Source organism: Polyodon spathula, chromosome 18, assembly GCF_017654505.1.
Source record: "Polyodon spathula isolate WHYD16114869_AA chromosome 18, ASM1765450v1, whole genome shotgun sequence".
NCBI classification, from domain to species: domain Eukaryota; kingdom Metazoa; phylum Chordata; class Actinopteri; order Acipenseriformes; family Polyodontidae; genus Polyodon; species Polyodon spathula.
The window spans coordinates 30,218,855-30,277,103 of NC_054551.1; the positions used below are offsets into that span (position 1 = coordinate 30,218,855).

The 58,249-nt window shown below is 37.8% G+C and overlaps 2 protein-coding genes across 2 annotated transcripts; one reads left to right on the forward strand and one right to left on the reverse strand.

Annotated features, from left to right (window-relative positions):
• Positions 1 to 11,441: 11,441 nt before the first annotated feature.
• On the forward strand, positions 11,442 to 14,942 carry LOC121331228 (prostaglandin E2 receptor EP4 subtype-like). The gene is made up of 2 exons (XM_041278479.1): positions 11,442 to 12,490; positions 13,440 to 14,942. Exons 1-2 carry the CDS (start codon positions 11,642 to 11,644, stop codon positions 14,088 to 14,090), a joined length of 1,500 nt encoding a protein of 499 aa, XP_041134413.1. The 5' UTR covers positions 11,442 to 11,641; the 3' UTR covers positions 14,091 to 14,942.
• A 10,195-nt stretch (positions 14,943 to 25,137) lies between these two features.
• LOC121330694 (neurturin-like) lies at positions 25,138 to 45,074 on the reverse strand. Its single transcript, XM_041277421.1, has 4 exons — positions 44,484 to 45,074; positions 30,404 to 30,486; positions 29,264 to 29,486; positions 25,138 to 28,106 (listed from the first exon to the last, which is right to left on the reverse strand). Exons 3-4 carry the CDS (start codon positions 29,481 to 29,483, stop codon positions 27,679 to 27,681), a joined length of 648 nt encoding a protein of 215 aa, XP_041133355.1. The 5' UTR covers positions 29,484 to 29,486; positions 30,404 to 30,486; positions 44,484 to 45,074; the 3' UTR covers positions 25,138 to 27,678.
• Between the last annotated feature and the right edge of the window lie 13,175 nt (positions 45,075 to 58,249).

A 58,249-nucleotide genomic window follows, 5' to 3' on the forward strand; every position in this document is an offset into this window, starting at 1 on the left:
ATAGAGTTTTCCGTGCAGCTTCCCTGAAAAAAACCCTGCATGTGCGACTGGAATTGATAGACAGTGTTGGGGAAGTTACATTTAAAAAGTAATCAGTTACGGTCACAACTTTCTGGAACAAAATAGTAACTAGGTACTGTATAATTACAGTTACAGTTACAAATAGCTTCTTCTTGGGCACAGATGACCTTTCTCTGACACCATTTTCTAGCTAGATGAAATCAATGTTCCTGAGACGAGTTCAGGTTTGACTTGCACTGCTGAAGTCCTTTCTGATGTTATTCATTAGACTTAGTCCTTTTTTTTTTTTTTTTTAAACAAACACTGTTATTTTTTCACGTAAAATGTAATGCGTTACTTCCGAACAATATTGATAGAGTACCACGTAGTAACACCACATAGTAATCTTGTCTTATAACACTATATAATTGCCCTGTGTGTTCACATGTTAGTAGCAGTAAAGGTGCATTGTTATTAACACAGACATACAAATTGCTTGTTCAAGATGTTAAGCTGTACAAAAAAAATAATAAAACAAAAACTGTGCTTAAAAAATAGTAATGTACTACTCTATCTTTTTGTGATTCATTTAGATTGATACTAAACAGAGATCAATCTAATTCAATTTGATATTCGTTTAGCATCGAAAAAATCTTTAGAATGATTTGCCCACCACTTAGCGGCAAACTTTTCCAGTAAGTGCTTGACTTTATGATTGCAATGTTACGATGTCACGTTTCAATGACCCTGTCCTTCTTTATTAAATTGCAATTCGAATTAGAATCTACACTAACCAAATACATATTTTCAATTAACTTTAGCCGCAGAGACAGAAATAAATTGTGCCATATAGACCCTTATTTTCACAGTGACCAAAGACCAGTTCAGACAGAGCAAGCACTCTCTCTATACCCTTGCTTAACCCATAATTTATTAGTAGCTGTGAAATGCAGGGCAGGAAAAAAACAATACAGTGATCAAATTAAAGAAAGCAGAGTTTCCCAAGGAAAGGAGATAGAGGACTCAGAACAGACTTCTTCATTACTTTTATAGCCCTGCAGTCAGAGAAGCAGGCAGGGGTTGTTGTTGTTTTTTGCAGACAGCCTCGGCAGCCTGTGGGTATGAAAGGGTTGACGTCTGTAGGTTTGGATTATAATGAAGAGCAAAGGCATTAGAGAATTCTACCTCTTACAACCCAGAGCTCTTATGTGGTTTTTAAAATGAGGGAGGCCCAACTATTTAGTAAATATTGCAAATTATATTTATCATAATTTTGACCTACCTTTGTTTAAATCATCTAATTATCCTCTAAAAATGACAGAACTCACAATGTACTGTAATGTTTTGTTTGTAGGACATTGTCCCTTGACAGCAAACAGTTACTCACATTGCTTAAACCTTAATTATACATATTTGTGAACTGGATTCTCAGCAGTTCCCTTGGCACTAATCCACTGAAGTTCCTGAGCAGTGAATATAGTGGGTGCCCCAACCTGACTATGGTCTCTGGTACAGTGTTCACCAGTGAGTAACAAATCCCCACTAATCAAGCACACAGTTACAATAATTGTTTTCTGACATTGAAAACCCATTGGCAAACAATTTAGGACTATTCAATATTCCCTTGGTGCCAAGCACAGCCAGGAAATGAGATATACCCCACTTGCAAAACACAGTATCACATTCAATAAAAGACGAAAGGTATTTTGTTAAGCTAAAACACAATCCTCTTTTCTTGAACATGCACGGTTCCCTGTGGAACATAATTGCATCACCGACTTCTTATATTTCAGTGTAATAGGCTTTAAAATAGCATAATTTTTTAGTGATTCAGAATGTGTTTCAAAAGGAACAACAGACAATTTATTTTTAACATGAGCTGCTTTATCGCACTTCTAAACCGCCGCTTCTTTACCCAACTGGAAATGCCCAGTCTCACAGTTACATCCTGCCTGGAGGATCCTGGAGGACAGAAGAGGAATGTGCGACCTCCATTTCTTTGATCAAGCCAATTGCCTGTTCTTGCATGCAACACCAAAGCAACAGATGCTACCAAGCAGGAAATACTATGAAATTTTGCATCTGGATTAATTAAACCCTGACCAGTAAGGTTTACTGAAAAGGCAAACTCCTTGAGCTACCTTCCTCCCAAACCCCAAGGCTCTCCCACTGGAGGACCCAAGGGCTCCCAGTCAAGGCAACTTGATGCAAGTGGCATTTTCAATTCAGTTTCTTAAAGATGACAGAAGGAGCATATTTTGTAGCAATTATTGGCTGGGCCCAAAGATCGCTTCTTCACCCCCAAAGAATGAGGTCCCTGATCCATACACAAAGGATAAAAACCAATCCTCAAAACCATCTTTTGTGTATAGGGACCATAAACTCAATATTGAGTGATACAATTGAAAAACTAAATTATGCAATTTTTTTAATCAAGTAAGGCAAGGGCTACATTTGAGACCCATTGACATAATGGTAACAGTAAAAAAGCAAGGTTACAAAACGACCCAACCTTGGTACACTGCAACCACTATGTACATCCACCTTCAATAATCTGACGCTGTGAAAGGCCCTGACCTGGACACAATGAGATAACTGATAATGACAAAGCCAAGAAATGTAATTCGCTGTCATTCACGTTGAACTCTAAAAGCTGTGAATAATCAAAACCAGACCGCTTTTGTTCTATCAATTAATAAACATGCCATTTAATTTTCTGCCGAATTATGACTACTTAGCATTCTGTAATCTGCTGCAAGCAGAGTGGGTCAATACACTCTTGATTATAAAATTGGCTTTTACTACAGAACTCCAGCCCTTATTTCTAAGCCTTTTTATTCAATTTTGGATTTCATAAAACGAATTCCTGTTCAGAATAAGGTTGGATACGGCCCTCAAGTGAAGGGTTGGCTATGCTCAGTAAGAATCCTCAATTTATATGTAAAAATTGACAGCAGACATGAACTGTGGGAATGTCTGGTTGTTTTACAGAGGGGCCTACAGACAACTTCCCCCTTTTCAAGTGGACAGAGAAGTGAAATGCTATCTGAAAGCATGGCTTGCAGAGATTCCCTGAGAACAAGCAAAATTTGTATTTTGGTTAGTAAAGTCAGAGACGTTAATCCATCTAGATAATGGGCCTACACTAAAAGAACAGATGGTGGAAGATTCCCCTTCCACCATTCAATAGCACCTCTCTGTTTCAAGGGCAGTATCCGTACAATAGGGTTTTACAGAATGTAAAGATTTCTACAGAGATACTGAAGCTTTCAACTAACATAGGACATCACAAACCAAAATACTTCAATACTAATATGACAGGATTTATTACAGAAGTCATTGTGAATTAGTCATAATTCAATATAAGGAATGTTATAATAAATAATAATTGTACTAGCACATGTACTACCATGATCAGAATTTATTAGTACATGTACTACCATGATCATGCAACACTTAATTGCTATTTACTTATGTTACTTCTGATATCCTAACCCTGCATGATTGTACGAAACATTTTCAAATGACTCTGCGTGTTTTATTCAAAGGGTTCTTGCTGATTTGTGATGAGATGTAACTATTAAAACATAAAAGACAAGACACGTCATTTTTCAGTACTCTGAAAAAATCAGTAAACTTCCCCAAGATTAGCAAGTACTTTTTGTTTCTAAGATGAAAGTAATCAAAACAGCACAGTACTGAGAATTTATGACTGCCAGCTTTAACAATGAGGCCTCTGTTCTTTAGACTCATCAAATTCAATATGCAGAACTCATTCTTAAGAAGATGACTAAGGATTACTGAAGATGGAGAGGATGTATTATATACTCTTGTAAAGGACAGCCTCAATGACGGGGGTATATTTTAAAAGCTAATGGATTCAAAGGGTCCCGCATGTCAAAAGACAATGCCCTGCAGCTCTTTTATCAAACAGACTGAATCACCAGCAAGTGCTCCACTTCTTATTAAACGGAGGCACAGAATGTGCAACTAGGTCTTCATTTCTAATTGTTGAATCTTACAAGTTTTGCCAGTGGGTAGCAATGCCCATGCCTTTTATAATATACCCAGTGAGGTCGCTTTAAGAAAAGGGATGTTCTCAAAAAAAGTGTCCATACTCTACAGCACAATTGAAAATGAATGCTGGATCACAGTCTTCTACAGCCATCATATCCCCCTTACCCCCATCCCTCACCCCAATCATTTCTATCTAAAAGGGAGTAATTAGTAGTTTCCATTAAAAGACATGCAGTCCTGATTAGTATGCACAAGTACTGTATAACAGGATTTTTTTTGCAGCAATTTAACTTCGCTAATGGCCTTCCAAGTCAATTTTTGAGCTTCTTTATCTTTTAATGTATGGCACGTGTATGAATAATATACTTCACAGCACATTAATTTTGCAGATTTTTAATAAATGCAAAATTACCAAAAATTTCTTGCTCACAAAATTTTCTTCCTTTACAGTACTGTAAGGATTCATAATACCTTTTTTATTTTGCATGAGTTATTAGTTAAAATAATGTTTGGTGCTGGTTTACATCCGGCATTGAAGATTGTATAGCAGAACCCATAGCTAACAGTTTGGATGAAACTGTTCAATGGGCAGTTGCTATGAAAATATATTAGGCATGCTCTGGATGTAGGTTATGGTGGCCTTCTTTTTCAAGGTTCTGACAAGTGTCATTTAAATCAATGGCAGTGCGGGTTACTGGCAAATCTTTTCCAACATAACTTGGTTGAGATGCCTCCCAAGGGAATCGGAATTTGCATTTATTGGCCCTTAGAGCATGTCATTTAAATCCAGAGACCCTCCAGTGTACTAGAAAGTGCTGCCAGCTTTCATTAAACATCCCACAAACAAAGAGCTCTTATTAAATCCAGAATGGGTTCCAATTTCAATATTGATTATAGCTGTTTTCTTTCTGAATTTGATTAGTCATCAGATTTGCACTCTAGTAGCAATTTTGTCATTTGAATACTGCCTTCAGCTCCAGTAAAAGTCTCCCAGGATGCATCTATTTGAGGTTTTCTTGAAATCTCTATACGCTACACTCTGTTCATAATCCTGGCTTTGGTTGCAAAAACCCTTCAGCATAATGATCAAAACACTTTGTATTCAAGATTGCATTCTGGATTTATTGGTCAAGAATGATTGGGCTCATTGGTTGTATTGGATGGCTTTAAAAATATGTGGACAGAAAATACTTTGCAGGCCATTTGATTTAAGTTTAGGAATGTATTCTGAAATTCTGACTGGGCATTAATGATATATAACTAACTAACTATACAACACAAACTGGAACCTAACTGAAACAGGAGCTGACAGCTAACCTGTTTACCGGTTCAAAACAAACTAAACACACACACACACACACACACACACACACACTCACTCACTCACGTACCCTTTCGGCACCACGATACTTTACTGTTGCCTTTGCGCAACCGGGCTCTACACTCAAAGCAGCCGCCCTGAATAAGCTGGCTGCTCTCTATAAATACCCTGCACCTGGGTTTAATTTAACAATAGCTAACCGGTGCAGGTGATAATTAATAATAAAACAATTAACAAAATGTGCATACGCACATGTAGCAGCATATATATATATATATATATATATATACACACGCACATGTATACAGGCTGCAATAATTATAAAGGGCATTGTAGTGCTGCTTTAGACAATTATTTCACCACTCTAAAAGCGAAGAGTTAATGGCACATTCTCCCCCCTTTGTCTGAGTTCAAGAGATTTTCTTGAACTCTGTGACCTTATTTATGATGCTCATTAATGCTCACATAAATCTCTAAGAAAAACATATGCAAAGAAAATCCTTATGAAGGGAAATTAGTGACACAGGTGAGATTTTTCTTTCAAATTGTCAGTTAATGATAAACCAATACTAAATTACAGCTCAGAAGATTATGTACAAGAGGATCAGGACCAGGGACAGCAACCAATTCTGTTCTCAAGAAGTTGCCCCAGGAGCAGGCTAATGGCTCCAGTTAAGTCCTTCTCTTATAAATACATGTGCAAATACATTGGCTCTAACTTAAGTTTTGCTTTGGAAAGTGCTATGTGATACCATGTTGTGTCTAAGATGCTATTTACAGTGTGCATAATCAATAGCTGAGTGTTTTGCTGAAATGTGGCACAGATGCAGTGATGTAGCCATCATGGATTACAATCTTGGTGAGCACTAACTCAGCTCTGAATGGTAATTATACCTGTCTGATGTCAAGGCAAGGGAACTGTGCCAAAGGCCACAGAAACAAGCTTTTTCTTTATCGTGTTTGCCACTTTGTCTAACAGAAGACAGAATGCTCACTACAATTCTGGATGGGTTCCATCATCAGGAATCATCAGCTGCCAAAAACTTGTGTTTATCTGTTTGCTTGCTTTTCCTTTCCTTTGCCTTCTTGTGTTCATCCTATAATCTGAGCTGAGTTGCTGGGAGTCAGCAGTGTTGAACGAGGGTGCATGCAGATAAAACTGGAAGAAAGATTCAACACAAAAATGGCAGAGGAACTCAAATCCAACATACTACTTAGCTTTTATCTAATGAATGATCTAGTAATACCCAAACTAAAGCTTTTCAGAATGCAGTTGGACCATTGTAGTGGTCTGAAGCATAGTTTGTGATCTGATATCTGGACAAAGCAACAACTTTGAACTGTTTCATTGTATTTGAAATAGCTGCCTATAGACCAAACCATATTATACAAGACAGGAACTACAACACAAGGGGACCACTGATAATGTTGCTAAAGGCTTGGCTAGCACTCACTTTACAAAACCACATAAAGCTATTGTATGGGAGACAACAGCACTGAGACAACATGCACCTACCCTGTATCATATTTCATAGCACAATACACACAAAGATAGATGAAATGACATTGATACATGCATTTAACTTCCTTGCAAGAGGTCTTAAAGAGCATGTGCAATCATCCCTCTTCCTCACTTGATTGTAAGGAAAAGCCTCCTAACCACTTATTTCCCATTAAATGTTTGAAAAATCAGGTGCTGGTAACACAACGCATGCTCATTGTAGCTTACTGATATTATAATTCAATGTGAAAAGGCTCCCCTTTAGAGATTGTATAGGCTAAAGTCAATTTACTCTTACTTCTGTACAGGCAGATCTAGCTTAGTTTGTATAGGCTAAAGTCAATTTACTCTTACTTCTGTAAAGGCAAATCTAGATACTGTATATCTATGCCAGTCAGCTAAAACTGAAGTGGCAACTCCGAACAAACACATTAAAAACCAGAGTGTTTGAGCAATTGCAATGAGAAGCACTCGGAAGGATTGAAGTATATATTTAATTCCTAAAGGCTTAGTTAATGCATTTTAAACTAAAAATATGTTAACTGAGATCAACAAGGCTTTAGAACACTCAGGTGGGTTCAGAAGAATAAGAAGCGGATCTACATGGCTACAATGCAGATGAATCTAAACTGAACATGAAGGAAACTAGATGGAAAATGTGTAGAACTGCTTCTCTCATAAATGTGTTTAAAAAGAAACAGTAGCCTGCAGCCATACTAATTAACTATTTATGTGCATATAAGTGTATACATATACAGTATATAACTGTCCGTTTGTTAAGTTCGGTATATTTAGAATATATTCATAAATAGTCACTGACTAAAAGGTGCCCCTTAAAGAAAAACAAACTAAACATATGCTACCTGTTTAAAAATGTAATTCTTTGTAAATACATTATTTCAAACAGTAATGAGAAATTTTGGTCATGCAACACATTGAAAATTCTGACCAAGTACTTTTTTTTTTAACCTCACTAGACTGTGGCTATACTGGTAATGCCTCAATCACTATCTCTTTCACATGTCACTCTTCCACAGTTTGGCAATTAGGCAGACCGAAAAATTCTACAATACGGTAAAGCCATTACAGGCTTTGATCTGTCCTGTTAAACATGACGACCTGTAAAAAAGTTTATTGCAAAGCAACCCAGTAAAAGCATTGTGTAGTAAAGCATAGTGAAGCATGGTAAAAGCATGGTGAAACTCATTATGCATCATGACCTCTGTACACTGTGGAAATGCAATGTATGCAGTTTTAATATGGGTCCTCCCTTCTTCCTCCAAGACAAGCTCTGGACTGTCTTCTTTAATAATTGTCCCTTGTGATTACAATACTTTCAGTCATTTCAGTCCCCCCCTCCCCATCTGCTTTACTGTGAATTTGAATGAGTTCAAACTCAAACCTAAACAAGACTGAAACCAAAGCGAATGTAAAGGGAGCACACAAACCCTCCTACCAGAAGAAGTGTTGTTGAATCAGCAGCAAAGAGTATGTGGGTTTATATAACTCCCAAGCTCAAAGAAAAGATGAGGTCAGAACTAGCAACAGAGCTATGTGTCACATAACACCAGACTATTGCAGTTTTAAAGGGTATGGAAAGGGTTTTTAATTTTTTTTTATTATTACACCAGACTAGTATGGTCTTCAATCCGATTGGTCACATCTGTATATTGTCATGGTAACACGGCTTTGCTCCAAGCAACAGAACAATGAGATGCCAATAAAAGCTTTCATAAACAATCCCTTAACAAATTAAGAATTGCAGTAAATAGGCTAACGGGATGAAGCTATAGGCTGGCACATGTTGTGCAGTTTTCAATTAAAAAGTACATTAGCTTGGTGTAACAGGGTTAAGCCTTTGCACTTTATTTTGCATTTATAAATTATAGATGTGTCATTTTTCTATTGCATTATTTTCTGTTGATATGTTTTTTAAAGCATGTGTGAATGTGTGTAAGAAAATTGTGTTGTAATTAATTAGTCCAATTGTTTGTAGCTGAATATTTTATAAAGCTTCATTAAGAAGAATGATGGGAGAGCTGGGAGGACATTCAGGATAATGAGCAGTTCGTGTGAGCATGAATGCCGGTCTGGGAAGTAGGAGCAGCTGTATGGGTTTTTGAGAAACTGCTACTTTATGTGTGAAGTTTACGAATTGTAGCGTAAACTGGCTGGGAGGGGGGGGGGGGGGGGGGTATCAACCTTTATACTCTGTAACATCATTCTAAACTTTTTTCTAGACCTTATTCAAACAGAACTCAATGTTCTTGTTTTCATTTATTAGAGATCCTGGCTGTGTTACATACAGTTTGTCATCACTCTTTCAGTCGTTTGAGGAGGAAGAAACATAACAGCATTGCTGATAAACGAACTGCGTGGCTTACTGGAAATCAGAACAGCATTTACTGGCAATTGTTAAGTGCTGTAACGTCCCAATGACAGATTTCTATTGCTCTACCCTGCTGTGGATGATTGTGTGATTAATGTATGTGTGTACTTATCTGTATGGAATGTATGCACTGTGTATGAATGCATTTAGGTATAGAAAAACCATTCACAGGACACATCTTGTTGCTTAAGGGTGCCACAGCGACATTACATAATTTATTCCCCCCGTTGCTTATTTAAAAACAGTGACTATATATGACACCAAGAGTCCCATGAAGAATCACAGCATTGTGACCACATTGACACACACAGTATGTGCAGTAACGTCCATGCATATCTAATCTGAGTGAGCAGCTTCCAAGATAAAGGTATAAAGGTTTCTGTACAGTAGATTGTGGGGTATTTAATTCAATTTACTTTGTATGATATCTTTTTGACAAAATAATTTATAATTTCCGTTATATGAAAGAATACGAACATGTTCAGTGCTTGTTTCAATATTCAAATATTTGTGGCAGCACTGTCTATAATAGCTCAGTCAACCCGTTTTTACAGCCTTGAAAAAGTACATCAGCGACATCATTCCCACTACCAATACAGTACCAACTAGTTACAAATGTCTGCATTACTGGTAGAATTGATACAGTGTTGCAATTTACAACCTCTTGCCCTGAGCATGACCTTATACAAAATGAGACTGTCAGTCTTTTTGAGTTGTAAGTTTTTGCTCAAAAGAGCCAACTTCCCTATGTTTCGGTATGTTTACATACCTTTGTCAAGGGAAAGTGTGTTTGAAGTGGAGGTACTTATAGGATTTGGATGTCATGGCAACTACACTCATTTATTTCTATTTAAATCTATTCATGTGATTGTGATGTCATTCGCCACACACTGTAATTGATGATGTAATGATCTACTGTTCCGTTCTATTTAACCCTTCAGGCATCCTGACACTAAGTTTATTTACCCATTTATTTTCTTTTAGTCTTCTATATTGTACAATGTCCAATTAATTTTTTTCTAAAACTATAAATTTTAGGTCATTTGTGTTACGCTTGTTCTTTGTAAAGTACTGGTTCATTTACTTTTGTATTTCTTATGTTTAGGTCATTCTGCATGCGTTTCGATAATGTTGTACCTGTCTCTCGTACATATGTAATTATTAACGGTACTCTTTTAACCTTCATTTTTTAAGATTTATTTTTAATTCCTTTCTGTTTTTTGTTGTCATTTTCATCAGAACAGATTCTTTTTATCCTTACACTCAGTGCTGTAGGAATGGTTCTTTTTGTATGGATAGGCTGTGCAGGTGACATGTATAAGTACTGATGCATATCAGTAGGTTTTGAGTAAAGATCTGTTTTAATAAATCCTTGATCAAGTTTAACCAAGGTATCTAAGAATTCAGTTTCTGATTTTGTCCACCTCAGATCTACCGAAATATTAGGATGGATATTATTTGCTAATTCATGAAACTGGAAAAGAGATTCATCTCCATGTGTCAATATTCTTAAAATGTCATCCACGTATCTTATGTATTCTAAAGGTTTCTTGTACACTTTACCCAACAACCTAAATTTCAGCCTATTGCTGTGCCATCATTCTGCTTGAAACATGTATTTCCAAATGTAAAATAACTATTTCCTAAAACTATATTTAATACCTCTTCTGTAGGCATTGTGTTCTTCTCTTTTCTGTTATCCAGCACCTCTTTGCATGCCTCTAAAGTGTCATTCCTAGGAACACTGGAGTACAGGGATTTTACACCCATGCAAAATAAAATAGCATTCTCTGGAAGTTTATTTTTTCATCTGTTAATCCTATTTAGAAAATGCGTTGTATCTTTAACATAGCTAGATAAACTTATATATATATATATATATATATATATATATATATATATATATATATATATATATATATATATATATCCAGCATCCAAATCTGTAGGTTAAATTATACAGACGCGTCCCCTTGTGAAGAAGCAGGGGGTGTGTGCTTGTCCATGTGTGCTAGCGTGTGGCGTCAGGTGGATCACTTTTGCATCATCGCCGGTGTGGGGGAAGTACTTTAAAAGCTGTTCAACCAACAGAATCTGAAGAGAAGAGAACGGCAAAAAAAAAGCAAAGCGCAGAAGTAGAGGTGTACGGAAAACTGCGTAGGGCAGGTGCATTTTCTACAGTGTTGGCTGTAGCTCTGAGCTAAAGGCATCACATGTGAACAATGCAGCTGAACAACGTGGAAATGAAACTGCTCGGGATGTTCAGCTTGCAAAACAATTTAGCACGTTTTCTTATTTTAAGTTTCTATATGTGTTTTTCGTTTATTGCGATCCAAATGCCTGTGTTTCCAACGCTGTATCCACTTACTCAGGGTCCTTTTTTATAATTTGTTTTCAAATTCGCATTTTAAATATGAGAATGCTTACAATTATGAATTCCACAGATCTCGACTCACTTTTTCAGGTTCCTTCCACCAACACTTCATCTCTGTCAATGCGTTTGCAGTCTACAACCGTGGCCACTTCTGCGACCATGTTTGCAGTGGGGGTCCTCGGTAACCTCATCGCCATCGTGGTCCTCTGCATATCCAAGAAGGAACAGAAAGAGACCACTTTCTACAGTCTAGTCTGTGGAATGGCCGTCACGGACCTCCTGGGGACCTGCTTCACCAGTCCCGTAGTCATCGCTACCTATGTGATTAATCGGTGGCCCGGAGGGGACTCGTTGTGCCAGTTCTTTTCGTTTTCCATGCTGTTCTTCGGCTCTGCTGGCATGTCTATTCTCTGCGCAATGGCTGTTGAGAGGTACCTAGCCATAAACCATGCCTACTTTTACTCCCACTATGTGGACAGGGCTATGGCTAAAGTGGTGCTGATGGCTGTCTATTTATCCAACGCTGTTCTGTGCGCCATGCCAAGCTTCGGTTTCGGGAAACACGTAAAGCACTTTCCAGGCACCTGGTGCTTTTTGGACTGGAGAGCGTCGGATGCGCTTTCTGCCTCCTATTCTTATCTGTACGCGGGATTCATGGTGTTCCTGATAGCCGTGACTGTGCTGTGTAACCTGGCTGTCTGCGGCTCGCTGGTGCGTATGAGCCAGAGAGCACGGCTGGTGAGAGCAGAGGTATCTGCACAAGGCAGCTCAAGACGCGGGCGCAGATTTCCCCGGCTTCCCCAAGTTGCTTCAGCCACAGAAGTCCAAATGTTTTGGTTGCTTATTTTTATGACTGTCGTTTTCCTGATCTGTTCTATTCCTTTGGTGGTAAGTAGATACAATAGCATGTAGCCCACATATAGCAAGAAAAGCGCAATTGTTACCAAAATAAATATTCGCAAAGTAACATATATATATATATATATATATATATATATATATATATATATATATATATATATATATATATATATATATATATATATATATATAAGACATCTGTTATTCTTACACATTTGGTTCTAGGGTGTGAAGTTTTTAGACGCCTTGCCATGTATAGTTTGTGTCTTAAAGAAATGTCATTTTCTGAGAAAATGAAGTAATTCTTCCCATGATTCCACCTCTTTACACAAATCTCTTTCATTTTGTGGTTTACCACTAATAATGATTATGGTTTGTGCTCTTGTGTTACTCGGCTTCTTTGTAATTCTGGCAATAATTAATAGATTGGGTTATGGTTAGGGAATACAGTTAAATATTAGAAGGCTGTGTAAATAGTGAGGGATCATGCACTATCTATACCGCTGCTGTGTATGTATAGACCATTGTCTTACTATTACACAGCAGGGGTGGTAAAAATGCATTTCTCTCTGTTCATAAATAGCACTGTTTTAAACATACAGTTATAACATGGAATTAATTCATCTTCTTTTACAGTAGTAGCAGACAGCAAATCAGAGAATAACTGGCAGGTTTCTGTTGTGATACACATGTTTGTATGATAGTATATTGTATAATACATATTTTTGACTAAAAGCATCTAAATTGATATAAATATTATAACTCTTAGAGATTTCCACATAATACATACTGGCTGTTGTGTTATACAGTGCCACCAGGTGGCTAAATACTGTCATTGTATAACACATCTGTAAACCCAGTTGCTAATTGTTTTAAGAGTAAGCTTAAAATAAATACACATTTTAGGTAGACTGCCTGGGAATTGCTGCCTGGTTCTCGTTGACTGTGTTTTTATTGATTGTTGTTACTTTTGTAGGTGCAGATATTTATGAATCAGCTCTATGGACCTGCAAAAATCTTAGCTGGGGGAAAGCCTGATTACCACAGTGATCTCATGGCAATCCGCTTTGCCTCCTTCAACCCCATCCTGGACCCCTGGGTTTACATCCTGTGCAGAAAGAACCTGCTGATCAAGGGCTGCGAGCGGGTAAAGCGTACAGTGAGCATCGCCAGGGAAGGCCATGCTCGCAAGGTGGGCTGGACAAGCGGGCAGCAAACACCCCCTTCGTACATCAACAGCATCAGCACCAGCTATGCCTCCCTGCGGGGCCGTGATGACAGAGATGGCACCCCGAAACTGACCGAAACTAGGACTAAATCTTTCACCGACTTCACCACTCAGCAGACCTGGGAAATGGACATGTCCAGGACAAACTTTCATCCCTTTAGCATCCACCAGGATGAGGGTATTGATTTTGTGAAAGATACACCTGTCTCAACCAGTCCAGCGCAGGCCAACCCCACCCTGTGCACTATCCCCCAGAAGACCCCCACCCCCGAGAGCTGCCGATGCGGGGGAATCTCAAAGTGCGGAGTAGTGGCACAGCAGAACCACGACAGACAGTTTGACATTGTCACCTGCACTTTCAGCACGCCCACCTCATGCATGTCTGAAAAAACTATTTGACGGATTTGCACTATTAAGTGCAAGGTTTACAGGCACACACCAGTGCAAGTTTGGAGAGTTTTTGGAATATTGTATATGGGAGATCAGACATGTATTGTGTCACAGTACTCTCCCATCTGATACCAGCTGCTATTGAAGTTGATTTGTGCATGTAGTTATTTTTATTTATGTGGTGTGGCATAGCTGTTGAGCACAGAATTGAAGCACAATGCAGTTAAAGAACATTGCCCCAGCTATCTCACCATGTATTTGTGCAACACAGTGATTTCAATCATCATTGCAAAAATGGCGAACTAATCAAAAAACAGCGTTCATTTCACATAAGCTCATCGGATCCTTTTATTCAAAGGGATCAGGAAACAATTTAGTGCTTTCGTAACCAAAGCACTACAAAATGAATGTTTAGTGTTGCGAATGAAAGTCACATGACAAAGGGATGGGCAAAACCAGGACATCGTGACAAGAATACATTCCAAAAATGTACACGCTACAGTTACTATTTTTCTGAGAGATATCCGTGATCATTTAATCTGCAACCTTTTTTTGATTTCTGTTTCCGAATTTCACGTTTGAATGGAAAGGTTATGTCCAGGCATACAATTTTGTGAGCATTGCTTCGGGTTGCTTCTGATTCATTTGAACAAGGGTCAACAGAACAAGAGCTGGCCATTCCAGAGGCAGAAGAGTGGGCTCTTAGTCACTCTGTTTTATTCATAGTTTAAGTTTAAACTTTACAAACTAATGACTACGTGAAACAACAGCAAACGAGAAGACCGAAGTATTGAGCATCTTCTGTTTTTGTGGCTTGAATTGGAATGAAAATAAGCTAATTGTTCTGTTAAATGATTGGTTAATTATTAGAGCTTTTGAAGATGCATGCTGCAATATTGAGATTGTCATTTTTTAACTGGTACTGTATAGCAGCATGTGGGGTCAACAAAGCTGAAAGGTCACAACAACATGTGATTTCAAAGAACCAGAAAGCATCTGCATTTATTGCATAAGGTGCAATCATAAAATGTGGTGGTATTTTGTTTATTGATTTGTTTACAGATTGCAAAGGGTGAGTTTATGAGACCACTAATGCACAAATTATATAATTTACCATACCTGTAACATTAACAGTAAAAAAAAAATATATATAGTTTTTTTTTTTTTTCTGACAATTATAAGCAATGCATTAAATGTCCTGTTCTAATTATCTTTAATCTGATTTACAAAGCTGATCAGACAGACACGTTTTTAATGTAACAGTAAGCTTTAACCCTTGTGGAACTCAAAACAAAGAACCACTGTTGCTTTGATTTAAAGAAAAAAAGCATTCATCAACAACAGCATATTCCTCTGGTTCACCACTGCTCCTTTATATTCTCAGACTAGTCCTTGTATGTGTGCAAAGCTTTAAAGTACAGGCATCTCTTCACATGCTTTTTTTTTTTTTTTTTTTTTATTTATTATTTTTTTGCCTGCACTGCATGTTAGGAAGTACTAAATATCAACGCTAATAAACTGTACTGCATTGTCATTTACTGTATAATGATTTTGTTAATGTGATATTTTCAATTTAAATACAAACTGGATTGTACTGGATGTATTTTTATGAGAAATAAAAATTGTTAATAAAACATTAAAAAATATTACGTTCTGTTGAAATATTACTTTAATTCCTTACAGGGTGACACGGCATATATGCAACCGAGCATCTGCAAAATGTTGTAGGTGTAAATGTACTGGAGCGCTTTTAATGTTGGAATGCTATGCTATGCTATATAAATACAAGATTCTGAGCCTAACTCGATATACCTCACCCAGCAGCTTCCCAAAATAGTAACTGGTGCAGCCAGACGCAAAATTGTGTTAATGCTAATTTAACATAGAAAAGCTATTTTTTAAAATCGAATCTCTCTTCATTCCTTTCAGTAAGTGAATTGGTATATTCTGGCCCAAACTTGTTTTTATTAGGATGATTGCACAATAGATTTAAAACACATGGAAATGTTTCACAGTTATTCAGAGATGTGTGGTTAAAGCGTGTGACAGGAGCAGAGGGACTGGAGAGCAAGAGGACACAGAAGACCAGAGGTATTGGGCTGAAATGCCGGTTTGGCACAATTTTATTAAACATAGACTGGACACTATTAGAAATGTTCCAGCTCTGCTGGGTGATTTTCTTTGTTTTCCTCTTTTCCCCCACTTTAGTTTTGTTTTTAATGAAAACAATAACTGTGAAAAACACAATACAAACTAAGATGAATGTGGCTTGGCTTAAACGCAGTAACCACCCCACACTAGAAGTACAGCTATTTCTTTCACTATACTTAATTTATCTTCACTCAGCTTTCCTGAAGTACCTTACAGCTACACTAACAATGTTCCGTTGGAATTTTCTCCCCACTCCTTTTAACGAGATGACACCCAAAGCTCTCCGAGCAGACTTTTTATATCCCCCTCACCTAGTAATGATTAATTCAATTTACCACCTTTCCTACTGAAAGCATGGAATTTCAGGAACTTACAATTACCCAGTTACCCAATTACAAATTAACCTGACCATATTTCTTTTTAACTAACTTTTATTAGCTCCCTGCAGTCCTTTCTCAGGTGTTTAACAACAGACAGGCTTTGTTCTTGGTCCACTTTGTTTATGCTGCAATAGCCACTGCCTGCTCTACTGTTTCAAAGCTATTTAGTGTTCAGTGCAGCGACATCATTAATCAACAAGATAACACAGAAAGGTCATCTAGCATCATGTATGGTTCTAAATCAAATTTAAATGACAATGGATTAATCACAATTGCAATATACAAATCCAAAAATTTTGGAAGCAAAATTGTTGATTTTTAAAAAATTTTTTAAATCAATGGTTATGAAAAAAAACTGCAGTTAAGGATCCGAAATTCGTACTCGCGACAAACCAACCAGTAATACACTGGAGTAGTGGTTCTGCTGGTTTTCATTCCAGCTGAGCTCTCAATTACTTAACTACACCCTTAATTCAACTGATAATTTACTTAATTTGACCAGTTTAATTGTTTTCAGCTTGCATATTTCAAGTTGGCTACAACAGTTTAAAAGTAACTGGAACTCTGCAACTGTTTAAGAGCTGAAAATAATTAAAAAGGTCTAATTAAGCAAATTGTAGGACTCATTGCAGGAATCAGTGCTGAACAACAATAACAATGTGACCAATATTGTACAGACCAGGCGCTAAAAGGTAAACATCCACAGACTCAGTTGTCCAGCCCTCATTACTCAGGACTCTATATTGGTTTTAAGAGTCATTAAGAGCTATCGACTGAACAATACACAATGAGATTCTATAAATAAATAATTCCTGTTTTCAACAGCTGTCACCCAAGAAGGCCTTCTGTGTTGCATTTCATATTGTCTGTATGAATGATTGATGAAGAAACATGCCATTGATACTGTTGTCTTTTTAAAATCTAACTTAAAGAATACAATATTTAGTTAAGTCGATGATTCATATCGGCTTAACTAAATGTTCTGGACTACTATAGAAAACAAATTTAATTTGAAAAAAAATAACCAGAAATAAAATTCACACTTCATCCTCATTGACGTATAATCAAAATAATACCCACCACAATGAGAGGTCCATATTAATCACTATCAAATCATGTTGCATTGGGAATTATGTTTCTAAGTGTTTGGTGGCTGCCTCTAATCAAGCTGAGAGTGTATTTCTCGTGAATTCTTTACTTTGCTATACACAGATTATAAGTCTTTAAATCTAATTAAAAAACAGACGAAACCCTGATATTAACTCACTTAATCTGATTATATAGAACGTGCTGGGGTTTAAACGTTTCAAATGCTTTGTCATCGACATCCTGAGTACGAGATTATAAAATGTTGCCAAAGTGTAGTTGCAGTTATTAGGTTCCACTGGGGATGTGATTTATAAAATTGCTTAAATATCATGATAAAAAATGTAAAAAAAAAAAAAAAAAAAAAAAAAAAACCTGACTGATCCACATTCCTCGTTTAAATTGTTTTGTTCATATCAAAATAGTTAACAATATTTAAGATATTTCAGAAATAGCCATCCCCTAAAGGAGGGACGGCAACTCTATCCCTCCAAGACCATCCTAATCCAGGTCCCATAGTAATTAATAATTGAAATATACCTGTTAAACCTGGTGAAGAATGGCCCTCCATGACCAGAGTCACCCACCCCTGGAGACCCTCCCGATTTCAAGCTACCAGGTTGAGTGCACTGCTTGGTTAGTGGTATTTCATGCATAACATTAACTAAAATGTAAATCTATTGGAGATATCCAAACCACTGTGTAAATCCAAATCTAATGGAGATACCCACACCACAGTGTAAATCCAAATCTACTGGATTTACACCTTGGTATGGATGTCTCCAGTAGATTTACACTTTAAAAAAAAAAAAAAATTAGTCACCAATTGTTTTTTTTTTATATATAAATTTCTCCCACTTTAAAACAGCCAATTATTTTAGGCTCAGCTAACTGCTACCACCCCCACGCTGACTCAGGAGTGGAGAAAATGGACACTCGCTGTCCTCCGAAGTGTGTGCTGTCAGCCAACCACTTCTTTTCACACTGCAGACTCACCATGCAACTACCCAGAGCTACAGCATCAGAGGACAACGCAGCTCTGGGCAACTTACAAGCAAACCTGCGGGTATCTGGCCAGACTACAGGGGTCACTGGTGCGCAGTGAGCTGAGGACACCCTGCCCGAAACTAAGCCCTTCCCACCCCCGGACAGTGCTCAGCCAATTGTGTGTTGCCCCCTGGGAGCTCCTGTCCACAGTCGGCAGTGGAGTAGCCTGGACTCGAGCCGGTGATGTCCAGGCTATAGGGCACATCCTGCACTCCACGTGGAGCGCCTTTACCGGATGCGCTACTCGGGAGCCCCCAGTGGATTTACACTTTAGTTATTTTCAAAACTGTATGTTGGTGAAAGTCTTAATTGCCTACATACATTTACAAAAAACATATCAGTGGCATCCTTGTTTTTAGAACCCAGGAGAAAGGCAGGTCCACAGCTGGGATTCAGTTATATTTTTGTTTCTTGCTGGTCAGTAGAGCGGTGTTGTTGACACAGCCTACTCTAATCAGAGCAATTCTCTTTTCAGAAGTTCAGTTCCACTGATAACTATGGGTTTATCACCTGTGATTATCTGACAATCTACAGTCTGGATAGGCTCCCCTTCCACACTGAACATTTCCCGTTGCTCAAAATTAAACCAGTTTTAGACTTGGCTATAAGTAACTATTTTGTTTGAAACAACAGTTTAAGAAAACAATTTAATATAATATTAGATTGGGCAGACCTATAAAACTTACTATTGCCCCCCCATCCCAGTGGACACACAATGTACATACATCTGTTTTTTATTGGTTAAGTCTGATATAAAATACAGTATTGCTTTTTTTAGTAAATCATTAAGGTAGGTTAATGCAATTGAAGTATTACAGTACTGAGCAATTTCACCTGCTGACAAGCTGGACCTGAAGATCTATAAACTTGAAATCAGGGGATTAAAAAAATGGTGTGGAGACTGTGAATGCCCTAAGTGAGCAATGGTGCCCCTTGGCCCTGTCTCTCTTCACACATTTCTCCATGCAATTCTCACCTGCTGTAGTTTGTGTCAATGTCTCATCTGGGAAGTAGTGAGACCTTTATTGTCCTGTTTACAGCTCCTTGCAGATACTTTCCCAGGGCTCTTGTGTAAGTAGCGTTGTGATGAATTGCTGTCCGTGTTGCTGGGGTTCACTGGGAGCAGAGCCATTCTCAAAAGGCAAATTCCAGCTGTATTATGCTGTGAGCAGGTTACCTGGTATCAGGTATCTGTGGCTAATGACAGTAATATCATGAACTGTCTTGTTCATTTTCATTAATAAAAATCACACCTATCCATCTATCTACAACATCTGTGTTATACATTGTAATTTTTTTCTATACATATTGTCTAAAAATAATTCATTTTGACACCCTGCCTGTATTAACTTCAATATTGACTCAATTCAATAATCCTTCCTGATTAGTAAAAATTCTGGCCTGCACATACACATATCTCCAATCATACTTACAATCTGAACAAGCAGCTACAATAACCAACAAGCTACAGCAGCAGCTACAGTATTTATGTGTTGTTATTAAATAAGATATCCATAACCCAAATCATAAGTCTCTTTAGTTTTAATTTTTCAATCTTTTACCCAAAACTCCACGGTTGCATTTTTACATAACTAATGTCAAGACTTGTGTTATTTATTCAAACCTGCTACACAACCTGTTGAGGTCTCATTTACAAGGACCCCCTTAGTTAACAATTAAGAATTGTAAGGTCAAATTCAACATTGTCCCACCCGCTTATTCACCGCTGTTAAGTTGTCCACAGCGATAAAACTAGGTCTAGTATGTTCAGCCAGGTAAAGTTTATATTAACCGTTTCAAAGATTGTGTCGCAGGATGGTTTGTGTGGTGACGTCAGACCCGGAACAGAAACACACAGAGTGGTAAGCAAATGTAAAAAACGGTTTATTGTGAATGAACAAATAAAACAGTTGAATGAGCGAAAAACACTTAACAAAACTAACGGAGCGTCGGCCAAAATAAACAAACAGACGAAACGAAACCAAACAGCGGACGAACAAACAAGTCCCGTGCTGATGTTTCCAGCACGAAATAGTAATTGTATTTTTGCTTTAGCATTTACTCACTATTTTCTGTCTCCCGTTCTTCAATTACGAATTAATTATTCACTTGAATCCCGGAACGTGAACTAATTTGTGCCCTCCCTGTGCTGACATATAAACATAAAATACACCCAGATGGAGCACACTGCCACAGATGAAAATAAGATTCCCATTGCACAGCAGTTTGAGCCATTCCTGGTTTTACTATGTTTAATAAGACACTGTGGCTAATCAAGTGTTTAAAAATGTCCTAGAATTTATTTCAATCTGGGGAATGGGGTTTTAGAGGAATCTAAATTAACCTGCATATATTAGGCTGAAGGTTTGTAAATGGGATTATTATATTATCTTATTCAAGATATGTAAAAAAAAACTAGTTAAGAACCAAGATATTCTCTTCACACTAAAGGGAGGGCCTGTCCTGATATTAGAAAGCCTGTCAGTCGAATCCCCAGATATTTAGAAAGAAGGAAAGAAAGAAAGAAAGAAAGAAAGAAAGAAAGAAATACCTTTTATATAATATAGATCTTACTGTTTACATTTTTTTTAAAGTTAAATTATTTTAAGGATTACATCCAAAACTTGAATGATTGTTTTTTTAAAAAAAAATAATTTAAGGAACATTAGCAAGAGCTAAAAAATAAAAACTCTTTCTTTTTCGTTTGGCAACTCTGAACTCAACCTGCAGCCAAGGGGTTAATTAGCAACTGGAATTCTTCAACTTGCTATGTTTACATATAATATGAAGTCCCTGTTCATATTTCACATTGGAGGTGTTCTGTTGATTGTTTTGAAGTGCCTGTTCTACCAAAGAGTCTTGTTACCATCCCCCAAGGGTCAGTGGACAGCGTGCCATCTTCGCCATTCATGAGAGGGAGTCTTTGGACTTGCTAAGACTAATATTTCATCTCCTTAAAGAGGATACAGTTTGTACTGTAATTTGCTGAATTAAAACACGCAGCTATTGCTGGTACTGTATGTCTCAACTCCTGGTAATGAATAGACCTGCTTTTTTTTTTTTTTTTTTTTTTTTTTTTTAACGATAGTTTGGTATAGTTTTGTCCATATGAAAATGTAATCTATACAAAACATTTTTGAAAATATATTAAGTGGAAAATACACATTTTAAAATATATGTTATAATATACTACTGTATTTTTTTGGTAAATATGTAGCACATATGTTGTAACATATAATATTTTGTATGTATATATATAATATATATTATATATATTAATAATATATATAATATAAATATATATATAACGTTATGTGACATGTGTCATGTGACGTATAAAAATACTTGTACACAGTACACTGCAATATATTTTTAGAACATCAGTATTGCAGGTTACACCTTGTATGTTTTTATCCAGTTTCAGGGAATATCGCTCTTTTCATCCTGGACCGATGTATAATCCTGACTGATTTATCTTGTAAGTAGTGTATATATATATATATATATATATATATATATAGCTATATATATTATCTATAGATATATATACATATATCTATATATTTAAAAAAGGTAAACAAATTACATTTTGAAATATACTTATATTTTCTATATGATTTTGCACAACTGAAAATGTTTTTAGAAGAGGGTTTTATAGTGTAAACATTCTATAACCTCAGGGGATGTTTACAAAGACATTTAAATAAAGTAGTAGACTAGTTTTCGTCTAAATAATATTGCAAGCTATCAGGCTACCAACAAATGTTTAGAGTATACAGCACGTCCAGTATTTTATATTTGAAATACTGTTAATTATAATATATAGAAGCATGCCCTTGTAATCACACCATTCGTACAGGTCTATACTGTGTGAGGTCTGTGGGTGGAAGGGTCATGGTGTTTGCATTTTCTGGCTTGTTTCCAGCAGGCTGATAGAAGGTACATTCAGGCAGGCACGTTCCAGGGACATTCATGAGGTCAGGAGCAGACTCTTTTACCACAGCAGAGACTGCTTTCCATAAACTGTTTAGTCACCTGCTGCCAAAGCTATTATTATATATTTCTGCTCTCTGTAAACAGCGATCAGGTTTAAATTTGAGGATTAGACCTTGACAAAGGGAGTTTGTTACTTTCTGTACACTGCTTTTTGCAACCAGAATGCATGCACCAGATTGCTTATCTGTGAAAAAAAAAGAAAGAAAGAAAAAGCTAATCAAACTTCGATGGTGTTCCGATAAGAGGACAAAACATACCTTGGCAGTTGTTTACAGAGACGTGCAGCTCAGATGATACATGTCGTACCTTTCAGAGAACAGCTTATCAAAACAACTTTCTGGCTGAGTTTGTGTGAACAGTGACTGCCAATACTTCACAGGGGAGCGTGGTGCCGGTATATTCAGCGCAGGGCAGAAGCTTGGACCAACCAAGGGCCAGCTGAAAGCCCATTTTAAATTCCGACTGTGTCTTTCCAAGTCTGTTCATGACCCCTGGGCTGTCAGGACCTTTCTGTCTTAAACACACTGAATTCAAAGCCTTAAGAAGTCTGGAACCGTATTCACATACCGACAAGAGGGCGTGCAGTTTTAAGTACAATGGCAGGTTTCAAACAGGGTGATTACCGGGTGATCACAGTGCATCCTAGGACTTTCATTTTCCCCTATAAAGCTGTCCTTGGATCTGATGATATCCTATCTTATTTTGAATAATCAATCAGCTGCTGCCACTAATGACTGACTGACTTTATAAGCTGTTCAAAGGCTCTTTCCTGCAAAATAAACTACACATCCAGAACAAAGATCATAAGTTCCCTACAGTAAGAAATTGAAATCACTTCTCATCACTGTTTTAAAATGGAATTATCTGTCAACACAGTGTGTGTTGCTTTCCACCCCTGTACTTTGAGACACGCATAAAGATGACAATGCATCAAAGCAAGGATTTAAAGAATGGTTCTATTGGTTGTGTGGACTTTAAGCAGATGAATCACCCACTAACTTTTTTTCACATTTTACAATGCATCATAGGGATTTTATGAGTCCAATTGCAGTATTACAGCAATAGGAATGGATTATAGCCAGTCCTAAAGCACGTGGTATGGTAGAAATGAACCTATAGGAATCTGCAGTCAATGGCTGCATTTCTTCCTAATCACCAAAGACCTTGATTGAGTGGAGACCTTGTCCTTGGCCTGTAACCTAATGTTTAGATTTGAACACCTCTGAAACTACTGAGTCTAAACCAGCTGATATCGAGTCTTATCTCGAGAGATTGAGATTTGTCCAAAGAGAGAGAGGATATGCCTCCTGAAACACCCTATACCCTTTTCTGATTACAGAAACTCAGCTCCTCGCTGTGAGCCCCCAGTCAGTGGATTTAAACTCAGCTCCTCTCTGTGTGCCCCCAGTCGATGGATTTAAACTCAGCTCCTCGCTGTGTGACCCCAGTCGATGGATTTAAACTCAGCTCCGCGCTGTGTGACCCCAGTCGATGGATTTAAACTCAGCTCCACGCTGTGTGTCCCCAGTCGATGGATTTAAACTCAGCTCCACGCTGTGTGCCCCCAGTCGATGGATTTAAACTCAGCTCCGCGCTGTGTGCCCCCAGTCGATGGATTTAAACTCAGCTCCATGCTGTGTGTCCCCAGTCGATGGATTTAAACTCAGCTCCACGCTGTGTGCCCCCAGTCGATGGATTTAAACTCAGCTCCATGCTGTGTGTCCCCAGTCGATGGATTTAAACTCAGCTCCACGCTGTGTGCCCCCAGTCGATGGATTTAAACTCAGCTCCATGCTGTGTGTCCCCAGTCGATGGATTTAAACTCAGCTCCACGCTGTGTGCCCCCAGTCGATGGATTTAAACTCAGCTCCACGCTGTGTGCCCCCAGTCGATGGATTCACACACAGCACTGTCAGCTATAGTCATGAGGCCTGCAGGTTAAAGCTGAGGTCTAAGCGGCCCATCCTTGGTACTTCAGAGGTCTGAGCAGGGGAAACCGTAATTGATGTGTTTGTGAACTGGGGTCACCAAATAATATAGTCCTGCCCACCCCTTTCCCCCTTCCTCTGACCAGTGCCTCACACAGTAAGGCAACAGCGCTGTACATTTGTTACTTCTATAGAAAGAATCAGCAACAATGCAATTTCTGTATCTGTTAAAACTTTATTCCTACGCAGGAAATGGCATTGTACAAAAATAGAGCTCAGAAAACTTTGTTTTAAATGTAAATAACAATGCGAATAATAATAATAATAATAATAATAATAATAATAATAATAATAATAATAATAATAATAATAATAATAATAATAAATAATAATAATAATAATAATCCTTTATTGTTGAACAAAATTCATTTTCCAATTGGTTTAAAATACTGAAGTACAAACCGGTTTAGGATTATGACGTCTTAATGTTTAAGATCACTGAGCTTGAGATAAAGAAGACCTCATTAGTCAGAACTGCTGCATCCCATTTACTAAGAACTGGGATCTCCTGGTCCCTGAAGAAACCTTTAATAATTTTACTGGGGAAACCCTAGAAATACCAGCCTGGTTTATTTAGAAGAGGGTGGTCTTTTTTTTCTCACTGCTGTCCATTCAGGTTCTCACGAAAAAGGTCTTCTGTACATTTATTGAAAATAAGATACATGGCCACTTTATAATAAATAGCAATCTGGTATTTAAAAGAACAAGTTTGATAAAAAAAAATAAATAAATAACTTAAAATGTAATAAATACTTTGCCTCTAGTACAATAATGAAAGGAGATGCATAGCATCCAATGGTGATGTTTGTGCTTAAAAGCGATGGAGAATGGAATGAAGAGGGCTCTCTCAACACAAAGAAATGTATTTAAATTGCAACCCAATGCAAACTGTCACACATCCACCAACTGCATCCACACCTATCTGAAATACATGAAGAGAAATATTTTAGATTTCTCGGTAAAAGGAAATATAGACAAGCCCATTTCAGTTAGTTCTTGTAAACAGAAATGCATTGCCTTTGTAAAAAAATATAGGTATTACTATTATAATTCCCAATCTAGATATAACGAGAGATTAACCTAGTGGTGAAGGCTTATAACCAGAAAGATCATACATATGGGTGTGCAGGATTGTGGGTAAGAGGTCACCATTCAATACAAACAACAAAAACTACAGTACCCAGAATCCAGCTGTCATTACAAAACAAAATTCTGAGAAAAACAGCAAGATTACACTATCTTTCACTGTCCAAAAGTTAGTGAGGTTACTATGTTAAAAAAAAAAAAAAAAAAAAAACATTTTACTGTGACAAGCTTAAACTGGATTTCATTTAACAATTACATCAAACAGAATCTACCACCAGGATTCTACAGTACCAACTAGGTTCTCACACAGCACTGGTGAACCAAGCTGCACCTGACAACCAATTGAGCTGCAGAAGTTTACATTAATAAACCAGGTTTTAGGTAATGTGGTAGGGAGTCTAAGGCCCATAACCAAGCGTGCATTAGGGTGAGGGAGACAATGAGACCAAGTAGCAAAGGTGAAGGACAGTGAGCTAGGATACCAGTCTCAAAATTCTTTGTTTTGTTTTTCTAACAAATACTTTGCCTACAGTACAATAATATAAGGAGATGTAGAGCATTCAATGCTATGCACAGGTTGTAAAGTGGACTTACTGTTCCAGAAGCTTGACTCAGAGGAGACAGGAAGTGACTGCAATTACTATTGAATTTCTAAAGTGGTTCTTCCTTTGCTTTAATCACAATCTCTCATTGTCTTCCAGTTGAGCTAGCCTGAGTAATATATAAATAAACAGCAAACAAAAAAAAACTATGTGTATTGATCGTTGGCATTTAAAGAAATGTGATGTAAAAGGGACTGCCACTAGTCTTTCCAGCTCTGCTGCCAGCTCAGAGAAAAAACTTATCTGGTGGTTATGAGCAAATGCCCAAACTGTTCTCTTCACCTTCCCTTGTGCACCTCTAACAAAGTTTGCCCTGCAAGTCTGTGGTCTCAGAATTGTACAATCCAAACCCATGGTGCACACTTCAACGAGACTAGAGCTCTGACCGTAATCAGCCCTTTCTTTCATTCCAAACATCCACTCACATTCTATAAAATGACCTCACTTCCTTTTCTGAACAACGCATTTTAAATGTATATTTTCTTTTCTACCAGTGCCATGTATATGTTTGAAACATAAAAAGGTCAAATCAGTCCGGTCTAATACACAAACTGCCCATCATGTGTGGCCCACTTCACCTTCCTTTGTATTGGTTCCTTCAGCTGTGCTGCACAAGTCCAAGCAGCTCCTTGAAACAATACCATCTAGCAGAATTTCAATGAATAAACAAGCAAACATACTTAGATGTTTTTTCTTTCTAAGATGAGAGTCAACTTTCTGCATGGGAAAATCCTGGTGGAACTCCATAATTTACTCAATGGTTCCCAGCAAGTGTAACTGGCAGTGTAAATGGACCTGTGGCAGTGTTTGCAGATACCCCCCCCCCCACATTCTTTTTGTGGATCTAGAGCCACTAGCAAGTGCACTGCCAGGATGTAGGGATTGTCGCTACTGACAAGATGTTTTACAACTTCCTAGAAAGCAGTAGAACTGAGGGGTGGAGGGGTCAAAATGAAGCCCAGGCAATGCATCAAGCAGGAATTATAGACATCATGCCTTTTACCATCAGGTCAGTCTTTTCTCCTGTTCTCAAGGCGTCCCAGCCTATGAAGGATTACCTCGTTCTGAATGCATGATCAGTGCTCCACCTAGAGGTAAAAAGCCACCATGGAAGCCGCTAGACTTGCTGGCTTCCATTCTGAACTACAACTCTGGCACCCCCTGGTCACAGCCCCACATCAGCACAATTTTCTTGAATAGAAGCTCTACCCTGTCTATTCTGTATCATCCCCGTAGAAAAGGAGGTGGTGGTGTGCGTCTGTCAACCCAAGCAGCTGCACTCTGCAGCCGAGAGCTTCTCCACGGCCTTCCATCTGTTCTGGATGTCCATGAATGTGATGGGCTCATACCGAGTTGGCCGGCAGCAAGGATGAGAACTGATCTTTTCCTCTCCCCGGCCCCCCTGGATGATCTTCTTCTGAAGCAGTGTACTGAGTGTCACATCGTGGTTCGAACGGGCGAGCTGGCAGGACCCGGCGCAGTACTTGAAGAGCACAAGCTCTTCTGAATCGTAGCCCAAACCCAGGTCTTGAACCCGGACATGTAGGGTCCGTATCTTGCAGTCCCCACTGGATGAAGGCTTGCTTTTTCTCCGTCCCTTCTTAGACCCTTTTTGTTGCCCGGAGCCTGGTGCAGAGCGCTCCCATCGGATTTGACGGTCCTCAGAAAATTCGGGGAGAGAGGGCTCCGCTGTGGCAAGGAAGAGAGAATAACTTAACATACTGAATGTGAGAAATTATAATGTTAGACACAAGTACATTCTTAGTCTTTACACATTTCTTCAGCAGCATGTCACCAATATAATCGTTTTGTAGCATAAAGCAACTGCTACAGCTAGCTTGTGCTTCTCTTGCTATTCAATGTTATTGGTTCCTACAAAATCAGACACATTTGCGGTGATAAAAGTCCCAGAATTCAGGGCTGATCCTTTGGTGTATGGAAGCTGCATACCCTGGAATTACCTGTGGATGTTCATAACGGTGGATCACCATGTAGAACAGTCTGGACTCAAAGAATCAAAAGCAGCCCTGCTACACGTGAACTCATATGTTAATCTCGGTGTTCATGGCTGGCTGCTCTGCAAACTCCAAATGCAAATTGTTTTGTGTTTTTTTCCTATTAGTTGTATGTACAAGTTGAGGTAGACAGTATTAATGCACCAGCTTTGAAAAGATGGATATTGTGTGCATTGTACTCTCTGACATATCCATGACATAGACTGGGATTAAAAAGAAAGCAATTGGCTGAGTTTGAAATCACTGTGCATTTGAATTTTTTCCACTACTGCAAACAAGAAGTATGGTAAGGCACATAAACATTATAAAGCATGGGAAATTACAGTCAAATCTCATGACTTTTTATATATACTTATTTTTTAAAGTATGATGAAGGAAAGTCACTGATCCCCTGAAAACACACTATTTTAACAATTAGCTGTAATGTTTTGGCTTCTGCCTTCTTCAGATAGCTTGGTAGAAACAGCCGGATAGACGTCACATGATATGATGTTGTTATTGACATGCTGCAGCTAATTGTTCAAATAGTGACTTTTCAGGTTATCAATTACTTTTCATCTTCATCAAGTATTTCTAGATGAGAATCCTGTTGGATCTTGATTCTCCTTGGATAGAGAGCTGTTTGCCATTTTTTTAATTCTCTGTACTTTATTTTTAAAATAAAATGTAGTCAAACCTCTTTTTTTAAAGACCACCTGCATAGAAGAACAGCAGGCCCACAGTGACCTGTTGGAAGCACCCTGGTTAAATCACTAGGATATATAAAACGGCACCTTGAGACAGGCATTATTGTCAGGGTTCCTAGTTGCCCTGCATTAAAAAGTCACTCACAGAACAAGTTGTCCAAGGAGGACTGGAGGGGGAGTGCACTGCTGTCCTCCAACTCGTTCAGCTCCAAATGGTCCGGGGAGGGCCAGCCTGCCACCTCGCCCAGCTCCATGCCAGCCTCACCTGGGCTTCCCTCTGTCACAGGGCTCGTCTCGGGGCTCCAGCCCTCCCCGGGAAACCCCCCAACCACAATTATCATCAGAGAGGCCAGGATTAACAGCATCACCTTTAGGGAATACAGGCAAACACAAGGCAGAGTGAGTGACTTTTTCAGCAGAGATCAAGCTCTGTATTCATAATGTTGCTTCTTATCTTATGTTTAGTGGCACTCTAATGCGTTTTGAAAAGTGCCATCCAGGTTGTAAAATTGGGTAGAAACAGGATATTAATATGCTTTAGTTCTGGTGTAATATTCACCAGTTTTTTTCCCCTCAAAATTCAATAAACTAATGATGTACAGTACATTATTAGTTATTTATACTACTGTGCTGAAACTCATTATCACAGGTTTTACACAGGTTTCAGCGCAAGACAATATTGTAGAAGTTTAAACCTCTATAGGATACTTTGCTGGTATACTAGAATGGCAAAAGTCAGAAATGTACTTTTCTATCCTGTCCATGCATGAGCTGGACTGCGGAGCGCAGTGCAGACTGTCACAGATTAAATGAGATGGAAACTCCTGTACTCTTGCCTATTGAAGCTGAGGTGATAAACCAACACTTCCTCAAATGAAGTGATGAGACCAAAAGTAACACACATGTTATGCACAAAGTTTTGGGAGCTCAAAGTATATAGAAACCATCACAGCAGGTGTAATGATGTAATAATTAGAAGCAAGACCTTTCCCTTTATCTCTCTGTTCAAATGAATGATAAGAAACCTGGTTGGGTAAGTCTCACAAACAGGGTTGATTTATTTGTAAAGGGTGCAGGTATTTCAACATAGGGCCCAGTTCAAAAACATGCACAGCTGGGACAAAGAAGAAAAGTATAGCCTCATGCAAAGTGAAAACATTATCGATAATATAAAAATGCTCCACATTTGCCTGTTTCTTCCAAAGAAGCTAATTCAACTGGGGACACAGTGATGAGATGGAAAGGCCAGTACACAGTAATATGTTTTAATTGTGCAGGGCCTTACCTTCCAGCTCTTCGTTTGGTTTCGTGTCAGCGGAACCACACCTTTTTGCCTCTCCTCCTCTGCTCTCCGTCGCCTCTTCCTGTCTGCAGTGCATAAGAAGAGGTCCAGGTTAGAGGTGCCCCTTCCCAAGCAGGATCTCTTTTTGTTTAGGATACTCTAACAATCGTTCATCCGTTTAAATGGAATATTATCTACTGCTTTCTAATTGCGATTGTGAAGCACTGTTTTACATACTTGGCATTTAAGAAGATAACGCTATTCCTGGATGTTACTTTTTGGTTGCACATTATTTGTATTTCTTGGAAATTTCATCGCAATTTACTCTGTTTATGTGGTGCTTGCTTAGTTTACTGTAGTTAGTGTAAACATTTACTTATCAATCAATGCATAAATAATATGTCCTCAGTACTTCTACAGGCTCATCTGACCCCATTGTTATAATTCAAATCTCAAGAGACAGACTTAGCTTTTTTTTTTTTTAAATACCTGCTTCTCCAGGTAGCATTTACACCATGTAAAACAACAATGGCTTAAAAGCTTACACAATTTCAACAGTTTCTTTTTAAATCATGTATTAGTGTAATTAGTTTAAGTACAGAAGTAATGACACAGTAGAACATGCTGAAGTGTTACCTTCATACACAACCTCGCTGCAGTATTGAGAACACAATCCTAAACCCACTATGCCAGGAATCATCAATCCTTTCTAAACTCTGAGATTTTAAACTGGAGATTTCATCTACATGTCAAGTATGTTTCAAGCACAGCTTCAACAATACTGTATGCAGAGATGCAAGGCTGCTTGTGTTGGCAAGCCTTCAGAAAATGCTACAGAACTTTGACTTTAGTTAAAATACCTTGAACAGAAATCCTCTCAATAGAAATTCTTAGAGACAGAGACTTTTCTATTGAAAGCTTTACAAGAACTGTCAACACCATAGAAATTCCACAGCTCCTATAAAACTTCAGACGGAAAGCTGATAACGTTCCTATTAATACGAATGCAGCCCCATTTCAGAAATGATTTAAACAGTGAGACCAGACTGTCACTCCTCAGTTCTTGTGTGCGCCAGATTTCAGTCACTTACCGTAATTACCCAGGGTCACACATGGGAGCCAGCACTTAGAAAAATATACCTCTGAAACTCTGCAGAGCAATTTATAGATGTTTTTCGTACAGTTACTCATGTATTTTTACAAAGCTTTCCCAAACTTGCTTATGCAATTATAATAGTATAGCTTTAAGAAAGGAATTTACTAAGCTTTTAAAAAATGAAGCTTTTTTTGTCTATTAATATTATTTTCTTCAAGATTCTACTGGCTATTATTTTTGCATTCTGACCTATGCCTCACATCTAACAATAAAGTTACAAAATAGTATATGCTTTTGTTGACCACAAGAGGGAGCCCTTTAGTAAAAAGAATCAGGCGTAGAAGCTCCTCTGCCAAACTAAACAATCTCAAACTACAGCGCTCAAGACAGTTAGAAAAACAATGAGTATTTCCTCCTCGACATTATCAGCATCCTCTTGTGTTATTTATTGTCAGCATGCAGTAATGTTACAGAACACATTCTGAAATCACCAGATAAGACAAGCTTGACTAAGCAATTTCATTTAGGTCTCTTTAGGACTCTTATTTTTTTTATCCCCTCAAAAACAGGAGACCAATTTGAGAATATGACCCAACTCACAATTATAGTAATCTGTTGACGCCTCAAGAATGACTCATATTCAGTATCCTTATGTCAGATGACACACAATATCACAGTTTTAATAATATGTCAGTTCATTTCACTGTTATAAGTACATTTTTTTAAATAGTATATTAAAAACAGTAGTACACTAAAACACATTAAAAAGAAAAAAGTAAAATTAAATGTTTTAACTGTCAAGTGCAACTAAAGTACAACAAGATCTGTAATTGTAATCTTAATTTTCAAGGCATTATTGGTGCAAACGCAGTGTCTGCACTCATCAAAGACAGCAATTATTCAGACGTGCAACTCTTTGCATTTAGGCATTCATGTTAATTGTTTCATTTGGTTATTGCAAATCAGGTACGAGTCATCATTCTGGGGTGCAAACTCTGAACCTGGCAGAGAGATGGATATACGGTGTGCTGGGACAGCCACTAGCACAGGAGACTGAATGTGACTAACAGCCTATTAGCTCTGCCAGTCCTTTGAAGGAAAGCAGCCATTGAAGATCACGTTCACAGCAGGTCACAGAGGTGAGTGGTGCATGGGGTCAGGTAGAACCACTGACTGGGACAGCAATAACAGTGCGCTCCCCTCCTCAAAAACACAGGACTACAGACATCTCAGCCCTTTTCTCTCCTGAAAGCTCTTTCTCTAATCCCTTCCTATCTCCTGGGTTTACTTAACAACATATTAAAGAAAAGCCCCTGGGTGAACAGAAAGGGTCACACATTGAAACTGAACAGGGGGAGGATGGTGGGGCCAGAGCTGGTTTTCAAAAGCATTCCTGGGCAGACGCTATCCCTGCCTAACCTGCAGCCTGGCACTGGTCTGCATGGCGAGGTGACTTACACACTCTTACTACACACCTTCCATGCTTTTCTAACCAGTTCTTATTTAACCTCAGTTTGAAAACTATGGTTTGTTTGCATGATGACACATTGTAAACTTGCATTTTCCAAGTAAGACTGTAAGTGTAAACACTCAGTTCTTTACATCTGCTTAAAAATATAAAGTTTCAATCCTGCATTAAAAATGTATAAAATACAACTACGGTAGTTTTTATCAACTCAATTAAGGGGATAATTAGAATCAGGTATTTAAATAATTAGGTAGATCTTCAGGTGTGAGTTTGGGAGGCCCCACCCTATATAAATATCAGAAACTTTGTGAGTTTGGTCTTCACCATACAGGTGTGTGGAAACACGTCATGCCATGATCAAAAGAAATCTCTGAGGACCTCAGAAAAACAGTTATTTATGCTCATCAGTCTAGAAATGGTTACAAAAAGTGGGTCATGCAGCAAGACAATGATCCTAAACATACAAGCAGGTCTACAAAAGAATGGCTACTGAAGAAGAATTTCCGTGTTTTAGAATGACCTAGTCAAAAACCGGACCGAAACCCCATTGAAATTTTGTGTCAGGACCTGAAGTGAGATGTCCATGCAAGGAAGCCCTCAAATGTCACTGAGTTGAAGCAGTTCTGTAAGGAGGAATGGGCCAAAATTCCTCAAAACCAATGCGAGAGAATGACCAACAGTTACAGGAAATGCTTAGTTGAAGTCATTGCTGCTCAAGGGGGTTGCCACCAGTTACTGAATCTAAAGGTTTACATACTTTTTGACACATGGATATTGAATGTTGAATCATTTGTGGATAAATAAATGTTGAAAAATTATCATGCTTTTGTGTCATTTATTTAATCTTTATCTATTATTAGGACTTAAGATCTAATAACAGTTTAGGTTTGAAATATGTGAAAATCCTAAGGGGTTCACACACTTTTTCTCAGCACTGTATGTGTGTAGGTGTATTTTTATTATTATTGGTATTATTATTATTCCTAGTAGTAATAGTAATCATGTCTATGAAGGGTTGGTCACTATAGGAAATCATTACATCATTAAATCATTAAGTTCTAAAAGTACCTTACAAAACCATCCTAAAAAAACGCGAAGGACTGAAAATAAACAAGTACATGTGCACTAAGATAACATAAGCGTTGTTTCTTTGTCTGTACTTGATCTCTTTATTGTTATCGTTTAGCTCCTCCTTGCTTTTTATATCACTTTTACTGCTGCTGTTTCAAAGTATAGCCTTCCCTGCCAGATGAAGCCTATCCCCGAGTTTACAGGTAAAAGGGGAATGCACACAGCACAAAGGCAGTACAGAGGTATATCATTGTGGGACCTGCAGCTGGGACTTAGTCTTTATCACGGGAATGTCATATATCCACAACCGCTAGCATGCCCCCTTGCTGTTTCTTCAGCTAAGGCACACAGGTCCCTGCAAACCTGCTGTAACTAATTCATACATTACAACAGATGCAGAAGGCTTTGGCAGTTCCTCATATTTTAGCGCTGGACATGCAGGAAACTAACATGTTGCAGTCATCCTGAGACAGTCCTTAAATGCCACTGGAATTAATCCCTAGATAGTACAGCACCTAGCCCAGGGGGGTGTAAACTTCCCTGGAACAGGTCTGTGTGGCACAGCACTCTCTAATAACCAGCGGTCAAAAGAAAAATTATAACGTGGTAATATTACTACTGTGGGGTTTGAAATGATCAAGCCACTAGCTTGCCGATTAATTAACCCTTCGGTTCTTCATCTTCTTACAAAGTACTGGATTGTTAGCATGTGTTTGGGGTAATAACCTTCAAACTGTCAGACCATTGCAGTGTCCTATGCAATTTAGACCGGATTCACTTTCAGTCTAGATAAACTGTATTGACTATACTTCCCTACTTTCTGCTGCCTCATATTGATCAAGTTTAAAAAAAAAAATGTGACTAGTTTGAATTGGTGCCTCAAGATGCAGGAGTTGCACACTGCAGGCCTCACAGATTGACGATTCCAGATGCAAAGCAGTAAGCACAGAACAGGTTCTTACCATCTTCTCTAGAAATGCCTCTTTTTTTATATTTTTGATTGCACTGCAACTGTGAATCGATACCAGAAATGCTTAAATAGGTATACCATGCTGCCACCAACAGGATGTTCTTGTAAATAAGCTATTGTTGTACATCTCCTCTTAGCACTTCCCTCTAGTTAAACATTAATAAATAATTACTTAGATTTCCAGTCATTAGTTTTGGCAGGCAGCTGCAGTCCAAGCAACGAAGAAATGAAAACATAGAGCACAATACAAAACAACACATGTAAAAAGAATACATGAAAAAGCTTATTTTACAATTCTAATAAGTAATGAACTATTGAGTTTAAAATTCCCCTTATGAGCACATTCAGTTAATAAGGAAAATAGTTTACAAGTGAATGAGGCACAAGTTCCAGTCTCTGACTCGGGCTCAGTAAAAGTGTGGGGATTAGAGCTTCTACTGTTAGGACGGCGACTGTTTTGGTTATTAAAATCTTAACCGAGACACCTTACAAAGAGCAATGTCAAAACAGTCTTCATTCTCTAATCCTGCCCCATTCCCACCTGCACTGCCTTTTCAAAAAAACTATTCTGAGCTTGAAAACTGCCTTTACAGAAAAACACGGCTGCATATATTGAAAACATGTACACATCAACGCTAAAAGATTGTTTCCAACTTACTTCAGAGTAGGGGTGCCTTGTCCTGGGAAAATGTGTCAATTAGATACCTTCCAGTGGCACAGTCATAGAAAGAAAGAAGATAGCATCACCCGGTAATAAAATCCATATATATATATATATATATATATATATATGCGCACAACACGGAATCAATCTTTGGTTCTTTTCTGATTTTAATATGGTTGTGCCCCTTTTGTGCAAGCTTCGTTATCCAGCCAGGGAATTCTCTCAACTTTTCAGCAATGAACTATTGGCCTTTGGATGTATTCTAATTAGCTTGTACAGATTCTTCAATTCAAATATAATTCTTGTCTGGCTCTTTGCCTAAAGAGGACTTCCGCTTCAGTTAGACAAGGATACTAAAAAGCTATACCTGGGTATTCAGTATGTATGTTTTAATAGAGAGGCTACCTCTCAAAGTACCTGGGGACCTGGAAATGAAGACTAATGAGTTGTGCCTTGCCAAACCATATCACCACTTGCAACAGAGGAGTTTGGATAGAAAGCAACCCCCTATTCTCAATGCCCCTCCAACTATGAGTTCCGATTAGTAACCATTTAGAAAATACCAAGGAAAAAAACACTAAACAATGATTAGTATAGAGATGTCATGGTAAATGGTGCTAAAAAGAGATTTCAATCTAATACACCCCTAAACATTCTTAAGGTAAAAAGTGACTCTCCTACTCACAACCAGTCATGATGGACAATTGTGGCTTTACTGCATGGTGGAACACATTTAGGGCTTCTAGTTTTTGGGTATAATTTTTAATTTTTAATTATTAAACATATTTTTAGCTGATTTGCTTTCTTACTCAAACACTAATTACCAAAGGAGTTAACAAACAACGTGCACTGACCTCACCTGATTCTATTGAAACTTGCATTTCCTTCTGGTTCTAATTGCCGAATTCAGCTTATTAATTTCCACTGCATTAGTTTCTAGTAGTGTGTCGCTAATTTAAACAATCTGGCATTCAGTTAAGGCTTAACCACTATTAATTAAGGTTTAAAGGGAGGGAGAGAGATGGAAAATAAAAACCAAAAACTAGAAGCCCTAAGCATATTTAAACACTCAGAAGTCTCCCTGACCAATCAGAAAGATCCATTTCAGGACACTACCACAAAACAGATGACCGTGGGACATGAAATGGATGGACAGCAAAACAGCTAAAAGGAAAATAGATCTATAAATTACAAATGTTAAAATGTTTACATGAATGATAGAGGCACTACCAGTTTTTAATCGCAATAAAACTGATTATCAGGTGTTACCTTGGTTGTTATCTTGGTAATTGAAGTTTCTTGGCTGTGATTTTTTTTCAACATACTTGTCTCTTCTTGGTACAAGTACAACAGGATTTTCAACGCCTGCAAAGACGAACTCTTTGCTTTGTGTCTCTTCCAGCCAACGTTGGCAGAACAGGCTGGCATCCAAGGTCAAGACTAGCCAGCTTTCAATCCTGGCACTGGACGGTAAACAAACCATGAACTAAGACACATTCAGAGCACAGCCATGGCGTTCTGCGCTGCACCTGCACAATCCTGGCATGAAATATTGGCATCAAGTCCAATTCAGTTTATTCCAGAATGTTTTACAAATCGGGTCAGATTATTGGCACTAAAAAGTTGTGCTAGTTTGCACTAAAAAGCCATGCTGGTTGCAGTCTCCTTTGCGTGGCTTCTTCACTTTATTTATTTATTGGTTTTTCTTTTTGCTTTATAAATTAAGCAGAGAGTGTTTGCATTCCCTAGCATGCAACTTCCTCACCAGCAATTCTTCTGTTGTACACTCAGCCCAGCTGCTTTTCTTCCTCAAATACAGGCCCCACCACTAACCAGCACACATTGTACATACAGCACCTTCCTATGTGTATCGATCTTTCTCTCTTATACAGTTTAACTTTATATTCACAAAAAAAGATCTCAACTCAATTGTGTGGTTAAAATGTTTCCCAAGTACAGAATACAATAATGTTTCAGATTGCGATCAATAAGTAAACAAACTCAAAGAAAACTAAAGCACATTACGATAAGATTTATTAACATTTTTATGAATACTAAGGGACATCTACAGTGTATGCCTACCCATTTAAGTATTTTCAAAAGTTCACAAAACAAGCCCCGGAGCCCAACAAATACTAGTACTTTTCGTATCTTTTATGAAATTCCCTAAACCCTGGCTTATTATCAAAAATCTAGCCAACATGTTAGTGTGGGCCAAATGTCCCTGAAATTTTTTTTTTTTTTTTAACTTATTAGCTCAAATAATGCTAGACAACAGATGCCAAAATGTGTAATACAGAAATTGGGCTCTTTTAATGCAATTAGAACTCCTGTACCATACTGGCATATCATATGCACCTACATGTTCACACTGAAAATCACTGTCATTGTCACATGACCTGATAGATCACCATTTGTGGTACACACTGAGACTTCCCCCTGCTTGGTAGATGCATGTGATGAATAATTGTGTAAATGAAAAAATACCAGCGGCTTCCCAAACTGAATCACCTACAGTGCTTTGCTTGTCCCAGCTGTTGACTCAGTTGAGCCTTTGGGTTTCTATGCTAACGGGTCAATGAAGATGCAGTCACTTGAGTGCTGTGTAAAGAGTAAAGCTCTTCTTAGATTACAGAAAGCCTTAAAACTCTTAGAATGTGTTCAGTGGTTCCCTCTCAGATGTTTTATTTATCTATGTATCATTATTTTTCGCGACAATATATATTTTTTATTTTTTAGACTTGCCTCCAGTCAGATCGTACTGCAGCAGTTGACTCTCATTATCAACAAGGTCCTTCGATTATCCAGTTTACTATGCCCCCCCTATGATGAAACTATAATCTAAATTATCAGTACTGTTCTTCAAATGGAAATTTAAAAAAGGGTCAAACATTGAATATGCATTGACTATTTTTGACATTATTTTTTTAAAACTGGTTTGATTGCCTACAGCATCCAATCAAGTAAAAGGTCAACCACGGTTTGCATATTTTTTATGTCACACCTCTTTGTGGTTTTAGCATCTTAGTCACTCATCCTACCTGCACTACACCTGCCCTGGTAGCTGATATAAAAGACTAAAATCCTAGTAATGCTCCTGTCCAGAGGATTCAGAGAAACTTTTATACACTCAGTCCTTCATTCATACCTGAACTGGATAGTGAGCTTCTCCAATACAATACAGGCAATCCCTCGCTTTCATAAGTACCATATTTCTCTGCATGCTGATGTAATGTATAGAGAGCTTCAACTATTCACTTATCAGTTCCTCATCTAAAATCATACTTGTGCCACAGGCATATAGGTTCATTGCACCTTGTCTGTTAATTAATTCGTCAACCCATCATTCTTTCCGCTTAACCATTTCCAAGTATCTTAAGCAACTGTTTATAAACTGTGGTAAAACCTGCATGAATTTTAGTAATCAGAGTTATAGCAGTGCATAAAGCTAGGCCACAGCAAAACATAATTAAAAACATGGGTTCTGTATTTGTTATTTCAATAAACACACCAGTAAGTGTCTGTATCTGGGGGTTTCCAGTCTAGTCATCAATTATAATCAATGTTCTCTAGGTTCATCGCTCCATTTATCATGTTTACCCAACTAGAATCTAACAAAAATATATACTCCGCTACTTGCTTGTACATCCAACTGGAACATAAAATACAGTTTACCGTTTGCACAGTTTTTTTTTTGTTTTTGTTTTTGTTTTGTTTTTTAATAACTTGCTGTATGTTAAACCCAGTGCAAATCATTAGTGAATATTCCATAGATTTATGCTGGATTTACACTGAATAAAATACATGTACATCTGATTAATTTTCCATCTTAACCTATCTTTGTACTGTACTTGTAGAAACAGTGAAAAAAACAAAACTTTCCAATTCATAAAAACACTAAATGCATACTGATTCATTAGGATTCAAAATCCCATTATCTGGTTCTCTCTATTTTTTCTTCTTTGGGACATTTGGATGCCCGATTCTATGTAAGCTTGTGACTCAAACAACTTGTTGGACTGATATGATACTTTCATGATGGTGAGGGAAAAGCACACAATGTCACATTGTTATAACAAAGCGTTGAAACCCAACACTGAAACTATTAATAGACCTAAGATCACAATCATTTTTGAAAGCATGTTGCTGTGATTTTTATATGAATGGGTGTATAAATATGGTAAGATATCAGACATTTTTTCCAGTGCCTGCAGCATATTTTAACTGCTACAACAGTTACAAGTGGAACAAAAATGTGACAAGGATTTGATCTCTAAGTGAAATGTTACTTGCATACTTAGTACCTTCACATGTCCTCTTATTTCATAAAATGCTGACCCTGTCTGACATGCCTCACAGTATCTTCTAGCAAGCCTGGGTTGTAAATCTCAGTCTAAAGAGAGCAAAGGTGTTTCCCGAGATGTTCCAGAACCACAGGTACATCAGATAAAGTAGGGGATTAGCAGCCACTACATCAGGACTTTAAACAGTCTAAATGTATTGGATCACACCCTGTCCTCATTATAGATTTCTAGGCACGCTGTGTCTGTGTGCATTAATGCACTCAGAATGCAGTTGGTTATTTATGCCTCAGTCATGGGCTGGGTGTTCACCTCTGACAGCCCTACAGTGAATCAATGAGACACAGTCCTATGGGGTTTCTCACTTCTAGCCAATATCCTGCAGTTAGAATAGACGCACTTTCCTTTTCCTTTATCAGCTCCTTCAGTCTTACTCTTGTCAAGTTTATCATGGTTTACCTGCAAAGTCATTTTGCAGTGCTTATATTGCATTGTGCACTTACTGTGGTTTACAGAGGTTAACTATAATTCGTAGTGTGCTTCTCTATGATTTATATTATTTATGTAATATTTTAATAAAAACCTGGTAAATGAATGAAAATATATGAAGCTTTTGCTCCAGCGCAAAGTATATATCTTTATGAACACTCGTTCTTTTTATTTCACCATTTGACAATTTAAAGTTAAGCAATGTCAACAGTAAAATGAATTTATATTTTACTCAGTAAAGACCCTTCAGTTATTAATCTGTAAAACAATTTTTAGAAAATGTGGCATTGTAGGAGCATTTACATTGTGGAGCAATTTAATACCTCTCACTGGAGGTCAGTAATAGTAAAAGGACAGTAACATGTTTCAATGTATCAAGGGCATCCTTGGGAATGGAATGCAGCAAATTGAAGTCGATCATTTTGTCTGTACTAAATGAAGTACTTACTGTACATTAAAAATATATATATATATATATATATATATATATATATATATATATATATATATATATATATATATATATATATATATATAGATAGATAATGACTGAAGTAATGTGTAACAAATTTACCATGTTCATGGAATGGTCCTGTGAACACCAGTGAAAACAGATTGGTGGCAAAGCAGTTCCAGTCTGGGTTTGGTAAAGTCTGTCTAAAATATTCTAACTTAACAAAAGCCCATAATGGATGTCAGCCACTTCACAAAACCTCTACACAATACAGGACAGTTCTGTATAGCTGGCTGAATAACAGGGAAGGGCTTTCAGGGCAATCTCACATATTACCTGCCTCACACTGACTTACTATACAGTAGCTTTATCACAACCAGCAAAGGGAATGTTTATTGTGCAATCCTTCTAAATACCAAACAAGGAAAACATATTTTACTGAGCTTCTGAATACCTGTCATTATACTACCACGTGCTTACAACAGCTTCCATAATTAGAAAAGATCTAAAACTGATTCAAGAACTTATGGTCGCATCCACATGCCCTTTGGCTACTTTATCAAAGCAATTTACAGTCCAACTCTTGAGACCTGATCCACACTGACAGATGGCATTCAAAAGCAAAAGCATCATTAACAAACATTTCTGTTGTGCAAAACAAGTTTAATACAATTCAAATAAAAACGAGTATGAATTGCAGTAATGGCCAGGAATATTGTATTCCCTTACATTGTCCAGTAAATAATGACATTATTGTTTCAACAAAATACAGTATTCAAGGTTTTATTATTTAAAAAACGGACGAATTGTTACAGAGAACCCAAGCAGAAAGATAATGCTCCAGGAGAATTGGCACTGATTACTGGCTTCCTTCCAAGACAGTGTCAAGGCATGATCAAGGCCACCAACGAAATCCGCAAGATACATTATATGCGTTAGTTGTTGAAAAAGCGCTATAGAACTTTTTTTCGCAGTAGTAGTATTGTATTTACTATTAGTTGTAGTCGTAGTACTAGCAATATTAGTATTATTTGTTATTATTGAAAATTAACTGGAAGGTAACAGTTGTAATAGTTTGACGAGCTGTAATATGAGTAGCGTTTGTGTGAGTTGTCTAGTCAGTCCACCATCCTGGAACAGAAGTGCTGTGCCCCAACAGCTCACTGATCAGAACAGCTTGTTTCCCCCTCTGTCATCTGTGACCCAACACGTTCAAAATAAGTGCCAGAGCTTGCAGGTCACTGAGCACCAACTAGTCTTAAAACACAGAGTTCCCTGTGGAAAACAAAGTGCTTAAAACCTTATTGCACAGCTTTAGGAAAAAAATAGTTATGTTGAGTTTATTATAACCATATAGTTATTTTTGTGCTTTCTCTGGAAACATTTTGCCTCAAGCTACCTTTACCACGTGTAGGTCGTTTTGTTACAGTACAAAAAAAAATCGAATTTAGCTCACCCAGAGACAAGCTGGCAGAGCTCGTAAGGGAATGGATATTGCTCCTTCTTTGAACTGGTGCCCACTTTACAGCACTGCCAAGTCTGACCTAGGACTCCAGAGTAATCCTGGCTTCTGCTCATGCAACGCATTGTTCGAATATTTTCACATTTCACGCTAAAGCCACACTTAAACTCAAACAACATCTCGTTCTGGCCCAGGTGCATGAAGTAAGAAAATGAGTAAGGGAAATGTTGGTGAACTTATTTAAAAGATGCTAGCCTAGCAGGCGCTTGTTGTCGCCATCTTCTGAGCTAGTATGGTTACGCAGAACATTTGTGCCCGCTGAAGTACTGTACCTGTCTGTTTGCAGAATTATACCCAGTCTGGTACTTCAACACCGGTTCATTCTATACGCATGCAAAGGGAAGCCTGGTTGTTATTTAAAGGTTACTGTATTTGACTTATTTAACTGACTTCCCATCATTATTATACTCCCCGAAAGCAATCCGCAGTTACCGTAGGTTCGAAGCGTCCTGGTCCGCTCCAAAGGCGCTCCAAAACGGTCAGTACCTCTCAGTCCCCCCGTTCCCCTCTGGCAGGTCGTCATCACTCGGCTCTATATACAAGCAGAACGCATTCACAGGAACATGTTGCATTCCCACCGTTCTCGGTCGGTACATATATATATATATTTTTTTTTTGGTCGGGTGTTTATTCTGTATTTTTCCCCGGTGGTTGGTCGTATGGTCTGTAGCAGCACAAAAAAAGCCTTCAAACTTGATCACAAGTATTTTCTTAGTCCAGGGCAAGTTGAAGGCGCCTCCCTCTCCAACAAACCTGCCTTGAGTCTCCTTTCCCTTTCTAAAAGAACACTTTTTCGTGTAATTATAAACTTCGCCCTGTTTTAATACAAATAACAAAATGTCAAGGTCAGAATGCTGGAGGAGAGAGATGTTCGTGATATCCTTGGGAGACGAGTCTGTCCCAGTGTCCCAGTGTCCCACTGTTCGCGCGCGTTCGATAAAATGTGTGGAATACGAAAAGGAAGGTCAAATATGACAACCAAAAGAGCGAGCTCCAAATGCAAAATAATAAACAAAAACAAAGACAACAACAGTAATAATGCTGGTTTAACTCATGCATTCGCCATCTCTAACGTGGATGCTGCTTAAAGAAAATTAGTTGATAAATGGCTTGGAGTTATTTTACTCGCGACGCTATGTACTTTCATCCTTATATATATATATATATATATATATATATATATATCTTATATATATATATATATATAATATATATATATTATAAATAGTCAGTTCCGTCACGTGATAGAATCTTAGTATCTCAAGTGATATATTAGTCACGTACAAAGTACAATGATTATCTCCAAGTTTTGTGACAGAGGCAGTTGGGTCAACCCCTTGTTTTCGATCAATCCAAAAATGAGCAGAAAATAATACGGCAAGTCGAATTAGTTAATTTATGGACACGTTAGGCGGAACGGACAGGTAGACAGATGTTCCTCCTTATTTATTTATTTATTTATTTATTTTACGCATGTTATTGGAAACAGGTGGTTCATTTGTTTCTTTTGAACGCCGGGTAAATACTGAGAGAGGTGAAGTAACAAAACAAACACTGGAAACCCCTCCTGTTCTTTTAAGCAACTAAACAAATATGTTTTGAGCAACAGGGAAATTATTTTAAACAGGCAAGGTTCGGCAGAATGTCTTTAAAAGTACGTTTTAAAAGACGAAGAAATTCATATTTACAAAACTTGAAATAAAAGGTTTACATTATGATGATGATGATGATGATGATGATGATGATGATATCTCCAAAAAAAAAAAAAAAAAAAAAAGACTAACACACACTGCTTTAGAATTGAGAGCTGTGGGAATTATTTCCTACGGTGTTGCACTCTTAAGAATACTGTATATGTTTTCAAACACCTTAGACATGTGGGATACAACAGGGTTAATGTTTGTGTGTTAGTATTGTAAGTGTCTTGTCGCCAGTGTAAATACACAGCGAATAATGCAGCATGTGCACATTTGAACAGGTGATTAATAAAAAAAACAGCTAAATAAGAACAATTGTAAAACGTATCAATTAACACAAAGGATGCTTACCTGGACCGATCTTTTTTTATTCAGAGTGTATGTATAAAATGCTTGTTAATAAGAACCCCAAGCAGAGCATTTAACGTTTTTTCCTATCACGTGTTTCGTTGAGTTTCGGTAAGACGGTATTCATTTTTAAAACAAGTTTATAACAAAAACTGAAAAACAATAATCCAAATCGTAGACGTTACTTTGATGCTGTGGAATTAAAAAAAACAACAAAAAAACACATAATTTCCCCATCTATGCTGGCCTCCAGCAGATATGTTATTCTGTTGTATTTTAGTTGCAGAATACTTGATGTGCAGCGCAGTGGCCAATATATCTTCATTCATATATCCCAGAGCTCTCAGTAATGTAATTTGGCATGGAAGCTGCCTTCTGGCCCTTTACAACTCTGGATTCTGATGTGTCCATTCCGGCTCCTTGGGATGATATGAGCGTCTCTCATTTTCGAAACCATCGGTCTGGTGTCGAATGCCAGCCTCTCTGTCACATGATCCAGCTTCAACGATCTAACACCAAACTGAAGCGCTCTGGTCGAGGTACAGACCGCTGCAGCTTGATGATAACTAAATCATCATGAAGACTTTTTGATCATTGTCAGCGTTTTAGAAGAAAAAAAAAAAAAAAAAAAAAAAAAAACATTATTTTGCTTTGGTTTGTTTTTGTCTTTGAGTTTGCACCGTTGACTGTTGTCCCTGTTTTGCCTTCCACAGTTCGCTTTTTAAAAAAATATTTCGACAGGCGCTTGCCGTGTCTGGTAGCACTAGCATCACTCACTAAATAAACACCTTGTAATCGCATCCTGTGGGTTGAGGCTAATCCTGTAAACAAATATGCCAACATACAGGAGGCAAACGTGCACCGGGAGAAACCAGAGCGCACGTTGCTCATACTAATTATGCAAACAACACTACCGGTGTGTGTGTGTGTGTGACTTTCACCCTGTGTGAAGTTTTGTCTGTCTGGAGTTAGAAATAGTAAATAAAAATATAGTGAGAGTCAATGAGAAGTCCCCACAAGTATAGGAATACAAACGTACGTGTGTGTGTGTGTGTGTGTGTGTGTGTGTGTGTGTGTCAATATTGATGTGCTTCCATCAGGCCACATATTATTATTATTATTATTATTATTATTATTATTATTATTATTATTATTATTATTATTATAATACTGGCATAGTACCAATAAAACAGTTAGGCTATTTCTGCAGTAGGTTCATTTTCTATTTTGTCAGAGATAGGATTTTAAAGTTCAATAACTGTTTTAACTCCATGGATTAAAATCCAGATTGGATACAGGGGTTGTAAAAATACTGACATAGGACAACCATATTAGGCCAATATTCACTGGTTTGTGGTTTATGTTGGTAGTCTGTCTATGTATGAGAATATTATCTGAAGCAACACTGAAGTATTTTGAAAAAAATGTATGTTTCATAATCTTCACCCACCATGCACACACTTTTGGCTGTGACTAAATGAAAAGGAATTTTTTTACAATGCAATTACTCATTCACAACTTAGCTTTAAGTGAATCATGTTTTATGAATATAGTGTCTGATTGGATTGAAGTGTTTTGATGTTAAAAGTAATATATTCCACAGGACAGTCACAATAACAAGATATTATCTCATTGAGGCCTTTCATGGATAACCTATTCAAAATAAATAAATAAACTGGCACTGCCTTCACTGATGTTATCATGTAGAGCAGACATACAGTATAGCCCAGCTGTAATAGTTTATTCCCTTTAGCGACTGGTTAATTCAAGTTAGGCTGCAGTTTTCTGTCCAAAAGAATATGGTTATTTTGTACAGCCAAAGTGTTGTACAAATGAATGATGGTATGGATTAGTTACAGCAGTTGTAAAAAGCATATCATAAAATGAACTATTCCTGTTGCATGAGGTTATTGTGGATGTGTCGGAAATAGACCCTATTTCATTTTCAATAGTAAAGGGTAAGTCAGGTACTCCAGTACATTGTACATCTCTAGAGTTAGCGTGTCCTACATGTCACACATTATAAGCAAACTTGTTAATATTGTTTATGTCTCACTATTCCTTTCAGGAGTGAAATCTCTGTAAGTAAAAAGAAGCACATTCAGATCATTTTGACATGTGGTTCAGCTGCCTGATTTAACAGCATCTAATCAGCATAGTATATGATATTGGCAATGATGTCCGATTTGCACGACTGATGTGTTTCTATCAAGACGCTACTGGCTTTTCCATAATCCAGGCTGCTGTCAAACTTGACCACCCCAGTTCTCTCTGGCAAAAAGAACTTAAACTTTGGCCCTGGTGATCATGAGGAGTTGTAGATTATTTTGTTAGTTGTGATGTATCCTGCATTTAGCTTGCTATACAAAATGTATCCCCCTACAACCTACTGAAAATCAAGCACAATCAAACACATCCTTGCCTCCACTCGTTAATATGGACTACACCTAAGGAGAGTGATTTTGTTAGAGAGCATAAGGCTTCTAACAGGCATGCTTCAAAGTAAAGATTAAACTGCATGCAGCCGGAGCCTGACCCCTTCTTTCATGCCAGATGCAATGTCACGCAAAAGGATTGGTAATGCTGGCTGGCTGCCCTGACGTGCAGAATATAGAGAGTACTAGGGTGAACAACATGAAAAATGGAAGAACAAACATCAGTAGCGCAACTAATGAAGGATATCCCCTTCGGAACACCTCACATCAATGTGGTTCAGTCATGGGAGCTTTCAAGAAACCTGGACAGGGTTTATTTTAATAATCCCTAAATACTGGATCCCTGATCAGTAGGTGAAAAGGAGATGAACTATCCCCATCCGGTTTTCCTCCTTGGAAGCACAAGGACCAATGCAACACTCCCTTTGGACACAAAACTAAGATCAGCAAGTCCCGTTTTGATCTTGTTAGGAACTTCTAATCTTGTGAGATGTTGCAGCAAATCAAGTTAAAATACAGATGTACTCAAAAACCAGATATGAGGATTTTTTAATCAGTAGTCAGCTTCAGATGACAGAAACCCTTAAAAAAATACATTTGTAAGCATGATTTGGCAGTGCTGTTTCTGAAACCAATGTATACTCTCCAGCAGCTTGGTTTCTCTTTTCTCATAGATTATATGAATACTTGTATGAATCTTCTGTATATAAAATGCAAATGTTTAAAAATATAAAACAAAGACTAATAAAACAATATGATGTTGCCATTTTTACTGTGTTCCAGCAAGATAGGATGTGTTCCATCTAAAGTGATTTTTTCACAATGGTCCATTAATAACAAGATGAAAGTGGCATGTGTAGGAGATGGTTTGATGTTGTACCCTGGGCCCCAGTCTCTCCACACTAGCTTGCTCCCAAATCAAGCCTGATTCTGACTCTTGGCTCACCCTGAAGATGTCAGTGGAGCAGACAGACTCTTAATGGCCCTTCCAGTGATGTTACATTCCACAGAAGCAACCATTCTGTGATACACAGCATAGCAAGTACAGGGGTCTGCAGACCTGCACACAAAGGAAGGGTTAGCCACTGGCCTGCCAACTCAACTTTATCTTAACATTGTCTTTGTTTAAAATCATCGGCTGCTGCTGAGCGCTCCTGAGATGGAGATTGACGACCGTTGCTGTCCTCTGACTGAAAAGCAGACACTCGAAAGGCACCAACATGTTGGTCAGTGGTCACTGCCACTTCCACAAAACACCCTGTACAAGAAGTTATACTACAATATCCATGTGTTGCTCTGAAGAAACCATTAGAAAGCAACAGTATTGCTATCAATTACAACACAATGGATTTGTGATACATAATGCACACTGAGACCATTCACAGCCCAATTAGCATTGGTTTATACAGTCATGTAAAAATATGAAAATGTGAACAATTTGTACCATTCTGCTAAATAACAGTAACATGTGACAGGGTTACAGGTGATTAGGTATCACAAGACGTGTCTCAATCCCCATGCAATATATTATGTAAGGAAGCATCACAAATTGTAACAGCCCTAGTGTGTGGTGCAAGAGAGTGAGAAAAAAAAAAGTTATTGTCCCTATTCCACAAGGCTGGAGTGCAGTCTGCCATCGAAAGCCTGACAGAAATAAGTTCAAACACTTACTGGAAATTGGTGGTATCCCTTATCAGTGCGGCTTTAAGGTCACACAAATATATGATTTCAATCATTATCCTTCTAGCGGCTTTTAAAAATGACCAGATAATAAAACAAAACAGCAACTGTGGTATAGATAATTGATGGTTTTGGGCATTTTCTGCATCACTAGCATTAAAGACTGGTGAGTTGTTGTCAGTTGTTCTGTTGCTCTGGGTGGGCAGGGTATCTATCCTTCCTGCTGGGTCTGGTGTTGGGCTCCTGTAGGGAAGGGGCTGGCTTTATATTCCAGCACAGTTAATGCACTAGGGCTGTTCTTGCTCATCAAGGTTTGCTTCCTCAGGGGAATCTGTGCTTTCCCAAGCCAGCCCCTTTTAATCCACTGACAAACACCCGGCAGAGCAAACAGCTCAGAGGCAGAGCTCACCCTTCACTTCACTTCAAACATTGAACCGTTTCAAGCCACTTCAAACAGGTCCTTACTCACATATTTATTACCTGAAAGGAAGAAAAAAAAATACCATATTTGTAACCCTATGGACATTTTTTAACATTGGAGATTGGAATTGTAGTATGTGCAGACATCTCTTGGGAATTAACTTAATCTCCACTACACCATTAATTCTCTTCTACCAGTCAGGTTTGTAGCCAATTTAACATTAATATTTAATGCTTTAATTGAGGTCTGGACCAAATAAAACTCCCAAACTTCCCGTTGTTTTAAAGTCTCCCTGGGCTTACTTACCAGTACATCACACCTCAAGCACCAAATATTTTACAACAGCACCTGGTGGTCAGGTCATACACTGCTGTGAAACCATATCAACTGTTAACAACTCTCTTACTAACCATCTGTTAATGGTTAGTTAATATATAGTAACCGGTTTAGAAATGATTCAGAAGTACACTACTGTTAAAGACACTACTGTTGTCTTTAAAGACACCTAACGCATTTAAACCCATATCCTTGGCATGATCGAGTCATAAAGTGGGAAGCTATTGAATAAAGAGTAACCAACCGGAAAGCTATGGAAGAAAAGAGTAACCATGATCTTATGTTGGGTATACTGTAGTTTGTGTCATGCTCACAGGGAAACAGATAACAAACTATCTGCGTGGATAAGTCAGTAGATAAAAAGAGTTGTGGCTACAAGATGATACTTATGTATAAGAAAAATGGAGCCCAGTAATCAAAATTGAAGTTGTTTTAGTGCAAATAAAATGGCAGTAAATGCAAGTGAGACAGATGTCTATACAAACAAAACCATTCATGGTACATTTCTTAATTTATATTAAAGTAGGCAGTATGATTGAAAATCAATGCTACCATTAACAACACCAACATTTAAGAGTACATTTTCAACAAAAAAAAGGTGATTTAGAAATACATGTGCAAATCCTGGACTTGCAGAACATGTGGGATTGCCATTCCCTATAATTATACCATTGAACATCCCTAATGTGAGTCAGGTTTACTGGGTTTCTCTTAGTTGAACTATTATATGTTGACAAATCTAGACCAGTTTTAACCTGTCACAGAACACCTTAAATGGCCTGTTAGTAGGGTTGAATAAAGACACTTTTTTTAGTACACGTGTAGTCAAGCATCTATAAAATAACACTTGTTAACAAGTTGAATAGCCTGGTAAAGGCTATAGAAAAATTAGGTTGGAAAATGACAGATGTGTTAAAAGTTAACAGAGAACTTTTCTCTTATACTGGTTAATTGAATTTTATTGTGAAAATATGTACAATTTACACCAAAAAAAACCCCAAAAAAACCAAAAAAAAAAAAACAAAAACAAAACATAAACCAGCACTCAAATTCCTTGTACCACAAGTAGTAACTTCTGAGTGACCTAAAACCAATGCTGGTCATTGGTAATAGTTTCAATATGGTGTAGTCTAATGCTGAAACAGTGAAAGTGTGGTTATTATTGGGTACAAACGTGTTATGGACAATGACAGCCATGCTGTAAATTAAAAGTCCAGATCCTGCCTAGAGCTTGGGAGTCTCCCTCACCTGCACTACATTGGAATACAGATGTGAGACAGGGAGCTTTGGACCAATGTGCTGCCCATTCCTGAGCCAAACAGCACTGAATGCAGGATTCCAGATGTAAAAGACTTTATGCCAGAGAGTCCCACACGCATCTGGAATTTCATCCTGCAGGCCTGCCATGGATCGCTCCCTCCTGGTTATGTTCATTTTCTGGCTTTAATTATTCTCTTAAGTACCAGTCGCTGTGAAATGTGGTTTTTATTCTGTTTCATCATTTTTAATACATTTTTTATTGGACCACAAAGAGCGGTATTAAATTAGTTGTCAACGCAGCTTCTAAAGTTTTCATTTTTTTTTAAATGCCAGTGTTTCAGTAAATGAATGTAAAAAAAAAAAAAAAAAAAGGAGGATTCCATTAGCGATCCCTGTGTTGTGGCATTTTGAGTATGCAGTGCTAAGGTTTTAAAAAGGGCTTGGTTTAACACAAGCTAACTGCACAATGTTGCTGTGTGACTTATTCAGAAATTCTAACTGGCAAGAATACTAAAAACAATATGAATAGACCAAGCCTTCCATTTGTAGATGCTCAGTCCTACACGGAAAAGAACAAAAATGAAACTTTATTTTTGTGGGATTTGAATCTAATTTAATTTACACATGCCACCCTTAAACAAATCCCGTCAGATTAAAGCTTAAATGCTCTTGATAATTTGTAATACTGATAAGAAGAAAAAGACGAGTTTCATTCCTTTATTGCGTAATACCGTATACCATCATTTGTACTGAAATAGTCGATACGACCTAGTAATACTACAGGATGCAAAGCAGAAATAGCTTTCAGGAATCCTAAGTGGATAACAGAAACAGAAATGTGAAAAGCATCAACAGGAAACCTACTCTGTTTACCACTGTAGTCAGGTGCTCCAGTCAGCTTACAGCACCTGAATATTTTTAGCCACAGTATGAAAAAAAAAAATCTTATTATCTTGTGTTCTCTCATTCTAGAGCAGGGATGGCCAATCCTGATCCTGGAGCGCCACAATCCTAGTCCTGGAGAGCAGTAATCCTGCAGGTTTTCTGGGTCTCTTTAAATCATCAATGGCCAATGACCTAGGAAACATGTTAGTGTTAAGAAAACAATTGGTGCAATTAGGAAAACAGTTGTGCAATTAAGTAATTGAGAACTCAGGTGGAATGAAAACCAGGTGGAATGAAAACCAGAAGAGCCTGTGCCTCTCCAGGACAGGGTTGGCCACCCTTGTTTTATACCCCCCTTGATACAGGATCAATAACAAGGCTGTGATCTTTCCAAATGTTTTGTTATTACAATGTTTGGAAATTGTCAACTCATCATCCAAGGTTTGTTAAAAGATTTCTGTGATTTTAGTATGTTTGTCTGAAGACATTTTGCAAAGAATGGTATCTAAATAATATGTAAATATTAGCTTTGTTGTTGCTATTATAAAAAGTCAAACACAGATCAGAACTCTACTTCATGTTCACCACCCAGCAGCTACTAATGTTCAGTATGCTCCTACAAGCATTGTCAAGCCAGATAGAGCAGCTAGCTGGATTCCAATTGCCACAGGCAATGCTTGATTTGTAAAAAATAAACCTAACAGGTGTCTGTGAGTGAAAACTGAGCCCATGTCCCTCCATATGGCCACCCCTTTGTCATCACACGAGCACTGCTGACTCAAAGAAAATGCCTACAGTAGCAACAATAAGAGGGCAGGTACTCTCTCTCTCTCTCTCTCTCTCTCTCTCTCTCTCTCTCTCTCTCTCTCTCTCTCTCTAACATTCTGCACATACTCCCAAAATACAGAGCAGCCCCGTCACTGCTAATAAAAAAAAAAAACAGATACACATACCTCTGCACATTGACGCTCACTCGCACGTCACTTACTGTATTTGCATAATATGCTGTGTGCACATTGTCGTTATCATGGGTAACGCTGAGGTTTCAGTGTAAACTGCCTGCTTACCTTGACAGACCCCAAATATAACAAGGAAGGAAGGTCTGTCACCAATGTGTGCTGCTACCTGTATCCCTAGCACAGTTTTAATAACGGATGCGCTTTGTCTTTTAAATAGTTGAGACCATTTAAAAAATGCCCCCCAATGCCCAATTATCCCAACAGCTGCCGAGCTCCCTTCTGTTTCATATTCTCATTGTGTTTTCATGTTTTTGAAAGGCAATGCCTGTCCCTCTCCTGACCAACTTCTGTGAAACAGGATCCCCCTCAGAAAAAGGGGCATCGGCTTTCAGTCCTTTCTTTATTTTGTAAATCATACTTCCTGAAGGTATTAAAGGCTTGTACTGAAAACTCTAGAAATTATATATATATATATATATATATATATATATATATATATATATATATATATATATATATATATATATATATTAAAGGCGCAAAAAAAAAGCACAAAGGTGACAAAAAAAATACTCATTGTTAAAAACCATCTCACCTCCCAAATGCTACCTCAAACTGAAGTTCTGAATGTTAGGCCGTCCATCATAAGTGTCATGATAACAACAAAAGTCCTAGGAGGCCATCTATATACAAAGACCACCTATCAGAATTAATTGTCACTTGACCCTCCCAGCTTCAAACATGTACAGGTCAAGGACCTTCTTTAAATAAGAGCTACCTGTCCATAATCTGTTCTCCGGCACACTTTCTAACATTGCTTGCCACAAGGCAGGCACCGAGATGTTAAATCCTCCTTTCCAGTTTGTCCTTTGCTCATTGCCAGATTTATAGTACAGCATGCTGGGATAGAGGCAGGTGACATAGCCTCAACAGTCAGCTGGGATTGGAAACAAAGGCACTAGCAACCAGTACTGAGCCCTAACCAGCAGGCAGTGCATTGTCTGTATGGCTCATAAAAACCATCTAGCTGGGGACCTGTTTTATTAATTCAGAAATATTCATCACCCCAAGGCACGTGGCAGCTATCTCCAACTGACTTTACTGGCACAGTGAAATTTTGTATTGTAAAAAAAACTGTAAATTTAATTCAGCGTATCCAGAGCCTAGCTAGCCAGGAAAGCAACAACAAGGATGACCCTTCTCTATTTCCATGAATGAAGATCTGTGTACTGGAGAAAAGCCAGAATTTAAACTCTGCAAGCCAGATTCCTTAGAAAGGATGATGCAAGCCAAATGTAGAGACAGAAAAGGACTCACAATTTAAATCAGCAAGTAAAACAGTTCATGTGCATGGACTGAGTTACAACTGATCTGGTCTAGAAGGTTGCAAAGCTTCAAGTTATTAATGCGGGATCCACTGACCCACCAAGCTGTACAGAACAGTTCTGGCCTTAGACAACAGGCCATTACTCGATTCAACCCATGCAAGAGAGGTTGTGGTCATCAGGCTGGTGTGAAACTGGCATTTTCTTTGCTGGGAAGGTTAATGAGGTTGTTGCTTCTCAAACCACGTGAATCCCAACAACTTAATTTCAGAACACTGTTGTTGGAAGCTAGTAGAACACACATTGTTACGTCAGATCAATGTACTTTTGTATCTATTTTTTTCTGTATGAACTTTGTGAAAACAATAATAAATAAATGAATAGTCCTACATATCTAATCAGGTCTATGGAATGGTAATATTGAAAAAAAAGCAGGTTCTTAGCAGACCATTGTAGGTTATGAACCATTGTAACTCACAATCCTGTCAAACAGCCCAATAAAAGGGACCTTTATAGGAGTGGCTGTGTGGACTGCCCTGTAAAATGTACCAGACCATCTCTGTCATATCCTCTTCTCGATTCTTGATAAAGTCCAATTAATTCCCCCCGCCTCAGTTGATAAGACTAAATCTGGTACATTCTCTGTCTTGCCCTTTTGAAATACGCATCAATGCTGCCAATTGAGCTACCTGAAATACACCTCAAAATAAATCAAACGAACGAGTCCCATACATGTTTCTGGGACGTGCACTCCCAGGTACTGAAGGAGTAGGAGGATAGGGTTTATCAGCAGCACGGCAGACACCAATCCCTCATTCATTCTTTGTAAGAACAACCAGAAGCAGTTCTACTATCCCCATGTAAGCCCCACTGACGCAATTCAGAGAACCCCCATTTATAATCTTGAGAAAATAAACAAATAATAACCTGTGTCACTGTAACTGGGATGAAAACAGCCTTCAGTTGACCATTTTAATGATGTATAAGTAGGTGCATATAAAAAAAAAAACTAGCTCAATGAACAATCACAATAGCTAACCATGACAGATATTTTTTTATGCATATTATACTTTTTATTTTCTCAATTGCAAACAAAAACAAAGCATGACACGGTTCAGACAAATACATACAACATAAATAGTACACTTCAGTAATTAAACAAAAAACAAAAAAAACATAGCAAGTAATAACTAAACCTCTACAGTCCCATGCCCTCCCAAAGTAAAAATAAAAAAAAAAACACAAACCAGGAGAGGGTCCACAGCACACAATGCTAAATTTAAGTATTTTTTCTGAAGAGTCACCCATCTTGAGATTTCTCAATAACCATAGCTTAGAGGAGACTGGGAATTCTATTTCGGTACACAGTGAAATTACCTCAATCACTCTTTCCCCAAAGGTTGTTAGTCTTGGACAGCTCCACATCACATGAAGAAATGATTATTTTTCTGTCTGGCATCGCCCATATAGTTTAGATATCTCAGGGATCTTATGTAGCTGAGACAGATCTCAGTAAACCCTGTGTACTATTTTAAATTGCAAAAGTTTATGCCTTGTATTATAACAGCACTATTGAGCATTTCTGTAAATAAGAGAATAGTCTTCCAGGCTAATTTCTTCCTCTACATCCTCCTCCCACTCTCTACAGAGATGGTTAGTACTGTCAGGGAGATAATCAGCCAACACTGAGTACAGAGAAGATTTCAGTTTAGATGAGTTCCATGTCTCTTTAAATACCTTCTCTAAGCTTGAGGCTTCAGGCCTACCCAAAGATTTCTGAACTGTGTTAATAAGGTGCCTTATTTGCAAGAATCTGTAAAAGTAAGTTTTAGGAATATCAAAATCTTTCTGGAGGTGACAAAAAGAGGAAAGTGATCCTTGCTGAAATAAGAGTCTGAAATCCTGATAACCCTGTCAGACCAAGGTCTAAAGGTACCATCATTAAATATCAATGGAACGGATGGGTTCTTCCAAATAGGAGCAAATGGTGAAAGGGAACATTTCCATTTCATATACTTGCCTGCTACCTCCCAAATTCAAACTGAATTAAGTATAACTGGACTGTCAGTTACTTTTTTAAACACACTTAACCCCAAAATATGGTAGGTACATAAAATTGTAGGATGAAATGTCAGAGGCTTCAATCTTTAAAGAGGCTGGACGGTTACCAAACCACTGGTTGATAGGTCAGATTTGTGCTGCCCAATAATATAGCCTAATATCAGGTAGGCCTAGACCCTATAATTTATAAGGTAAATTAAGAACAGTACTTTTGACTCTTTGAGTCCTACCCTCCCACACAAAACGTGACGATGCTCACTCTGTACAGAAGCAAGGAGGACACAGGATGAAAAAAAGATCAGTCACCGAAACTGCTTTCCTTTCACAAACTTTTTATTTATTTTTTACAGCAGAATGAAAAAAAACCCTGAAACGCAGGTCAAGCGGCCTCATTCAAGTGGTGCAGTTTTACAGGTTTATTTGGGAAAAGAATGTGGGAAGACGGAGCTCTCTGAAAGGACCCTGTTATCTTACTGCAGGAACCTAAACACTAAATCACAAGTTTCTTTAGTTTTACTTTTTTAATCTTTTACCCAAAGCTCCAAAAAAAAAAAAAAGAAAAAAAAAAAAAAAAAAAAAAAAAAAAAAAAGTCAAAAATCCCAGTGCCTGTGCTGCAGTTGTATGCTGAAATCTGTATAAATATCCTGTCTCGTAGTTCCTGGCCAGACTCCTACCTTTCTCCTTCTCACAGTAATTAAGAAATTTGGCTATAATCACCTGAAATGTTAGTTAGACCATCTGTATCTGTTTTCAAAGTTATCCATTTTTTTTATCTAAGTTTCTTTGAAGTTGCATCATGTACATCCAGGGTTTACATCCTCTTCTCAACTGACACAGGCCTCCATCTCGTTCATCCTCGAGCCCAAATCAGAGATAGTGGGTTTTTTTTTTTTTAATTTTTTTTATTTCTTTCAACACGACGGTTAAGTCTATACTATCAGTTTGCTGCTCAGACATGCTCTCTGAAAAGATAGACTTGAGGAGGCCTCAGAGTCGAACATGTGGGTTTCTGTGTCAGCGAGTTTTTTTTCCGTTATTTATTTTTTTATTTTTTTCTTTCCCCTGGTGTTATTAACCGTATCAGTGGTTAAGGTAATAGAGTAGTGAGCGATTTGAGGTGCAGGTTGGTGAGAAAATAAAAATGATTATTTTTCGTACAGTAGGGTTAGACGATAATTACATTTTCAGCTATCGATTAGCGTCTGTGTAAACATCACCATAATTTTTCATAATTTTTTTTTTTTTTGATTATCAGCCAAATAAATACAATATTTTAAATTCTTGTAATTTATCAAATTTGTACATGCGCTGCATGACAATCGCCACTCTTAAATCTGAGTTTAGAAAAAAAACAAAAAAAAAACAGACAGTATATGCCCGAATTTTTGCATTTCTGTTGGGCCCAGAAAAAACGAGGGTATAAAAAATAAACCTATTGTAATTTGTACATTAATAAATTGTCGTTTTCCTATAAAAATACTTTTTTTTTTCTTATGTAAACATTTACGTTAATTCGAGAATTATGTTTATTTCATTTTTTTAAAAAAAAGTGCCACCAAATGTATTAATATAACGAAAAAAAAAATGCTAACGTCACCTGGAAGCATTTGTTTCCTTTACTTGTGTGGTGAATCTGTCATTAATAGAGTCAAACTGTGTGTGTGTTTCTGTATATATAGAGCTATATAATATTAAGAACATATTGAGTTTTGCACATCGCTGTTTGTATACACAGTTCAATAAAATAAACCGCCTACCCTTTCAATAAAAGTTAGCTCTCTTCTATTTATATTGCACCCTTTTTTCACAATAGCAACGCCATGCATGGGAACAGATCTGAGCACCCGCTTATTTTAACCCATTGGGAGCAAAGGCTGCAGTGTAGTACTCATGTCTTTATTGTAGTTTAAAATAAAAAAAGCAACAGGTTGTTTAGGCTATATTAAATGTTTGCCATATGGTTGCGTTTCTTTCTGTTTTCTTTTAATTTACGTTAAAAAAAGAAGAAAAACAATCCTGTGTTAAAATGTTTAATAATCAAAAGTTCCACTTTTCTACAGTAATTTTACAGTCAGCTAGCGTTTTATTTTTTATTTTACAAACACTAATTTGTATTTTATGTTTGAAAACCACCATGATGTAAGCCTATGCATACTGTTTAAAATCAATTCTTCCTGTAACTTCTCAATGTAAGCGGTGCTCTGACAGGCCATGTTTTCGCTTCACGCAAACAGTTCAGACTAGTGCCGCTTCCTGCTTCATCGGGTCACGGACGATAATTATGATTAATCAAATTCTCTGCTAAAAAATTATCGTGATTATCAATACTGGCGATTATTGTTCCAACCCCTTCAGTACAGAACAAAATACCTTCACCGTTTGATAAACAAGGTTATATATGCGCGC

What these genes read in the sequence shown, in the direction of transcription:
- LOC121331228 (XM_041278479.1), top strand. Translation starts at nt 11,642, where the DNA reads ATGAGAATGCTTACAATTATGAATTCCACAGATCTCGACTCACTTTTT. An exon ending in TCTGTTCTATTCCTTTGGTG is followed by an intron (nt 12,491 to 13,439) that starts GTAAGTAGATAC and finishes TTACTTTTGTAG; the next exon opens with GTGCAGATATTTATGAATCA.
- LOC121330694 (XM_041277421.1), bottom strand. Translation starts at nt 29,483, where the DNA reads ATGCTGTTAATCCTGGCCTCTCTGATGATAATTGTGGTTGGGGGGTTT. An exon ending in CTCCTTGGACAACTTGTTCT is followed by an intron (nt 28,107 to 29,263) that starts GTGAGTGACTTT and finishes TCCTTGCCACAG; the next exon opens with CGGAGCCCTCTCTCCCCGAA.